The sequence below is a fragment of the Arachis ipaensis genome, chromosome B9, assembly GCF_059453495.1.
Source record: "Arachis ipaensis isolate K30076 ecotype BB chromosome B9, ASM5945349v1, whole genome shotgun sequence".
NCBI lineage: Eukaryota > Viridiplantae > Streptophyta > Magnoliopsida > Fabales > Fabaceae > Arachis > Arachis ipaensis.
This window is the reverse complement of record NC_142444.1, coordinates 78,918,297-78,990,385: the sequence shown is the minus strand read 5'-3', so window position 1 is coordinate 78,990,385 and position 72,089 is coordinate 78,918,297. Positions and strand designations below refer to the sequence as shown.

At 36.3% G+C, this 72,089-nt stretch overlaps 1 protein-coding gene and 1 non-coding gene across 2 annotated transcripts; one reads left to right on the top strand and one right to left on the bottom strand.

Moving 5' to 3' along the window:
• Positions 1-54,026: 54,026 nt before the first annotated feature.
• LOC148545128 (uncharacterized) lies at positions 54,027-55,657 on the top strand. The gene is made up of 2 exons (XM_088499046.1): positions 54,027-55,106; positions 55,175-55,657. Exons 1-2 carry the CDS (start codon positions 54,027-54,029, stop codon positions 55,655-55,657), a joined length of 1,563 nt encoding a protein of 520 aa, XP_088355172.1.
• Positions 55,658-68,297: 12,640 nt separating this feature from the next.
• LOC148545127 (small nucleolar RNA R71) lies at positions 68,298-68,405 on the bottom strand. Its single transcript, XR_015900624.1, has one exon. It is a non-coding gene; the product is annotated as a small nucleolar RNA R71 (small nucleolar RNA).
• Between the last annotated feature and the right edge of the window lie 3,684 nt (positions 68,406-72,089).

Sequence of the window (72,089 nt, the reverse complement as noted above, 5' to 3'; positions counted from 1 at the left end):
ATCTGGTGCTGGATCTGCTTCCAAGATTAATGCTCAGGTATATGTATAGAACATATTATTTTACGTATATTCCATGATAGCCATAATTATCGTTATATTAATTAAATTACATTATATTTTGTAGTATTACCAGCAAAAAGCAGAAATGATTTTTTATATATATTCCGAGATTAATGCTTATTTTTTGGGGCCTGTGTTTTTTATATGATTGGTATAGGAGTGTTGATGATGAGAACAAATACCATGTGAAATGGAAAGAGCTTCCATATGATAAATTCTATTGGGAGTTTGAGACAGATATTTCAACATTTCAACCAGAAATAGAAATATTCAATAAATTCTGGTCTAGATCTAGCAAACTTGCCTCTATGAAGCAAAGAAGTAGTGTTAAGGATGATGTTGAATTGAAGAATTACAATATGTAAATTTCGGTCTAAATCCAGCAAACTTGACTCCTACATGTCTCTTTTTATTATAAAAGGTTTAAAAGAAAAAAATTTAAATACAATACTAATTTTGAAATTACATCTCTAGGTCTGACATAATTCTAGCAAAACTGAACCTAAACTAAAGAAACTCAATGTCATTATATGCTCCAGTTGAAAGATTTTTTTGGCAGACGTAAAAAGCATGGAGGAGATGGAATTTGAGCTTGGCATGTAAAGCTCCTTGGATGTGATTGCTGAATTAAAAATTGAGCTCCTCCTAAGAAAACTAACTTTATCCATATTCTATAAGGTTAGTCATAATATATGAGTAGATCCAACTATTCTTCAGTAAAATAGAGCTTACTGCCCCTTCGTTGTCCTCTTACATATATAATTAGAACCAAATCAATAAATACAACTCAAGGTGGTATTTGATGGATGTAATGCATTCTAAATGATTGTGCCAATGGACAATCGCACTGTAACGTTAGATGAAAAAAATAAGATTGAGTAAGAACAATTATCAAATTATCAAAAAAATAATAATAGAATGACCACATAAAAAATATCATAAATAATTAGAACTTATACGTTGAACCGATCAACTTCGATGAAAAACAAAGAACAAATTCTTGTTCTACTAAGTAGTCAAGAAAGAATAACAAATTAAAAAATTAAACAGAATATTTTGCCTCTTAAACCTAGACTCATAAACCATAGAAGAAGCACTATATATAACCTTTAGTAGCATGAAATTAATTATTGATATCAATATCAATTTAATACTATATGATACACACGTACATTAGAGTGAATATCAACAAAGCTATTAACAATTTCGATTATATTTATATCTAATTATGTTTGATTAAAATTATATTATAATAATTAATAATTAGAATAATTGATAATTCAAATTATTGACAATCAGAATGATCTACAATTAGTATAATTATTTACTAAATATTTATTTTATATAATTATAAAAATAATATTTTTCTAAAATAAATTTATAAAAGAGAAGCAAGCAGTATTTTTGGTGCCAGAATATTATCTGTTATAGAATAATGTAATAATAATAATTTTATAATATATTATTCTATAAATATGTTCGACATTTTATAAAATCTAAAATAAAATAAAATTAAAATCAAGGATTGGAGATGCTCATCAACACTTAGTCATTCTGATTTCATAATGTATCATTCTCTATATTGCCTTTAATAAGAGAGAAACAAAAGCGAAGAATAAAAGAAAATCAACTTAAAGATTTTAGTTATAATTTTTATTTAAAAATCTTATTTGTTTTTGTACGAAAGAGTGTAATATTTTGCTATTCTAATTAATTTTATAACTTGTTACGGATTCGGATCCACGGTTCCCGGACCTGGAATAACCATCAAACCTGGTTATCCGGGTTCAAACTACCTCACCCTTCTAGAAGGCCGAAACCGCTCCACTGGAGTCTCTAACTAACTTTCGAATTCAAATATCTTCCTCGTCTTAGCCAACTAAAATAAGATAGGATATTCACCATCACCTATAAATAGAGGACCCAGGTCCCTCCAGGTATTCATTCATTCCTCACACCTTATACCTCTCAGATCCATTCTGACTTGAGCGTCGGATTGTCTTTGCAGGTACCACCCCCCATCGCTCCAGTTAAATAATCCAGCATCCGCCTCGACCCGCAAATTTCCGATCCTTCTCTCAACCCGTACCGGAGGCAACTAGTACATAACTATATATATTACATTGACGGGTTATAAAATTTAAACTTAAAATCAATCTTTTTTATTGGTACAATTGAATATTTATTTTAATTTTAATACTACGGGTATTCTTTTTAAATTATATATCAAATATTTTTTAGGGAAAAAATAAAAATTTGGAAGGCTAGTGGAAAAAAATTGGAAAATTATATTTTAAAAAATTGGGAAAAGCATGCATATAATTGTTTTTTATGTTATAATATCACAAAAATGTTACCCTTTAAATAAAAAACTCAAAATATTTATTTTATTCTTCACATTTGGAAATTACGCTCCAGAGCATTAGATAGAAATTTAAAATAAAAATAAGCGCAGAATATTAATACCGTATAAACAAATAATTTTAAGAAATTAATTGATTTTAAGTTATTTGAAAAATAGAAAAATTTTCAAATTTCTTTATATTCGTACATAGTAAAAGTCCTTTATTTATTTTATTTTTATTTTGATTAACAATATACTACTGTCAGTATTTGAATTTTTTTTTCATATCCACAACTTTTATTGCAAATTTAGTATGTGTTTCCCGTAATTTTATGAAATTATTTAGATTGTATTATTTTATTACTGCGTTGATGATAGGAAATTGCAAGAATTGAAGTGAGTAGCGCACACATGTCACTACAAGAAAAATATGTTTTAGCGATAAACTTTTAGTGGCAATAGTATAATAGCCACTAATTTTTTAATTTAAGTTATCTTTTTGCGATAATTATATATTTGCCATTATTACTATATATTATAATGGCAATTATTTTTATTGCCGCTAAAAAATACATAAAAAAAATTTGAAAACAAATTTTAGTGACAATTATTATTATTGCCACTAAATTATTATTTATTTTTATTTTTAATTTTAATTTTTTTAAATTAATACCAGCAATTATTTAATTGCCACTAAAAATATAATATTTTATTTAATTTATTGAATTACAAACCTGTGCAAGGAAGAGAAAATCTTGTCTCAGATATCCCACTGAACCTTGCCTCACATAACCAGAGAGAACCTTGTCTCAAATATCCCATTGAATCTTGCCTCACATAACCACTCCTTGAAAACCCACTCCATCTCAGCTTTCTCCATTGACAACCGCCCACCGCCGCCGTCACAGGCCTTGCCATCGCCGCCTATCGCTCTGCTTTTCCACGCACATCTGTCTTCTTGTTTCCATGTTCTACCTCAGATCTAGGTCAAATCCGCGCCAGATCTACTCAGATCCGGGTTTGTTTTATGATTTGATTTATGTCTCTTCATTAGTTCAGTATAATTTCACAATTTCTCTTTATTTGTTAATTTCTCTTCATTTATTAATTAGGTCTCAAATTGCTTTCTATTTCTTCTTCGTTTGAAAGTTTTGAAAAAATTGTTCAGGTGGTTTTTTTATTTTATGGCAAAAGATTTTGTGCTTTCTTGTCTATTTTGGAATTTGAAGATTCAAAGGTTACATCGTGTATCGTTGTTAAGCTTAATTTTGATTAGTCAAGGTTTTGTGACTTTGAAGTTTGAAAGAATGAACTCGATTTGTCCTCTCAGAATTTCATACCAATTTTGGTCATAGATAGAATTGCTTAGCTTTAGTGATTTCTAAATTCTCAAGGCAATTATTTTTTCCCATAATTTTTGGTCATGCAGCTCCTGCTATGGTGATCCATCCGCAGAGCAACGATTTCTTATTGTACCTGTTCCTTACTTTAATATAAAGAAGAGATGGCATACTTGATTAATTTGTTCATTTTTGTTTATACTCTCCACAAAACTAAATGAAGCAATAAGAAAACGTGTGCTTTAATATATTTGCCTCATGATACTTCTTGGCTAAATGCATGCATTTGGTAATTTCATTGTTTCATACTCTATTCTTTTTCATCTCATAATTTAAATTATAAATATAAATTTAATTGTGATGCACTACCTTAGTTTCAGTTTTAGAAGGTGGTGGTAATAGTGTACCACCCTTTTTGGTTCTGGCAAGAAGCCCTTTGGTCACAGGGGATACCATCATTTCTATCTTTTGATAGTAAGTTCATTTATTAGGTAGTTATATATTATGAATTTTGGACAATTTTGTGGACAATTTTGATAGTAATTTTGTGGACAATTTTTGATTTTAGGATAAAAAGGTATGCCTATTGTAAGAGAAAAACATTTATGCCCCCAACTATATATTCCTGTACTTGACTTGCTCCAACACAATCCTAAATCCTAATCACTTTCTTGCTTTGGTTGCGATAACAGCTTTTTGGGCTGCTTGGACTACCTTTCTCTTGCTCTTTGCTTATTCATACTGCTTTTCATCGGTCTTACATTGAGAATTGTAAGCAACTTTTACCCTTTCATTAATAATTGTATCCATATTTGTTTCATTTTTCTTCTTCCGTAATGGGTATAACCAAAATGCCTTCTTTGTAATAATAATTGAATACAGGTAAATGGCAGAAATATGATATAGGTATATAAAATTTTAATAACGTTAATAATGTCTTCAGATGCTTAATTAATTGGCATATTTTTATCAAAAGTATTCATGTAAAAAAATGAGTTCTTAAGTTACTCATTGTTTCATTGCATGATGCATATTATACTCTAACACCATGGTTTTGTAAGATTAATTTTATTGGCACTGTACCTCTGAATTTTGGTCGTTCTAGTAGTTATATATTATGAATATCACTGGAGCTATATATATTGTACTTGTACTTTCACTTTGTAATGATTGATATAGAGCAGCAATGCTACAAGAGTTTTATTTAGTGCTGAATTCAGCACGTCTCTTCCTTTATCACTTATTTATTGCAGAACACAATTTCTGTGGACATACTTACATTTTTAATTAATTTATTTTCAAATTTATGTAGACCACAGTGCACTATATCACGAAAATTTATTGTAGAATTTGTACATCAATTCATTTCTCCCCTTGGTATCATTGGTTTTGCTGTCTGGGTCTAGAGCCACTTCTGCGCCTGAACAAGACTCTATTTCTGCAAGTTAGCATCTAATCTTCATCTAAAATAAACTCTAATCTGCAAGTTATCATGATAATTTATAGAAGTTGGATGAGAACAAGGAAGAGAGACAGAGAGGATGAGTTCTCATATTTGGTGGCTATTGGGAAATTCTTGTTTCTATTATGTGTGGGAGTGTGACTTTGAGAATTGAGATGACAGAGCACCAGGTACTCGGGTTATACTATTGGTCTGTTTTCATTGCAACTTGGTGGGTCTCAAAAATACTATATAATATTATATTAGATTAAATTATTCAAGGTGGAGGAGAATATATATTATGCTCGTGGTGTCCAATTCATATACGCATGTCTTTGTTACATTTTTTCCCTTGTATCTTTTTAGTAATCAATTTGATTGCCTTTTTCCCACTTATTATTATTATTATTATTATTATTATTATTATTATTATTATTATTATTACATTCTTTAGAACCTTATGTCTGCAAATCATTCATGTCTCCGCGTGACTTGTTTTTTCTATACTTAAATTGCCGTTTTCAATTTTAGCTGAAAAGTCAATTAATTGCTAGGTTGGATTAATTTTTTTTAGTAGAAAAGTAATTTTTAAATAAAGTATTTTTATTGAATTTAAAATTTATTTAGATATATATTTTAAAAAAAATATTTTTATTAAATAAAAATATATTATTTATTTTTTAAAAAATTAACAATACTTTATTTTAAGACATTTTGGTTCAATAGTTCAGTAGTTAATTATATGCATTTTGGCACCAGGTTCTGTATCTTCAAATTTTTAACAATAGGAAAAATCTTACAATACTATTGTATTGCATTGTTTCAGAACAGGGTGGTGGAAGGTATAAAAGAGGAAAAAATTCCCAGCTTAAATAAAAAGAAAAATCAGCTATTGTACCTACAGTTTATGCCAAAGTTAAGCAATTTCAATTCAGATTTTTGCCAATTTTAAGGTTAGTGATAATTAACTAACTTTTCTATTTACCTTTGTTAGAGATTAGTTACCTTATTTCCTAGTCTTTGATGTTTGATGCTTATATATTTTTAATTTATTCATTTTAATTAGGATATAAAATATCTATAGAAGGATCATGGACAATTCTTGTTAATTATTTTCTTGAAAGATTATATCTTTATCTATTATTGTTTGAATCCAGCACTAATTAACTAACTAATAGTTATTATTATTGTATAAATTCCGAACATGCCTATGCAGGGAGTGGTGTTTGATTTGAATTTAAAATAGCATGTATTAATGGTAAAAATTAATTATTAATAGCACGCTCTAGCTAGTGCATTGTGCATATAGACAAAGAAGTCCAAAATTATCGAAAATTTTTCCTGGCTCTTGTTAGAGAAACTTTCTATTTTATTTTTGTGATAATATTTCAACACGTGGTTTGCAGACATGCCTTGTTTCATGGGTTGTTGCTTTCTATTTTCCCATTCAGATGATGTACTTGAATCTATGCACTTATAATAAATAGATATAATGGAATCTGTTCTCACATAATGCACCTGTTTATTACTCAAGCTTTTTTTACCATGCATTGGAACATTAACTTAACTTAAATTTCAATTTGTTATACAGATGGTGTTATAGGAATTGGCATCACTGCAACTGCTGTGAGACTCGTAGTTGGTGGCTTTGCTGCAGCATTGGTCTAGAAGAATTGAGCATATTTTGGCTTTTTTTTTAATTTTCTACAAAATGTATTCAAAGTCAATGAAATGACAAACAAACCTCTATTATGTATTAACAAATACCACTTTTAACATTCTAGTTTGTCAAAAGGAGCATTTTAATAGAAAGCTTATTTCAATTTTCCTGGTCGAAATACAAATGCAAATTATCATTATTATCATCATCATCATCATCATCATTATTATTATTATTATTATTACATTCTTTAGAACCTTATGTCTGCAAATCATTCATGTCTCCGCGTGACTTGTTTTTCCTATACTTAAATTGCCGTTTTCAATTTTAGCTGAAAAGTCAATTAATTGCTAGGTTGGATTAATTTTTTTTAGTAGAAAAGTAATTTTTAAATAAAGTATTTTTATTGAATTTAAAATTTATTTAGATATATATTTTTAAAAAAATATTTTTATTAAATAAAAATATATTATTTATTTTTTTAAAAATTAACAATACTTTATTTTAAGACATTTTGGTTCAATAGTTCAGTAGTTAATTATATGCATTTTGGCACCAGGTTCTGTATCTTCAAATTTTTAACAATAGGAAAAATCTTACAATACTATTGTATTGCATTGTTTCAGAACAGGGTGGTGGAAGGTATAAAAGAGGAAAAAATTCCCAGCTTAAATAAAAAGAAAAATCAGCTATTGTACCTACAGTTTATGCCAAAGTTAAGCAATTTCAATTCAGATTTTTGCCAATTTTAAGGTTAGTGATAATTAACTAACTTTTCTATTTACCTTTGTTAGAGATTAGTTACCTTATTTCCTAGTCTTTGATGTTTGATGCTTATATATTTTTAATTTATTCATTTTAATTAGGATATAAAATATCTATAGAAGGATCATGGACAATTCTTGTTAATTATTTTCTTGAAAGATTATATCTTTATCTATTATTGTTTGAATCCAGCACTAATTAACTAACTAATAGTTATTATTATTGTATAAATTCCGAACATGCCTATGCAGGGAGTGGTGTTTGATTTGAATTTAAAATAGCATGTATTAATGGTAAAAATTAATTATTAATAGCACGCTCTAGCTAGTGCATTGTGCATATAGACAAAGAAGTCCAAAATTATCGAAAATTTTTCCTGGCTCTTGTTAGAGAAACTTTCTATTTTATTTTTGTGATAATATTTCAACACGTGGTTTGCAGACATGCCTTGTTTCATGGGTTGTTGCTTTCTATTTTCCCATTCAGATGATGTACTTGAATCTATGCACTTATAATAAATAGATATAATGAAATCTGTTCTCACATAATGCACCTGTTTATTACTCAAGCTTTTTTTACCATGCATTGGAACATTAACTTAACTTAAATTTCAATTTGTTATACAGATGGTGTTATAGGAATTGGCATCACTGCAACTGCTGTGAGACTCGTAGTTGGTGGCTTTGCTGCAGCATTGGTCTAGAAGAATTGAGCATATTTTGGCTTTTTTTTTATTTTCTGCAAAATGTATTCAAAGTCAATGAAATGACAAACAAACCTCTATTATGTATTAACAAATACCACTTTTAACATTCTAGTTTGTCAAAAGGAGCATTTTAATAGAAAGCTTATTTCAATTTTCCTGGTCGAAATACAAATGCAAATTATCATTATTATCATCATCATCATCATCATCATCATTATTATTATTATTATTATTATTATTATTATTATAGAAAAAAATAGGTTGTTAGTTCTAATTAATAAAGTGAGTATAATTAAAAAAAATTAAGATTTTAGCGGCAATAGTAATGGCAGCTAAAAGTGAATAATAGTATAATTTTAGAACTTTTTTATTGGCTATATAAATTGCCGGTAAAATAAATTTTAGCGGCAATAGTAATGGCAACTAAAAGTGAACAATATTTCCATCTTAGAATTACTTTTAGTGGCCATACAAATTGCCAAAAAAATTGCCCCTAAAAGTTATACACTTTTTGCGGCCATTAAAATGGTCTTTACCGGTAAATATTATAATGGCCACTAAAACCTTTTAGCGGCGGAACATAAGACGGCTAATGTCTAATTTCCGGTAAATATATTAGCGGCTATTTTTATTGCCGCTAAAAGTAAAATAAATGGCCACTAAAAATGATTATTTTTGTAGTCATGGGAATGGACAAGACAAATGAGTGAATGCATGAATGGGCCTGATGAAAGAATGGATTCGAATTAGAGAATATTATATGTTATATTTTAATTTTTTTAATTAGTAATATATAACAAATATATTTTTTTTGGTTTTTTACGGTATCTTTTAACCCAGCAGGTCAAGGACTAATCTGTCGCAGTACTGAGCTCCATTTAAAGGTTTGCTGCAGGCCAATCCCCAACACTTGCCTAAGCGGACTAGTGAGCTAACCACTAGAACCCAACTTGGTTATATATAACAAACAAGTGTAATTATCCGTGCCATGCACATGATAAGATTAAAATTTTAATTTTAATTTTTTTTAAAAATTAATTTGAATTATATTAATTTGATTAATAAAAAAGTAATATGTTATGCATTATTTGATTTTTTTAATCTAGTGTTAATTGGATTAACTCTAAAATAGTTATTAATCGGTTTTAATAATCTACTTTTTTTAATAAATCAGACATATATACTGAATGTGATCATAAATAATATAGTAATAGTCAAATCCACCGACAAATATATTGGCTATTATCACATTATAAAACAAATTAAATATAAAGGCTATTAGCACTTATAAATCTATAAAATTGCACTGTCTTTGATTCGTGCAAGGGTTTACTTATCAAATAAACTTAAAATATGAACAAAAAATATTTATAAAATAGAGGAGAATTATTTCTATGTAAGTCGTCTTGTTCTTGTCTAATTTAGATGGGACTTTCCATAACCTTATAATTCTTGCCTTTATTTTTCAAACTTTTTCATTACATAATCTATCATGGGTAATACTGTTGATAGAATCGTAGTTAGTAGCCCTTAAATATGAAAAATAATAAACAGAAGAAGATATATGTCTGAGATACGAATTTTTTAGATGATAAATAATTGTAACAATTCACTATTAATCCTTATTATACATGGTAATATGACACACTAATTATACATGGTAATAATTAGCAAATATTTTCAATAGAGATACTTGCTACAATTATGTGAAATTTATGCCATTATATTTTATTAACCTTTATGATTAATTCAATAGAAATACTTACTCAATATATATGTTATCGACATTAATTATATGCCAATATTTTTAGGAAAGAGCTAAAAGAGGAGATATATAAATATATATAATATTATTGCTATATAGGAAGCATATATAAATTGCTATATTTTTTTATTATATTATACAACTTAAAATTATAGTATCATGTTATTATTAATTCTAGATACTTGCTATAATTATATCAAATTTAATTATGACTCTAAATAAATAAAATAGATAACATTCAATATTATTTTTTTCTTTTTACATTCAATATTTACTGTAAATATAAAAAATAAAATAATTAATAAAAAAATATGAGCAAAAAATAAAACATGTTAATTAAAATTTAATTTGCTATCTAATTAATCTTGTGTTCATACAATATAACTTTACGAAAATGTTATGAATCACAACCTTTTTTATTCTACAAAACAAAAACACTATATGTAGCCTTTAGTAGTACAAAAATAATTATAAGAATTAATTATTGATATTGATATTAATCACAATTGATTATTGATACACTAATTTTTTAAAAATATATTTTACTTTTTTAAAATATAATGCATGTACCGTGTAGACTTTAATATTATTATTATTATTATTATTATTATTATTATTATTATTATTATTATTATTATTATTATTATTATTATTGTTATTATTATTATCAAATTAAATGGGTCACGATTAATGTATGCATTAACTATCTCCTAATAAAATTATTGCACTTGAATGAGAATTAGAACTATATTAATTGATATAATTAGAATGATTAAAACTATCGATGATTGATAAATAGTTTAATAACGCATTAAATATTGATTTAATATAATTATAACGAAGATATTTTTTTAAATTAATATAATCATGGATTATTCATGAGCTAATTGAAATATAATTAGAATAAATTTATTTGAGAGAAAAAAAGAGTTTATGTGTAATTTCTAAAAATTATAATAATTTTTTTATTATATACATAAATAATTATATACATATACATAAATAAAAAAATATATGAATTATATTTTGTTAAACTCCATATTACCTGTAACACCCTAATATTCACTTCCTTATGCTCGAGTCATAAGTCAATGATATTACGGTGGTACAAATCTCAGGTGGATTTTTAATATATAGATATAGGTAATTTTCGAAAGGAGTATTAATCGAGAAGCCTGAAAAGAGTAGAAATAAAATTGCGAAGACGTATCACTCACGTTTCGACAACGAAAAGTTAAACTGCTAAGCCAAACGCGATATACGGACAAGGCATAAAGGAGATTAAGAGATAGATAACAGATAGATATATATACAGCCACTAGTCGCGACCCGCGAAGTTTAGGCCGGCTAGGGTACAATATGAAAATAGTTGACAACAGTATGTCCTAATCTCTCCCGAAGGAAACATGAGAGCCTCTATAGGCAAATTCAAAGAGTTCAATACATAATTTAACCTTTCCAAAACAAAGGTGGAGAGATTCTAATCAAAACACAAGGTAGATGAAATAAAGACCTTTTGCCGTCTCTCAGACGACCCACAACTCACTTCTGAGCACCTGGACCTGTATCTGAAAAACAAGAGATATATCCGGAATGAGAACCCCGGGCCCATGGGTTCCCAGTACGGTAAAAGTGCCAAATAAATACAATGCACTGCAATAAAAACCCACTGAGCATCCTAAACTTCTTCACCAAATATCCAGCCTAAATTCTTACTAATCCATGAATAGGCAACTGTCGTAAGGGGATACTAAATCTAGTTCCTGTTACACATGTTTCCAAACTCGCTGACTCTTCCACGAGTCAGACTCTGAATCATAAGCAAAACTATCACCAGTTGTTCTGCCTCAGCAATTCTATAACAATACATCATACCCTCGCCTGGAGCTAGTGAAACCACATCACTGCGTCTACCCAGGGAGTTCCAATTATCTCATTCAATGATCATCATCATCATGCAATCGCATCATCAATTCATCCCATCAAGAACAGCCCTCACACCCACCGACACCAGCATGAGGGGCCTCTGAGTTGTACAAACACAAGAAATACAGGCAAGTAATACACAAATATGGTACAAGTAGAACAAGTAGCATATAGTCAGGTAACATGGCATATATGATGTAGAAATCCAAAACAAATGGCAAACCCAAACAATTCAAACATATGCAAATGATGAATGCCTGCCCTATGGCTGATGATATCATCTGTCGGTTATCAAGCCAACCCGACATGTCCGGTAGCTAACCCGGGCACAGTCTCTCTGTTGCGTATTGATATCATTAGAGGGAATATGTGTCCTGTTACCATTAGAGGGTATCTGCGCCCTGTCGCCATTAGAGGGTATCTGCGCCCTGTCGCCATTAGAGGGTATCTGCGCCCTGTCGCCCTTACAACCAGGGAGAAAACACAAACATGCTTACATTCAACATATTCCATTATTATTCATTTATCATATGCCTTTATACTCAGCCATAATCCATAATGGCTTTGCCGTAACTCGGCAATAACTTAGCCATCCGGCTCACAGTTCAATCCAGAACTAGCCAATTTATCAACATGGGTCCGCCGTATCCGGCAATAACTCAGCCATTCGACTCATGGTCCAATCAAGAACCAACCATTTATCAATAAATATAGCCCTTCGGCTCATGGCATACACGGTACTTCCACCGCCATCCTCCATATCTCATATAATCATCTTTGATCATCATTGATCTTACCCTTTCCCCCTTGCTTCACTCGCAAGTTACCACATCCCCTAGCTCCTTTCTCATTGCTAGGCATATCATAATGATTTAATACATAAGGGGTGAGATCGGAGGCTTAGAAGTATGAGATTTGGCTTTTAAAACTCAAAAATCAACTTTGGCATGAAAGCAGGGCCACGCGTACGCGCACTCCACGCGCACGCGCGGATGGCCAAAATCTCATAGACGCGCAAGCGTCATATGCGCGGGTTGAAAAATATCCAAACGTCGCGCAAGCGTCAGCCACGCGTACGCGTGGGTGCTCTTGCGCCCAGGCACAAAACTGGCACAACCCTGGCACAACTCTCTGAAAAATAGCTGGGCATTTGGTGCAGCACATCGACGCGCCCGCGCACACCACGCGCACGCGTGGATGGTGCTTTCTGGAAGAACGGCGCATACGCGCCAAGTGCGCCTACGCGCGGAGGGTCGTTCTGCTAAAAATTTTCTAAGTTAAAAGCTGCAGAATTTACAGATTCAACCCCCAATCTTCTGACGGTCATAACTCCCTCATTTTAAATCATTTTTCACCCGTTCTTCGAACGGCATGGACATCCCGGATCCAATTTCATTTCTAAATAAATTTGGCACAAAATAGAGATCCATAGTCCAAGTTATGTCCCGTCAAAATATGCCCAAAAACCATATTTTCATACAAAACCACAAGGTGCCATTTTCAAAACAAGCAATTCTCAACTATTTGCAAAATCAACCAAAACATGCCAATTTCAACCCTTTTTGAAATCAATCAAAATGTACCAAAATCAACATCAAGCCATCCTCAACTCATACATTGACACTTTACCAAAATTCTCAAAACCACATCCAACCATTTCAACACTTCTCAATCAAATGCCTAAAGGATAAACACAATATCATGTCATACATCCTTCCTCATCCCAATTTCCAATAATACCATTTCCAAATCAACCATCATTATACCCAATCAACATCATACTCACTATCACGTGGTTTCACCCACAAATCAACCTTAATCATTCCTCAAGCATATATCACAACATACATATCTCTAATGCATCATCATACCATCAAGGCATCAATAATCATAATTACATATATGATCACATAATATATCTCAACCAAACCAAACATACCTCATCTACATAATTTCACCCAAAATTACCAAATTCCGCACTTCAACTCCTCATACCTTATTATTCAATAACCAACCTAATCATTCATATATTCATTATCTGAAATTCATCCAATCACTTGTGCCATCATACAATGCACACATCGACTTACCTTTCTTAACCCTTTCCGGCCTCCGGACCAAAATTCACGGCCTCCGGCCCAATTTTCACAATTTAAATGCACGAACCACAAATCAATACTCATTACCCAGTACATCAAAATTCTCAATACACCAAGCATACATGGCCACACAATTTTCAACCCAATCATTAATTCACATTGCATACCAACTATGCATATTAGTACCAACCATTTACACAATCCAAACTTAATCCTAGGGGCATCTAGGCTAGGAATTCTCGTCACAACACACGGTACTTAAATGAAACTTAAACCGTACCTCTTGTAGCCAAACCAATTGAGCCTCTTCTTTGGAAGTCTTCGCCAACCTTAGCTCCAAGCCTCACCAAAGCTCCTCAAGCAATACCAATCTCCCAATTGTGCACCAACATCACCAAATACACTAACATAACCAATATCACATACATACATCAACCTAGGGCTCATAAAAATGACAAATCACAAGGGTTTGAGCACATCTTACCTCAGCCCATATGAAGTAGGGATAGAACCCACTTAGAATCCATGTTGGAGTATCCCTAAACACCCAAAGCCACAAGATTTCAACACCAACTACCCAAAAACGTGTAACAGTAGAGAATTTCGAAAACTAGGCAGAGATGAATGGAATACTCACCACAAAACTTAAATAGAACTGTAGAGGATGAGAAGAGTGACGCGTGGCTGCAAACGGCTCGTCAATCGGAGCTCCGTAGCTCAAGTTATGGTGGTTTGAAGATCAAAGAGAGTTAGGTTTTCTCTCTTCTCTTTTCTCTTCCCAATTTCAGCGCCCAACACCCCTTCTTTAGGGCAAAATGAGCTGAAATGCTCATAACTAATGTTCATATATGTTGAGCCTTGGGTCCACTTAGGCCCGGTTCACTTATTTTTATCCATTGGCCCAATTTTGGACCAAAACCTTTAAGATTAGCGCTCTAAGTCGCACTTCAAATATTTCTACCTCCCCTAATTATAATTCCTCATTTCTTAATCTTATTTACTCATAATCAATTTTCTCAGCTGCAGTACCAGACAGATCTCAGCCGGTACTTCCGGTCAAAATCCCACTGCGCGCTTTTACGCAGAAAACTATGTTTTCCGACTCGGAAAAATTCACTAAATCCAAATATCATATTTAAATCATCAAATTCCAATTGCCAAATCTTCCAACCATATTCGCTCCTATTTAACTTATTATTTAATTAATTTCGGTTAGACCGGGTATTACATTCTACCCCCCTAACAGAAATTTTCGCCCTCGAAAATTCCATCCATCACTACGAGTACGCGAGCATAGTCTGCCTTTATATCAAACGCATAACAGTTTCAAGGTCCTTTTACTCTGCGTGCTTCCGTTGCCGCGCTCTGATTTCTCTATCCCTGAGGGTCTTGGTCATTCGTTCAACACCGACCAACAGCCTCATTCCTTACTTTTATCGTCTTATCAACTCACACCTTATTAAATCTCGAATCATGTCATCAATAAGGTTGCCATCATCGTTAATCATAGTCATTATCCCTCATCGCTATAATCAATTAAAGATCATCACCACACCTTAATCATACTCCATCACTATCCTCTCTCTCTCTCTACCAAGCCAATTCCTCTAATCACAGTTCAACTCCGAGCAAAATCTCCAAACTTACTTTCTTATTCTCAAACCCTCAAATCTTTACATGACTTGCTGATATAAAGTCTCTGGCTTATCAATCAAAAACCCCTTTCATTTCTAGAAATCAAATGAGTTTGGAATAGCAAGTTAACAAAATCATAAGAATCCGCATTTCCTTTAATAATCTATAAAAGCATTTGAAACACATCTCTTTTGTTAAAATTACACATATCAAAAATCATCTTCAAAACCAAAACCAACACTCTTTCAAATTCTTGGGGAAGAATTTTCAGCAGTACCTCCCCAAAAATTGGAGTTTACCACCTGTCACGAGTTTCCTCAAACCAATCTCAGTACCGCATCAACATTTCAATTTAATGGTTTTCACATTCATCTTTCAAAACCAATCATTATAAATCTCAATCTAAATCCAAGGTCACTATGACCCAACATCATGGTACTCATCTCTCAAACACGACAACTTGCACCCTCTCATCATCTAAATTGTGCATTAATGATAATTTCCTCATCCACTTTAGAACCATCAAAGCTCGCAGTCGCAATCATTTCCAACTATTTGGGGATCATTACTTGCAGTAACCTGCTTAACCCTTCTAGTATTCAAACATAAGATACTATAGTAAACTTTTACAGCTCTTATTCGTAGCTATCCTGCGTTACTACTTCCACAAGTTTCCGCTGCTTTATTCTGATCTCTCGTCTAGTACGATTTCTATCACTTACTTCCTCAAGTACTCAACCACAACTTAGCATGACTGGCATTCACTAGATTTCTATCTATGATAGCCAAAACCACATACCAACTTATTCGTACTTTTAACACGTTGTTACTGATCTTTCGCTTATCAATTCCCAAACCGTCGGATCTAACGGTATCACCCGTTGTTGTAGTGAACACACGACCTTGTTGTTGGCCCTTGGTAGTATTCCGGTTGACCTTCTTAGGACGTTTCCAGGACACGTGTCTAACTCTTCTACAACCATGGCAAAGTTCCAATCCACCTCGACACAGAGTTCCCGGATGATGGCTTTGACATCGCCCACCAGTCATTCCACTCTGAGGTTGCTTTCCGCTAAAGGCCTACCTAATCACTTATGCTCATCAAACCTTCTATTAAGATAACTTAGGGTTATCTAGAACAGATCATAATTTTTCATTCGACCATGTATTATGAGTGAATACCAGCCTTCAGCATTATCTAAAGTGGTAAAGAATTAAGTTATCAGTTTTCTTATTACCTCAGGTATGAAAATCAGACCTGGCAGTCTCCCGGTCCTTCCGATGTGGGCAATCTCTGACCAAATGTCCTAGCTTTCCGCAATTGTAACACAAACTCGAACCATAACGACACGGTCTATTTGGGTGATGACCTCCACATCTCTGACAGCTCAAAACATCCGAAGCAGCCACTATTTGCTTTTCCCTACCTTTTCCTTGGGAATTCTTATTCGTTGCAAGGTCATTTCGCTTTTGGGGAAAATGTTGTGGGTATCCTCTTCTCTTAAACTCTTGACCCCTTGTTGGGTATTCTTGATTGTGCTCCCTGCGGTGGGACTCCTGACGGTCATTCTTCGCCTCAACAGCCTTCCTCACACATTCTTCAGCAATACGGCTCTTGTTCACAAGTTCGGAGAAGACCCTAATCTCCATCGGTCCAACGGAGCTCAGGATTTCACTTCGAAGTCCTCCCTCATACTTAATACACTTCCATTCCTCGAAGTCTCCCGGGGCTCCTTGACACATGCGGGAAAACCTGAATAGCTCCTCAAATTTGTCTGTATACTCAGATACGGACATAGCACCTTGCTTTAACTGCAGTAACTCCAATTCCTTGGCTGTCCTGGCATAATTCGGAAAGTACTTCTTATAGAATTCCACCTGGAAGGCATCCCATGTGATAAGATCATTCCCCTGTTGCAGGAGATGTCGAGTCCCTTGCCACCAATGCGATGCTTCCCCGGTGAGTAAATAGGTAGCGAATTCAACACACCGCTCTTCAGGCACCAACTGCGCTTGCAGTGCTTGCTCCATGGCCTGAAACCAGGTGTCAGCTTCAGTCGGGTTTGTGGTTCCCTTGAACTTAAGTGGATTAACCTTTAAGAAGGTTGCCAGTGTCATCGGGCCCTGAGCTTCCCTTCCGCCATTGCCATTATTGTTTATCTGTTGCCCAAGAGCCTCCGCAGTGGCCTGCATAGCCGCAGCCATATTCTCCAACACCGTCATAAGGTTTACCAGGTTATTCGGGTTAATTTCCGGTTCCTGCGTGTTAGTACGGTCTCTCTCACGTCCCCGACCGGATCCACGAGGCACCATCTGGTTCCTATACACACCAAACAATCGATATCAACTTGATCAGTCTCAATATCGGAAGTATATTGCTTCAAAGTACCAAAGGTACAGTCATGGACATCATGCTAGATGTATCGGTTAGATACCCTAACTAGCACAGGCACAGACTCAGAGTATGCATTAGAGCATAAGCAGTTTCATCCCTCAGGCTCACGAGGACGAACTGCTCTGATACCATAATGTAACACCCTAATATTCACTTCCTTATGCTCGAGTCATAAGTCAATGATATTACGGTGTTACGACTCTCAGGTGGATTTTTAATATATAGATATAGGTAATTTTCGAAAGGAGTATTAATGGAGAAGCCTGAAAATAGTAGAAATAAAATCGCGAAGACGTATCACTCACGTTTCGACAACGAAAAGTTAAACTGCTAAGCCAAACGCGATATACAGACAAGGCATAAAGGAGATTAAGAGATAGATAACAGATAGATATATATAGCCACTAGTCGCGACCCGCGAAGTTTAGGCCGGCTAGGGTACAGTATGAAAATAGTTGACAATAGTATGTCCTAGTCTCTCCCGAAGGAAACATGAGAGCCTCTATAGGCAAATTCAAAGAGTTTAATACATAATTTAACCTTTCCAAAACAAAGGTGGAGAGATTCTAATCAAAACACAAGGTAGAGGAAATAAAGACCTTCGCCATCTCTCAGACGACCCACAACTCACTTCTGAGCACCTGGACCTGTATCTGAAAAGCAAGAGATATATACGGAATGAGAACCCCGGGCCCATGGGTTCCCAGTATGGTAAAAGTGCCAAATAAATACAATGCACTGCAATAAAAACCCACTGAGCATCCTAAACTTCTTCACCAAATATCCAGCCTAAATTCTCACTAATCCATGAATAGGCAACTGTCGTAAGGGGATACTAAATCTAGTTCCTGTTACACATGTTTCCAAACTCGCTGACTCTTCCACGAGTCAGACTCAGAATCATAAGCAAAACTATCACCAGTTGTTCTGCCTCAGCAATTCTATAACAATACATCATACCCTAGCCTGGAGCTAGTGAAACCACATCACTGCGTCTACCCAGGGAGTTCCAATTATCTCATTCAATAATCATCATCACCATGCAATCGCATCATCAATTCATCCCATCAAGAACAGCCCTCACACCCACTGACACCAGCATGAGGGGCCTCTGAGTTGTACAAACACAAGCAATACAGGCAAGTAATACAAAAATATGGTACAAGTAGAACAAGTAGCATATAGTCAGGTAACATGGCATATATGATGTAGAAATCCAAAACAGATGGCAAACCCAAACAATTTAAACATATGCAAATGATGAATGCCTGCCCTATGGCTGATGATATCATCTGTCGATTATCAAGCCAACCCGACATGTCCGGTAGCTAACCCGGGCACATTCTCTCTGTTGCGTATTAATATCATTAGAGGGAATATGTGCCCTGTCACCATTAGAGGGTATCTGCGCCCTGTCGCCATTAGAGGGTATCTGCGCCCTGTCGCCCTTACAACCATAGAAAAAACACGAACATGCTTACATTCAACATTTTCCATCATTATTCATTTATCATATGCCTTTATACTCAGCCATAATCCATAATGGCTTTGCCGTAACTCGATAATAACTCAGTCATCTGGCTCACAGTTCAATCCAGAACTAGCCAATTTATCAACATGGCTCCGCCGTATCCGGCAATAACTCAGCCATTCGGCTCATGGTCCAATCAAGAACCAACCATTTATTAATAAATATAGCCCTTCCGCTCATGGCATACACGGTACTTCCACCGCCATCCTCCATATCTCATATAATCATCTTTGATCATCATTGATCTTACCCTTTCCCCCTTGCTTCACTCGCAAGTTACCACATCCCCTAGCTCCTTTCTCATTGCTAGGCATATCATAATGATTTAATACATAAGGGGTGAGATCGGAGGCTTAGAAGTATGAGATTTGGCTTTTAATACTCAAAAATCAACTTTGGCATGAAAGCAGGGCCACGCGTACGCGCACTCCACGCGCACGCGCGGATGGCCAAAATCTCATAGACGCGCAAGCGTAATATGCGCGGGTTGAAAAATATCCAAATGTCGCGCAAGCGTCAGCCACGCGTACGCGTGGGTGCTCTTGCGCCCAGGCACAAAACTGGCACAACCCTGGCACAACTCTCTGAAAAATAGCTGGGCAGTTGGTGCAGCACATCGACGCGCCCGCGCACACCACGCGCACGCGTGGATGGTGCTTTCTGGAAGAACGGCGCATACGCGCCAAGTGCGCCTACGCGCGGAGGGTCGTTCTGCTAAAAATTTTCTAAGTTAAAAGCTGCAGAATTTACAAATTCAACCCCCAATCTTCTGACGGTCATAACTCCCTCATTTTAAATCATTTTTCACCCGTTCTTCGAACGGCATGGACATCCCGGATCCAATTTCATTTCTAAATAAATTTGGCACAAAACAGAGATCCGTAGTCCAAGTTATGTCCCGTCAAAATATGCCCAAAAACCATATTTTCATAGAAAACCACAAGGTGCCATTTTCAAAACAAGCAATTCTCAACTATTTGCAAAATCAACCAAAACATGCCAATTTCAACCCTTTTTAAAATCAATCAAAATGTACCAAAATCAACATCAAGCCATCCTCAACTCATACATTGACACTTTACCAAAATTCTCAAAACCACATCCAACCATTTCAACACTTCTCAATCAAATGCCTAAAGGATAAACACAATATCATGTCATACATCCTTCCTCATCCCAATTTCCAATAATACCATTTCCAAATTAACCATTATTATACCCAATCAACATCATACTCACTATCACGTGGTTTCACCCACAAATCAACCTTAATCATTCCTCAAGCATATATCACAACATACATATCTCTAATGCATCATCATACCATCAAGGCATCAATAATCATAATTACATATATGATCACATAATATATCTCAACCAAACCAAACATACCTCATCTACATAATTTCACCCAAAATTACCAAATTCCGCACTTCAACTCCTCATACCTTATTATTCAATAACCAACCTAATCATTCATATATTCATTATCTGAAATTCATCCAATCACTTGTGCCATCATACAATGCACACATCGACTTACCTTTCTTACCCATTTCCGGCCTCCGGACCAAAATTCACGGCCTCCGGCCCAATTTTCACAATTTAAATGCACGAACCACAAATCAATACTCATTACCCAGTACATCAAAATTCTCAATACACCAAGCATACATGGCCACACAATTTTCAACCCAATCATTAATTCACATTGCATACCAACTATGCATATTAGTACCAACCATTTACACAATCCAAACTTAATCCTAGGGGCATCTAGGCTAGGAATTCTCGTCACAACACACGGTACTTAAATGAAACTTAAACCGTACCTCTTGTAGCCAAACCAATTGAGCCTCTTCTTTGGAAGTCTTCACCAACCTTAGCTCCAAGCCTCACCAAAGCTCCTCAAGCAATACCAATCTCCCAATTGTGCACCAACATCACCAAATACACTAACATAACCAATATCACATACATACATCAACCTAGGGCTCATAAAAATGACAAATCACAAGGGTTTGAGCACATCTTACCTCAGCCCATATGAAGTAGGGATAGAACCCACTTAGAATCCATGTTGGAGTATCCCTAAACACCCAAAGCCACAAGATTTCAACACCAACTACCCAAAAACGTGTAACAGTAGAGAATTTCGAAAACTAGGCAGAGATGAATGGAATACTCACCACAAAACTTAAATAGAACTGTAGAGGATGAGAAGAGTGACGCGTGGCTGCAAACGGCTCGTCAATCGGAGCTCCGTAGCTCAAGTTATGGTGGTTTGAAGATCAAAGAGAGTTAGGTTTTCTCTCTTCTCTTTTCTCTTCCCAATTTCAGCGCCCAACACCCCTTCTTTAGGGCAAAATGAGCTGAAATGCTCATAACTAATGTTCATATATGTTGAGCCTTAGGTCCACTTAGGCCCGGTTCACTTATTTTTGTCCATTGGCCCAATTTTGGACCAAAACCTTTAAGATTAGCGCTCTAAGTCGCACTTCAAATATTTCTACCTCCCCTAATTATAATTCCTCATTTCTTAATCTTATTTACTCATAATCAATTTTCTCAGCTGCAGTACCAGACAGATCTCAGCCGGTACTTCCGGTCAAAATCCCACTGCGCGCTTTTACGCAGAAAACTATGTTTTCCGACTCGGAAAAATTCACTAAATCCAAATATCATATTTAAATCATCAAATTCCAATTGCCAAATCTTCCAACCATATTCGCTCCTATTTAACTTATTATTTAATTAATTTCGGTTAGACCGGGTATTACATTCTACCCCCCTAACAGAAATTTTCGCCCTCGAAAATTCCATCCATCATTACGAGTACGCGAGCATAGTCTGCCTTTATATCAAACGCATAACAGTTTCAAGGTCCTTTTACTCTGCGTGCTTCCGTTGCCGCGCTCTGATTTCTCTATCCCTGAGGGTCTTGGTCGTTCGTTTAACACCGACCAACAGCCTCATTCCTTATTTTTATCGTCTTATCAACTCACACCTTATTAAATCTTGAATCATGTCATCAATAAGGTTGCCATCATCGTTAATCATAGTCATTATCCCACATCACTATAATCAATTAAAGATCATCACCACACCTTAATCATACTCCATCACTATCCTCTCTCTCTCTCTCTACCAAGCCAATTCCTCTAATCACAGTTCAACTCCGAGCAAAATCTCCAAACTTACTTTCTTATTCTCAAACCCTCAAATCTTTACATGACTTGCTGATATAAAGTCTCTGGCTTATCAATCAAAAACCCCTTTCATTTCTAGAAATCAAATGAGTTTGGAATAGCAAGTTAACAAAATCATAAGAATCCGCATTTCCTTTAATAATCTATAAAAGCATTTGAAACACATCTCTTTTGTTAAAATTACACATATCAAAAATCATCTTCAAAACCAAAACCAAAACTCTTTCAAATTCTTGGGGAAGAATTTTCAGCAGTACCTCCCCAAAAATTGGAGTTTACCACCTGTCACGAGTTCCCTCAAACCAATCTCAGTACTGCATCAACATTTCAATTTAATGGTTTTCACATTCGTCTTTCAAAACCAATCATTATAAATCTCAATCTAAATCCAAGGTCACTATGACCCAACATCATGGTACTCATCTCTCAAACACGACAACTTGCACTCTCTCATCATCTAAATCCAATTGTGCATTAATGATAATTTCCTCATCCACTTTAGAACCATCAAAGCTCGCAGTCGCAATCATTTCCAACTATTTGGGGATCATTACTTGCAGTAACCCGCTTAACCATTCTAGTATTCAAACATAAGATACTATAGTAAACTTTTACAGCTCTTATTCGTAGCTATCCTGCGTTACTACTTCCACAAGTTTCCGCTGCTTTATTCTGATCTCTCGTCTAGTACGAGTTCTATCACTTACTTCCTCAAGTACTCAACCACAACTTAGCATGACTGGAATTCACTAGATTTCTATCTATGATAGCCAAAACCACATACCAACTTATTCGTACTTTTAACACGTTGTTACTGATCTTTCGCTTATCAATTCCCAAACCGTCGGATCTAACGGTATCACCCGTTGTTGTAGTGAACACACGACCTTGTTGTTGGTCCTTGGTAGTATTCCGGTTGACCTTCTTAGGACGTTTCCAGGACACGTGTCCAACTCTTCTACAACCATGGCAAAGTTCCAATCCACCTCGACACGGAGTTCCCGGATGATGGCTTTGACATCGCCCACCAGTCATTCCACTCTGAGGTTGCTTTCCGCTAAAGGCCTACCTAATCACTTATGCTCATCAAACCTTCTATTAAGATAACTTAGGGTTATCTAGAACAGATCATAATTTTTCATTCGACCATGTATTATGAGTGAATACCAGCCTTCAGCATTATCTAAAGTGGTAAAGAATTAAGTTATCAGTTTTCTTATTACCTCAGGTATGAAAATCAGACCTGGCAGTCTCCTGGTCCTTCCGATGTGGGCAATCTCTGACCAAATGTCCTAGCTTTCCGCAATTGTAACACAAACTCGAACCATAACGACACGGTCTATTTGGGTGATGACCTCCACATCTCTGACAGCTCAAAACATCCGAAGCAGCCACTATTTGCTTTTCCCTACCTTTTCCTTGGGAATTCTTATTCGTTGCAAGGTCATTTCGCCTTTGGGGAAAACGTTGTGGGTATCCTCTTCTCTTAAACTCTTGACCCCTTGTTGGGTATTCTTGATTGTGCTCCCTGCGGTGGGACTCCTGACGGTCATTCTTCGCCTCAGCAGCCTTCCTCACACATTCTTCAGCAATACGGCTCTTGTTCACAAGTTCGGAGAAGACCCTAATTTCCATCGGTCCAACGGAGCTCAGGATTTCACTTCGAAGTCCTCCCTCATACTTAATACACTTCCATTCCTCGAAGTCTCCCGGGGCTCCTTGACACATGCGGGAAAACCTGAATAGCTCCTCAAATTTGTCTGTATACTCAGATACGGACATAGCACCTTGCTTTAGCTGCAGTAACTCCAATTCCTTGGCTGTCCTGGCATAATTCGGAAAGTACTTCTTATAGAATTCCACCTGGAAGGCATCCCATGTGATAAGATCATTCCCCTGTTGCAGGAGACGTCGAGCCCCTTGCCACCAATGCGATGCTTCCCCGGTGAGTAGATAGGTAGCGAATTCAACACACCGCTCTTCAGGCACCAACTGCGCTTGCAGTGCTTGCTCCATGGCCTGAAACCAGGTGTCAGCTTCAGTCGGGTTAGTGGTTCCCTTGAACTTAGGTGGATTAACCTTTAAGAAGGTTGCCAGTGTCATCGGGCCCTGAGCTTCCCTTCCGCCATTGCCATTATTGTTTATCTGTTGCCCAAGAGCCTCCGCAGTGGCCTGCATAGCCGCAGCCATATTCTCCAACACCGTCATAAGGTTTACCAGGTTATTCGGGTTAATTTCCGGTTCCTGCGTGTTAGTACGGTCTCTCTCACGTCCCCGACCGGATCCACGAGGTGCCATCTGGTTCCTATACACACCAAACAATCGATATCAAGTTGATCAGTCTCAATATCGGAAGTATATTGCTTCAAAGTACCAAAGGTACACTCATGGACTTCATGCTAGATGTATCGGTTAGATACCCTAACTAGCACAGGCACAGACTCAGAGTATGCATTAGAGCATAAGCAGTTCCATCCCTCAGGCTCACGAGGACGAACTGCTCTGATACCATAATGTAACACCCTAATATTCACTTCCTTATGCTCGAGTCATAAGTCAATGATATTACGGTGTTACAACTCTCAGGTGGATTTTTAATATATAGATATAGGTAATTTTGGAAAGGAGTATTAATCGAGAAGCCTGAAAAGAGTAGAAATAAAATCGCGAAGACGTATCACTCACGTTTCGACAACGAAAAGTTAAACTGCTAAGCCAAACGCGATATACGGACAAGGCATAAAGGAGATTAAGAGATAGATAACAGATAGATATATATAGCCACTAGTCGCGACCCGCGAAGTTTAGGCCGGCTAGGGTACAGTATGAAAATAGTTGACAACAGTATGTCCTAATCTCTCCCGAAGGAAACATGAGAGCCTCTATAGGCAAATTCAAAGAGTTCAATACATAATTTAACCTTTCCAAAACAAAGGTGGAGAGATTCTAATCAAAACACAAGGTAGAGGAAATAAAGACCTTCGCCATCTCTTAGACGACCCACAACTCACTTCTGAGCACCTGGACCTGTATCTGAAAAGCAAGAGATATATACGGAATGAGAACCCCGGGCCCATGGGTTCCCAGTATGGTAAAAGTGCCAAATAAATACAATGCACTGCAATAAAAACCCACTGAGCATCCTAAACTTCTTCACCAAATATCCAGCCTAAATTCTCACTAATCCATGAATAGGCAACTGTCGTAAGGGGATACTAAATCTAGTTCCTGTTACACATGTTTCCAAACTCGCTGACTCTTCCACGAGTCAGACTCAGAATCATAAGCAAAACTATCACCAGTTGTTCTGCCTCAGCAATTCTATATCAATACATCATACCCTCGCCTGGAGCTAGTGAAACCACATCACTGCGTCTACCCAGGGAGTTCCAATTATCTCATTCAATAATCATCATCATCATGCAATCGCATCATCAATTCATCCCATCAAGAACAGCCCTCACACCCACTGACACCAGCATGAGGGGCCTCTGAGTTGTACAAACACAAGCAATACAGGCAAGTAATACACAAATATGGTACAAGTAGAACAAGTAGCATATAGTCAGGTAACATGGCATATATGATGTAGAAATCCAAAATAAATGGCAAACCCAAACAATTTAAACATATGCAAATGATGAATGCCTGCCCTATGACTGATGATATCATCTGTCGGTTATCAAGCCAACCCGACATGTCCGGTAGCTAACCCGGGCACATTCTCTCTGTTGCGTATTAATATCATTAGAGGGAATATGTGCCCTGTCACCATTAGAGGGTATCTGCGCCCTGTCACCATTAGAGGGTATCTGCGCCCTGTCGCCATTAGAGGGTATCTGCGCCCTGTCGCCCTTACAACCAGAGAGAAAACACAAACATGCTTAAATTCAACATTTTCCATCATTATTCATTTATCATATGCCTTTATACTCAGCCATAATCCATAATGGCTTTGCCGTAACTCGACAATAACTCAGCCATCCGGCTCACAGTTCAATCCAGAACTAGCCAATTTATCAACATGGCTCCGCCGTATCCGGCAATAACTCAGCCATTCGGCTCATGGTCCAATCAAGAACCAACCATTTATCAATAAATATAGCCCTTCGGCTCATGGCATATACGGTACTTCCACCGCCATCCTCCATATCTCATATAATCATCTTTGATCATCATTGATCTTACCCTTTCCCCCTTGCTTCACTCGCAAGTTACCACATCCCCTAGCTCCTTTCTCATTGCTAGGCATATTATAATGATTTAATACATAAGGGGTGAGATCGGAGGCTTAGAAGTATGAGATTTAGCTTTTAAAACTCAAAAATCAACTTTGGCATGAAAGTAAGGCCACGCGTACGCGCACTCCACGCGCACGCGCGGATGGCCAAAAACTCATAGACGCGCAAGCGTCATACGCGCGAACGCGTGGGTTGAAAAATATCCAAACGTCACGCAAGCGTCAGCCACGCGTACGCGTGGGTGCTCTTGCGCCCAGGCACAAAACTGGCACAACCCTGGCACAACTCTCTGGAAAAATAGCTGGGCATTTGGTGCAGCACATCGACGCGCCCACGCACACCATGCGCACGCGTGGATGGTGCTTTCTAGAAGAACGGCGCGTACGTGCCAAGTGCGCCTACGCGCGGAGGGTCGTTCTGCTAAAAATTTTCTAAGTTAAAAGCTGCAGAATTTATAGATTCAACCCCCAATCTTCCGACGGTCATAACTCCCTCATTTTAAATCATTTTTCACCCGTTCTTTGAACGGCATGGACATCCCGGATCCAATTTCAGTTCTAAACAAATTTGGCACAAAACAGAGATCCGTAGTCCAAGTTATGTCCCATCAAAATATGCCTAAAAATCATATTTTCATACAAAACCACAAGGTGCCATTTTCAAAACAAGCAATTCTCAACTCTTTGCAAAATCAACCAAAACATGCCAATTTCAACCCTTTTTGAAATCAATCAAAATGTATCAAAATCAACATCAAGCCATCCTCAACTCATACATTGACACTTTACCAAAATTCTCAAAACCACATCCAACCATTTCAACACTTCTCAATCAAATGCCTAAAGGATAAACACAATATCATGTCATACATCCTTCCTCATCCCAATTTCCAATAATACCATTTCCAAATCAACCATCATTATACCCAATCAACATCATACTCACTATCACGTGGTTTCACCCACAAATCAACCTTAATCATTCCTCAAGCATATATCACAACATACATATCTCTAATGCATCATCAGACCATCAAGGCGTCAATAATCATAATTACATATATGATCACATAATATATCTCAACCAAACCAAACATACCTCATCTACATAATATCACCCAAAATTACCAAATTCCGCACTTCAACTCCTCATACCTTATTATTCAATAACCAACCTAATCATTCATATATTCATTATCTGAAATTCATCCAATCACTTGTGCCATCATACAATGCACACATCGACTTACCTTTCTTACCTCTTTCCGGCCTCCGGCGCAAAATTCACGGCCTCCGGCCCAATTTTCACAATTTAAATGCACGAACCACAAATCAATACTCATTACCCAGTACATCAAAATTCTCAATACACCAAGCATACATGGCCACACAATTTTCAACCCAATCATTAATTCACATTGCATACCAACTATGCATATTAGTACCAACCATTTACACAATCCAAACTTAATCCTAGGGGCATCTAGCCTAGGAATTCTCGTCACAACACACGGTACTTAAATGAAACTTAAACCGTACCTCTTGTAGCCAAACCAATTGAGCCTCTTCTTTGGAAGTCTTCAGCAACCTTAGCTCCAAGCCTCACGAAAGCTCCTCAAGTAATACCAATCTCCCAATTGTGCACCAACATCACCAAATACACTAACATAACCAATATCACATACATACATCAACCTAGGGCTCACATACATAACCAATACCTAGGGTTTGAGCACATCTTACCTCAGCCCATATGAAGTAGGGATAGAACCCACTTAGAATCCATGTTGGACTATCCCTAAACACCCAAAACCACAAGATTTCAACACCAACTACCCAAAAACGTGTAACAGTAGAGAATATCGAAAATTGGGCAGAGATGAATGGAATACTCACCACAAAACTTAGATAGAACTGTAGAGGATGAGAAGAGCGACGCGTGGCCGCAAACGGCTCGTCAATCGAAACTCCGTAACTCAAGTTATGGTGGTTTGAAGATCAAAGAGAGTTAGGTTTTCTCTCTTCTCTTTTCTCTTCCCAATTTCAGCGCCCAACACCCCTTCTTTAGGGCAAAATGAGCTGAAATACTCATAACTAATGTTCATATATGTTGAGCCTTGGGTCCACTTAGGCCCGGTTCACTTATTTTTGTCCATTGGCCCAATTTTGGACCAAAACCTTTAAGATTAGCGCTCTAAGTCGCACTTCAAATATTTCTACCTCCCCTAATTATAATTCCTCATTTCTTAATCTTATTTACTCATAATCAATTTTCTCAGCTGCAGTACCAGACAGATCTCAGCCGGTACTTTCGGTCAAAATCCCACTGCGCGCTTTTACGTAGAAAACTATGTTTTCCGACTCGGAAAAATTCACTGAATCCAAATATCATATTTAAATCATCAAATTCTAATTGCCAAATCTTCCAACCATATTTGCTCCTATTTAACTTATTATTTAATTAATTTCGGTTAGACCGGATATTACATTACCAGTTATTAAAAACATTTTAATCATATATATTAATTATTTTTTGTTATAATTATTTCATTTTATATATATGATTATTTTTTATTCAACAATCATGCAATAATTTTTTATTTTTTATATTCATATATATTCCTCAATCCTGACTCTATTGTTTTTTTTTCTAATAGTGATGTTTTAATTTTTTGTTTTCCTTTTTGCCACGTATTTTCCTTTTTTTAAAATAATGATGTTTTAATATTTTTTTAAATACATTTTTCTTAATAATTACATTACTAATCTAAACTATAAAATGAGAAAAAAAAAGGTGATAGATATATCCAAGAAAGAAAATAAACATAAAAATTAGAAAAAAAATTTATATTAAAAAATATAAAAATAATATATTCAAAAAGAATAGTTGTAATATATAAATTGAGTCAATAATTTAAATTTCTCTAAAACTAATTTAATCAAATACCAATATTAGAAATAAATTACTTAAATAATATTTAATCTATTCTACTTCTTAAACACGTATAGATTAGAGTCATTCCCGTCACGACAACCAACTGAAACAACATCGTAAGTTTGAACATTTAGAATTCGTGCAAATTCAGACCATTCCTCTTGTTCTTTGAAAACCTTATGTATCCTTGATAGAGTTGAATCGCAATTTCTTTTATAGAAAAAGAGTTACGGATGTGGCTTTGATGTGTTGGAGACCAAAATTTGGAAATCATTATTTATATCTGAGTGTGACACCCATTAAACCCAAAAACCAAATAAAATAGTATCTCTGATTTTATTCTCATTTAATTTTAAATCAAAAGTAATAATGACTTATTTAATTAAGCATTTATGATCATAAATGAGATGACAATTATATAAGTCATTTAATGTAAAATAGCTTAATTTGCAATTATAATTAATATATGTATTGCGCATGAATAGATTAGGAAATAATAATTTCATAACAAAATAATCATTCAATTTGAATTACAATTAATTGATTGATAGAAATTATAATAAATTGTATGATATTTAAATAATTAACAAAATTAATTAGGTGATATAATTAATTTATTATAATAAATTGAATTGAATGAGTTAAAAGAAATAAATAAAAAACACCATCAGAAACATGCCACGACAGTTTTATCATTAAGTGCAGAAATTTAACTTTTATATAATAAAATAGATATTTATAGATTATTATATTAAACACAGACTAAAAAAAATACACTAAATAAAATAAAAGTATCAATGGTAAAATATAACGTAAAAAATAACTTAAATTAAAAAAGAACATGTGATGAATCATAATAAATCTATATATAAGAAGTAAAAGTAAAATAAATAATTAAAAATAAAGTAAAAAAAGCAATTAAAAAAATAAAAGAATATAGAAAAGATAATGTGTGGAGTAGATAAAAAATATATTGCAATAGAAGATTAATATAATTAATTAAGAAAGAGAAAAATCAAAATACAATCTTATTAAAAAAATTTCAAAAAAAATATTTTAAAGAAGAACCTATTAATAAACTTTTATAAAAATATTACAAAAAATTTAAATTATCTTTAAATAAAATAATAATACCCTTAAGAATTATTAACCAAAATAAATAAAAAAAGAATTAATATAAAACAAAATCATAGAAAAATATTAGCAAATTAAGATAAAAAAATAAAAATAAAAAATTATAAATATTTTACCTGAAGTCCAGAATAGGGAGAAAGAAAAGGGATATATAAAATAATAAGATAATAAATTGAATTAATTGAGTTCATTTATTTCATTACTTTATATACTATTTATTAAACAATTTAATATTTATCTCGATCAAATTAAATAATAAATTAGTTATAATTAATTTGGTTTAATGAATAAAAAAATTTAAAATAATTTGATATTCACTCTAATTAAATTAAATATTTAAAGTTATGATTAATGTAATTTAATGAATCAAATAAAATATTAAGTGATGAAATATTTATCCTAATCAAATCAAATTACATAATTGATTAGTTATAATTAATACAATTGAATGAATCAAACACATTAAATTGAAAAATAATTTAGTTAATTTGTTTCTTAAGGACACATTTTAAAAATAGGGATAAGTATGATTTTGGTCCTTAACATAGAGACCGAAAATCGATTTCATCCCCGACCTTTTTTTGGCTCCAAAATGGTCCCCAAAGTTTCAGTTTGTTTTTAAATCGTCCTTCAAACGAAAATACCCTTCTCCCTTCACCCCAAAATCAACCAAAATCAACCACCACCACCACCACCAGAACAGAAGCCTACGCCCAACCAAAACCACCACCACCACCACCATATCATCATGGTCATCATCATCTTCATCAGAACTTTTTCCAAAATTAACCAAAATCAACTAGAAGCCCAAGGTGAACAAGAACCCACCACCACTACCACCATTATCATCATGGTCATCATCATCATCATCAGAAAATTCAAACAACATGTACTTTGAACAATAATCAACAAATTCAGCAACAACAATATTCCAAATTCAAATTTCAGCAGGGCGGCGGTGCGATGGTGCGGCGGTATGGCGGTCCCCCTTCTCTCCCCCCTCCTTCCCCCCCTTTTCTCGTGCCCCCTTTCTCTCTCTCCCCACCCCTTGCTTCTGTATCCCTTTCTTTCTTCTTTTTTTTTTATTTATTTTATATTTATTTTATTTTATAATTTTTTAATGAGGGATAATTTAGTAATAAAAAAAATAAAATTGGTAAAGAGGATGATTTTAAAACAAACTAAAACCTTCGGGACCATTTTATAGCGAAAAAAGGTGAGGGACAAAATAAATTTTTAGCTTCTACGTTGGAGACCAAAATCATACATATCCCTTAAAAATATTTATTTTTCAACAATATTTATAAAATATCTTTTATAATATTTTTAACCTATGGTCTAAAGACACAATTATAATAACCCATTAAAAAGTACTTAATTAGTTAATACAAATAATTAGTGTAATTGATTCAGTTTAATAAATTAAAAGAAATAAATGTGAAAGGAAGAGATAAAGAGAAAGTGAAATTATAAAAACATGTAGCCATTAAAAAGTAATAAAAACGACCTTTTTAGTTTTTTATTTATTAATTATTAATTTATTATAATTAATTTCACAACATTTATTATATGTTATTCATCTTACAAATTAATACAATCAATTAATTGATATCAATTATCGATAATTAATTTTAATTGATATAACTCATTTCGCTATACTTTCTAAATAAATAATTAAAAATGCACATCTCAATCTTTTGTTAAAGTAGAATAAAATAAATTATATAAATTGAGTAGATATAAATCTGAAAATTAAAAAATTTTATTAACAACTCAAATTAATTAGTACCATAAAACTAAATTTAATGTCTATTTTAAAAATAATTATTGACCTTTTATTCTTTTAATTATTAATAATTTAAATAAAGTAATACCCTATAACTTATTTTGTTATCTATTTTAAGCAATTACTAACATTCTATTTTTCTAATTATTTGCTTGTCTTATTTATCATTTATGCTTTCAATCAATTATATTAATAAACAAATAAACTAAATTAACTCCGATTATACTTGGACTATTCAACAAATTTAATATAATATTTTTAATTTGGGATTAACTACTAACGATAGAAAATAAAAAATTTAGAGTAATTCAATATTATGAACAATAATTATTATTGTGAAATAACCTAAAATCATAATGCATTTTATTTTTAAAGAAACAATCATCTATTAATATCTATAAATAGAAACTATCGTCAAAATGCTTTGATTAAAAATATGAGGAGTTAATTACTATTCAATATTAATAATATATCGATTATATCAAAAAGTAAAAATATAATTTTCTGCATTTACACCATTGGAAAAATTACCATCATTAGTAAAATTGTCAAAAAAAAATTGCATACATAGTGAATTTAAAAAATAAATATCATTAAGTAATTATGCTTTTTTTTAATAAATAGTAAAATATTAATTATCATAAACTATATTCTTTCAAAAGTAAGCATTTTAAGTTGTTATGTTTGGGATGGTTTATTTGTAATTTAAATTGATATTATTTTTAATTACAATAATCATTTATCCTTAATAATTATTTTTAGAATTTAATAATTTATCATGCCTTACAATAATTATCTATAAAAAATTATAGGGTAAAGTATATTTTTTGTCCTTAAAGTTTGGTAAAAGTTTTAAAAATACCTCTAAGTTCTATTTTGTTTCAATTTTGCTCCAGAAGTTTTCGATTTGCATCAAATATACCCTCGACGGCTAAATTTTCAAAAAATTTAAGACCAATCTAACAATAATGCATGAAAATTATGCTTGATTTGTTTGTGTTGAGGGGTTGTTCTTATGAAGTTGTTGTTAAATCAGTTTTAAATTTTTTGAAAAATTATCCGTCAGGGATATATTTAATGCAAATCGAAATCTTCTGGGACAAAATTGAAATAAAATAAAAATTAGGAGTATTTTTGAAACTTTTTTCAAACTTGAAGGATAGAAAGTATATTTTACCCAAAATTATATATATCCTGAAAAAATTATTAAATAAATTTATTCTTTTTGTCCTATTTTCACATTAAAAAATTTTTTGTTCTGTCTTTTTTAATTGTTATTATGTTATTAGAATTGTTAAATAAAATTAAAAAAAATTCTTTAAAAATAGAAATAGAGATGGCACCTTAAATAATTAATTCAATAGAATTAAATTTAAACAAATAAGATGATTCAATCAATTATACAAATAATAGCATATTTATAAATATTAATAATAAAAATAGTCTCACTGTAAATGATCGATACAATAATTATATGAAAAAATAACTAATTACATAATTGCATAATTTTCAAGATCCTATATAGTTGAATCTAATGGACAAATAAAAAATTATCTATATGATAATATCCAAATATTTTAGCATATTATAAATCATATTATAAATTTATATATCATAGTATAATTTTAAATCAACTCCTTAAACACATTATAACATAAACCATCTAAAAAGTTACACCAAATTAACAAATAGCACATGGATCACAACATATACTCTAAATTGTCACGATATTTTAAATAAAAAGAGCATCAATACAGAGAAATCAATGAAATATAACCAAAATAAAGAGCAACAAAGAGACACACAAAAAAAGTAATAATAAAGAGAATCAACAAAAGCATTAACATATAAACCACATACACAAACAATGTATATATTAATTGTGAATACAAAAAATACTATATATATATATATATATCACATACACAAACAATGTATATATTAATTGTGAATCACAAAAAAAAAAGGACTATATATATATATATATATATATATATATATATATATATATGAATTGAAGTACACATGACAAAATAGAATATTACAAAACAAAATTATAATAAGATTATTTAAAAACAACGTAAAGATGACATATTTTTTTTGTTAATCAGAAGATAAAAGAAAAAAAGTATGCACCTAATAATAAGCAATTAAAATAAATAAAAATTTAAAAAAATAAAAAAATGTATAAATAAAGATAAAAAAATTAAATAAATTATAAAAATTGTACCTTAAACACGAGAGATGTAACACCCTAATATTCAAATCCTTATGCTCGAGTCATAAGTCAATGATATTACGGTGGTACGACCCTCAAGGTGGATTTTTATTACATAATTATAAGTATAATTGAAAGGAGTATTAATCGAGAAGCCTGAAAAGAGTAAAAATAAAATCTCAAAGTCGTATCACTACGTATCGACAACTAAACGTCAAAGTGTGAAGTCGAAAATGATATACCGATAAAGGCATTAAGGAGAATAAGAGAAGGACAGTGTATATATAACACAAGTAAATAGCCAATAGTCGCGACCCGCGAAGTTTAGGCCGGCTAGGGTATAGTATGAAAGTAGTTGATAACAATATCTCCTAATCTCTCCCAAAAGAAACATAAGAGTCCATATAGGCAAGTTCAAAGGAGTTCAATACATAATAAAGCTTTTCAAAATAAAGGTGGAGAGATTCTAAGCAAATATAAGGTAGAGAATATAAATATCTTCGCCATCTCTCAGATGAACCACAGCTCACTTCTGAACACTTGGACCTGTATCTGAAAAACAAGAGATATATACGGAATGAGAACCCCCGACCCATGGGTTTCCAGTACGGTAAAAGTGCCAAATAAATACAATGCGTTGTAATAAAAACTCACTAAGCATCCTAAACTTCCTTTCACCAAATATTCATCCTATGTTCTCGCTAATCCATGAATAGGCAACTGTTATAAGTGAATGCTAGATCTAATTCCTTTTCCTCATGCTTCCCAACTTATAACTCTCCAACAAATCAGAATCAAAATCATAAGCCAAACCTTCACCTGTTATTTTATCTCAGCAATTCTATATCAATACTTCATATCCTCACCTGGAGCAAGTGAAATCACTTCACTGCGTCTACCCAGGGAGCTCAAAATATTTCATTCTCTACCTGGAGCAAGTGAAATCACTTTACTGCGTCTACCCAGGGAACTCAAATTATCTCATTCAGTAATCATCATTTTACATTAATCATATCATTATTCCATTTCAACAAGAACAACCCTCAGCGTCAACCGACACCAGCATGATGGACCTCTCAGTTGTACAAACACAATCAATACAGACAAGTAATACACAATTAAGGTACAAGTAGAACATATAGCATATAGTCAGGTAACATAGCATATATGATATAGCAATCCAAACAAATAGGCAAACCCAAACAATTCAAACATATGTAAATGATATATGCCTGCCCTATGGTTGATGAGTCTCATCTGTCGGTTATAAAGGCAACCCGACAAGTCCTGGTAGCTAACCATTGGACTGTCCCTCTATCGTGCATTCCCAACTCGAGTTATTCACAATCTTAATCATAATCACACAACACCCACACTGGTGTTTATTCACGGGGGCGAGCTCATCCAGAACTTCACAGTGTCTGGCCACACTTACGACAAAGGGTCAACAGAATCTCAGATCTCAATCTAGAGCAAGTGGAGCCGACCTACTGCGTCTACCCAAGGAAATTCGAGACTCAGATAGTTTTAAATTCAAATCATACTTGACTGGGAGCAAGTGGGGGCTAACTGATGGTTAGAATTTTTGACGGTTTAGAATTTTACTAATGAAGTCTCGTTGTAAAGTATAGTTTCTAAACCAACAATAATCCTTTCATACAAAAATTTGTTTGTCACAAGTACAAACCCCTAAAATTAATAACCGAAGTATTCAAACCTCGGGTAGTTCTCCCTAGGAATTGCAATAAAGAGTCTTTGTTATTGGTTACGAGTTATGTTTAGGGTTTTGATAAGAGACATGAAAGATAAATGGCAAGGAAGTAAACTAATAGCTACAAAGGTCTTGGCAAAGTTTGGTGGTCAAGGATCTCTATCCCTATCACTAACCACAACATGAGAATTGGCAAGGATCAATCCCATTAAGTCATCTTCTAACTAGGTAAAGGAAAGTCAAATGAGCTATATCAATCCAAGTCTATAAGTCCTAGCTCTCCACCAATTCAATTAGTGAGACCTAGAGTTAATGGCTCCCAATCATCAATCACTTGGACATTAGTAACTCAAGAGTTCTAAATTACCTTCCCAAGCCAAGAGCATAAAATTCTACTCTAACATCCTTCCAAGCATTTCATCAAACACTTGGAAGGCATAAAAGGAAAGCATAGTAAAATTGCAAGGAAAGTAAATCTACACTACTCAGTTGCAAGGAATTAAAAAACAACAAATCAAATCAACAATAAAGGAACATGAATCATAAATTGCATTAAAGGAAAATGGAAGAACAAAAGTGCATCAACATGAAAGTAAAGAATTACAAGAATTGAAATACAAAACTAGAGAGAGGAGAAGTAGAGGAAGAAGAATTGATAAAGAAAAAGTAAATCTAAGCATGAAATTAACCTAGATCTAAGAAATTCTAATCTAGATCTAACCTAATCCTAATCCTAGAGAGAAGTGAGAGCTTCTCTCTCTAAAACTAACTTTTCCTCCAAAACTAATCTAAAATAAACTAATAATGACTAGGTGTCTCATCGCTCTTTAGTCCTTGGGTTAAATAGCGTCAGAAATGAGTTGGATTGGGCCTAAAATGCACCAGAAATTGCTGACCATGAGTTGTAATTAGTAAATCACGTGCAGACATCGGCGCGTACGCATACAATACACGTGCGCATCTCTAAAATAATGCAACTATGGCAAATTCTATATCATTTTGAAGCCCCGGATGTTAGCTTTCCAATGCAACTGAAACCGTATCATTTAGACCCTTGTAGCTCAAGTTATGATCGATTAAGTGCGAAGAGGTCAGGCTTGACAGCTTTGCGATTCCTTCATTTCTTCATGAGTTCTCCATTTCTACATGCTTTTCCTTCATTCCCTTGATCCAATCTTTGCCTCCTAAACCTGAAATCACTTAACAAACATATCAATGCATCTAATGAAATCAAGGTGAATTAAATTTATCTATTTTAAGACCTAAAAAGCATGTTTTCACTCTTAAGCACAATTAAAGGAGAATTTACAAAACCATGCTATTTCATTGGATACATGGGAGAAAAGTTAACAAAACCCTCTAAATTCAACACAAGATAAACCCTAAAAATGGGGTTTATCAACCTCCCCACACTTAAACCATAGCATGTCCTCATGCTAAACCAAGAATGAAACAAGGGGTATGACATTTATTCTATGCAACCTATCTATATGCATCCTATCTAAGTGAATGTAACTAAATGCAAAATGATTCTACCTACTTGGTTAAAAATAAATCAATCTCCCAAGAGCATGTATAAACGGGTAGGGCTAAGGTCATATGACGACTCATGAATCCTACCAATTCAAATATCAAAATGAAGTTCAAGTAGACTTGCAAGAAGAAAGCTCATGAAAGCTGGGAATCACGAAATTGAGCATTGAACCTTCACCGGAAGTGTTTGCACTCTAGTCGCTCAAGTGTATAGGGTCAATTCTCTCAATTCTCCCCTAATCATGCTTTCCAATATTTGTTTTTCAACTAACAATCAACAATTATTCAATGCATGCATACATTCATCATGAGGTCTTTTCATAGGTTGTAATGGGGCTAGGGTCAAGGTAAGGATGCATATTTGGTCAAGTGGACTTGAAATTTGAATCTTTGATTACCTTAGACTTCCCACCTAACCTATATAGCAACTTATACAATTCTAAACAAACCTAACTACCCATTCTTCACTTTTTCACATACTCATGCATTTTTTTCTTGATCACAACACATATGCATTGATTATTATTGAGCTTCACTTGGGGCATTTTGTCCCCTTTTATTACTTTTCTTTTCTTTTTTCTTTTCTTTCTATTTTTTTCTATTACTTTTGATATCTACATATATTTTTTTCTTTCTTTTTATTTTCTCAATTTTTTTTCTTTATGCAATAAAGTATATACAAAAGTATCAATGCATATGGTTTTACATTTAATTAACACATGAGCATGTACCCAATTCCCAGTATTACCAACAATAATACAACACACACCTTTTTATCCCACCAATGTTCCCAAATCTCCCTAAACTTGAATAATGAACACTCTCACTAGCCTAAGCTAACCAAAGATCCAAACTAGGGACTTTTATTATTTTTCACTTTAGGCTTGTAATGTGCTAAAATAAAGAACAATTGGGTTAAGCGTAGGCTCAAAATTGGCTAATCAATGGAAGATGAAAGGTAAGGCTATTTGGGTAAGTGAGCTAAATGAAATGATGGCCTCAATCATATAAGTGCATGAATACACAAAATAATGGACATAAAGAATCAAACAAATCAAAGATCACAATCATAGAAAGAGAATAATGCACACAAGAAGGAAAAATAAGTGGTTATAATACGTAACCACATAATTAGGCTCAAATCTCACAAGCTTGTGTGTTCTTAGCTCAAAAACCATATTCCAAAATAAATTCTTTCAAGCAAGTTCAACCAAAAAAATTTTTTCTTTCAAATTGGTAGGGTGCCCTAAAACAGTTTCTTAGAAAAGAAATCATCATCATAATCAAGTAGTCCTAATAAGAAAGAAGTGGTAAAAATATGTACAAATTCTAACTAACATGCAACCTATCATGCAATGCAATAACTAATCTAACAAAGAAAACTAAGAATTGGTGTTGAAAACGGAAATGTTACCCATGGAGATCGGTCGGACGACCTCCCCACACTTGAAGATTGCACTGTCCTCGGTGCATGCAAAGAAGAACAAGGTGGACGGGCTGCTACAATTGATGAGCTCCTTCAAAAGGTTGCGTGGATGAACTTGTTGGTTGCTCTATTTAAAAGCTTTTTCTTTTCCTCTTTTGGTGGCCAACCTAAAAGGAAAGAAAAAGAAAGAGAATTAAGCCTACAACAAAGATAGCAAAGCAAGTAGAACATAGGCGGGGGCTAATGCCAAATAAGAGTAAAGTTCTCTACTACATGGTAGCTACAACATGTGAGTGAGAAAATAATATAAGTTAAGGCAGATCGTTAAACTTGATGCAAGAGTAAAGTCAAAGCATGAAGAGCATATTGAGCATCAACATCAAATAAGAATTAACACAAACAAGATTAGTGATAAGCATGAGAGCAATTGGTCCTATCCTAACTTAATGATAATGAGGCACAAGAACAAAGAATAATGAGTTAGGAAGGACTAAAGTACTAATCTCGTGTGTAGAACAAATATTACAGTTAATGCTACAAGTCACGAAGCACCAAAATAATACAAGAGAGTCTCAACAATTGAGTAGGAAAGTTCAATACCATTATTAAAATGAGAAACTTAGGAAAAAAATGAAAACAGGCTATAAAAACAAAATTGAAATGCAAAGAACAAAAGCATGCAAATGCAATAAACAAAATAAAATGGAAGAGGAGAAAAAAAACTCTTTTTTTTACCGACGCGAACGCGTCATGCATGCCCACGCGTCGATGCGTAGTTTGGCAGAAGGACGCGTATGTGCAAGGTGCGCGCACGCGTGGGTTAGGTTGTGCCTTAGGTACAATGTTCGCACAGTGCAGGCCTAACTCTCGGGTTTTTGGCAAGGGATGGAATTTTTTCCAAGTTCTTGCACCAAACCAAGCCTTCCAAACCTCCAAACAGCTACCAAAACACCATGAAACCTTATTTAACATACCAAACTACCAAATAAACTCAACAAACAAAACAAAACATGAAATCAAACCTATTCTACCAATATTTACAAAAGAGAAAAATGAAAAGAGTTTACCATGGTGGGGTGTCTCCCACCTAGAACTTTTGTTTATTGTCCTTAAGTTGGACTTATGGGGAGCTCCATCAAGGTGGCTTGTGCTTGAAACCATCCTTGAACACCCACCAATGCTTGCATTTCTAATAAGCTCCATTCTTCAAGTTCAATTTTCCCAAGCTTTGATGGAGTTCTTCATAGATTATGGGCTCCCAAAATTGATCCTCATGTATTCCCGGATCACATATCTTGTTGCCACACCCATCTTCAAGTTGATCATCATTGTTTCATTTGGGTGGTAAGTGATAGTAAGGATTTATACTGGTTCGGAATTCCACAAATAATTCCGTTGTTAGTATAGCCCAAACCGATAGTCAATCCTCAAATCAAATTTCGAAAGAATTGGTTGTCACAAGTTCAGCCCCAATAAAAGTAACCGAAGTATTCAAACCTCGGGTCGTCTCACAAGGAATGGGCAAACATGTGCTTCAACATTGGTTAGAATTCTGGGGTTGCAAGTCATGAGCAAGAAATTAGACTAAGAATCCTAACAAGCAAGTAATCTTGAAGTGCAAGAAACTAATTCAAACAACTAAAGCAAGATATGAGAAATTCCAAACTAATAAGATAACATCCAATATAATTCTACTCTAAGACTAACCAAATAACTATGACCAAGACAAAGCAATTAGGATTTTTGGGGTTTTCAAATATGAATAATAAAGCAACTCTTGGCTAGACCTGGGAATTGGGGTCACTATCCTTGTCTAATAACCAAATCTTGACAACTATGAGGAACCAAACTCATTAAGTCTACTTCTATACTTGAAGTATGTTAAATGGTTTAGTCAACATCAACCCATAAGGTCCAACCTAGCTACTAATTGACTTAGTAGTAGGCTCGTGTCAATGGCTATCAAATTGACCACTAAGGGTTCCCAAATCATCAAATCCATTAGACCCAATGACTCAAGTTTACCCAATTCCCTTAGCCTAGGCCAAGGGTGTAATAACCCCGTTTTTCGAGTACGCGAGATCTTTTCTGAAGGCACGGATTTCTCTGGAAGATCAGTAAAGGGAACACCTCTGATATATCATCAAGCATCTCAATCCTCAATGTCATTATTTCATCCTTATGCTAGAACCTTTTCCGAGGCAAGCTCGATAATACAATCACGAAGAACCTAGTTTTTGAACCGTACCAGTTAGGAGTTTTAATTCTAATTTTCGTAAGTAGTCTCAGTTTGACGAACCGGACTCGATTCATGAGAGAAGAGAGATAATAGTATAATATTAGTATTATATTAGTATTATAAGATGCTTGAATGATATTATAAGGTTACCTGGTCTGTTTTAGTTAAAAACAGAAAATCGGTTTAACCAGGTTTACAGTTTACTGGTGCAGCTTAGCACCAGCACTCTCTAATGACTTTAGCAATGCTAAGGCCTCATTATACATGTTTTATTCTCATAATAAATATTTTACTAGTGTCATTTATGCTAGTATCTCATAAAATAATTTTTAGAGATATTTTTGCTAGTGTTTCGATACATCTAGTTTTAGTAGTTATACACCTGAGATATTTTAATATTATTTTAATCCACCTCCAAGCCAACTAATCACAACTAACCTTATACCCCCAAGACCTCCAAGGCTGCCTCATTTGCTCATTGTGGACGAAAATTATCAAGAGAAAAAGGAGAAAAAGTTCTTGGTTTATATATCTCCAAAGCTTGATTTCTTCTGAACTAAAAATCAAATCAAAACTCCGATTTCACCAAAATGATCCTCTCTTCTTCCTCTACATAACCATATAACATATCATGGTTGGAAATAAGGTGAGATGGCTGTCTCTCTCCCTCTTCAATTCGGTTTTCAAGGAAACATGCTTAAAAATGTGTTTTCTTGATGTTCTTCCTTAGGAATCATGCTTAACCTGACTTGAGGTCCAAGAAACATTAATTTCCAGAACGTTTAAGGTGAGAAATTCCTTCCTAACATGCTGACTAATATTTGGTTAGCTGAGGTTTTTTGGATTTAAAGTTGTTCTTGATGTGATTTAGGAGGAAAAAGTGCTTAAGGACCACCTGAAAGTCTAACTGAATTAGGAGCAGCAAAACCAGGTAGGGTTTGACGAAATTAATCTTGATTATTTGTGTTTGAGTTGTGTGAATATTGTATGATTTGGATGTGCTAAAAATTGGTTGCATATATGATTGATTCTTGGTGAAAATTTGGTGAAAATTTGATGAAATTTGATGAAATTCAAGCTTTGAGTTCATGTTCTTGGAGCTGCTGGAAAAACGAAACTCTAGGCCTAAATTAGGGTTCAATTTGTGTTAAAATTATGTGGAAAATATGGGGTTTTGGTGGCTGCTAATTTATTTTGAATTTCGGTAAAAATCAGTTGCTAAAAAGATTGAAAAACGGGTAAAAACAGAGAAAGAATCTGAAGAATTTATGAAGAATACGAAGAACACTTTGAGTGTGATAAAGAACATTGAAGAACACCTTTTAGATCTTAAAAATGGCAAGGTTGTAATTATTTTGGTGTTTGAGAGGTTGTTTGGTAATTTCTGAAAGTTAGGGTGGTAAAAGTAGAAATATTAAAAGTTACGGGTGGTAAAAAGTGAATTTTAAAGGTTAAAGGTTAAAGTAAAGTTAATTTTCGAAAATTTAATGATAAAATAATAAAATAATGCAAAAAAGGTAGTTTTCTGTAAAAGCTTTAAAAAGACAACTTTAAGCATAGAATCTCATAATTATCTTCATAAAACACTTAGGGAGTGGTAATAACATGTTAGTGAGGCATAGATAAAGGAAAGATATAAAGTTAAAGAAAAGATAAAAACTAAAGAATAGTCTGTAAAGTTTTAATGACAAAAAAACAGACAGAGATTAGTGAACGAACTAGGGCAACATAGTTAGTTCTTGAGTTGCGACTAGGGTTAGGTATAATATGAAAAGTTAAACTGTTTCAGTATAGACTTAATGAACCTATACTTGGGACAAGCTAACTATTCATACCGAAATTTACATAAGCTTTAAATACATACGTTAAGCAGATAAATCAGAGCAGAGTAGAGAAAGACAGAAAATAGAGTAACCAGAGCAGAGTAAAGAGGTAAAGAGAAAAAGAGTAATATAGATACAGAGAAAAGAGTAATCAGAGCAAAGTAAAGAGACAGAGAGAGAAGAGTAGTAGTACCTATGAACTGTTAACTATTTCGTGTGCGGGAAAAACCCACGAATTGATAATCATTGATTACGGGAATAACCCAATAACTGTTATATGTTGATCTCGGGTATAACCCACAAACTGAGGATCGCTGTGTTGTTGTGTGCTGATCTCGGGTATAACCCACGAACTGAGGATCTCTGTTTTATTTAGGTATTGATCTCGGGGAAACCCACGAATGGAGGATCTTTGTTTTGTTTGTGTGTTGATCTCGGGGACGCCCACGAACTGAGGATCACTATTTCCCCTTGTGTGTATATAATGGGGTCGAGTTTTGTGCCGACTGCTGGTCGTCAAGAAGGAGTGATATTCTTATCACCGACAAGTATGCATTAAGGACACAAAGGGAAACCATATCTGGGACTTGTTCCTAGGTAATCTCGGGCTGCAGGGTGTAAACCGACACGTGAGCTCATGGCCTACATAGGACAAACATGCATCATACTTGGTTGTGCATTTCCTCTGTTATGATTGTTGAATGAATGTATGCTTTGTTTGTTTATATTCTATTCTTTGTATTTGTGTTTTATTTTTTGTATTCTTTTGTTTGCGTTCTACTTTCTATTTTTTTATTTTCTCTATTTATTTGTATCTTCTGTTCACTACTTCTCGGTATTTTACTATTCGTCTGCTAAACAACAAGAAATTAATGAACATAACTAATAACCCCGGCCCTACTAAGAACTCCCCAGTTCTTACCCCTTCTCTCTCCCTTCCCCCTTCAGATGGAAGCATGAGTACCCTTCCGTAGTTCACTGACGACCGTTCGCAAAAAGGATTCCGCTCTAGGTAGTCTTTTGAGTCTAGGATGAATCTCGTTCATTGTTTATATGTATATACTGTGAGACCAGCTGGTGCACGAAATTGTGATCATCAATGGCGCCAACAACTTGGTATGCACAATTGTAATCTCAACTCTTTATCACAACTCCGCACAACTAACCAACAAGTGCACTGGGTCGTCCAAGTAATAAACCTTACGCGAGTAAGGGTCGATCCCACGGAGACTGTCGGCTTGAAGCAAGCTATGGTCATCGTGTAAATCTCAGTCAGGCGGATTCAAATGGTTATGGAGGATTGATAATTAAAAGATGAATAAAATATAAAATAGGATAGAGATACTATTGTAACTCATTGGTGAGATTTCAGATAAGCGTATGAAGATGCTTTGTTCCTCCTGAACTTCTGCTTTCCTATTGCCTTCTTCCAATCATTCATACTCCCCATGGCAAGCTTTATGTTGGGCATCACCGTTGTCAATGGCTACTTCCCGTCCTCTCAGTGAAAATGGTCCAAATGCGCTGTCACCGCATGGCTAATCAGTTGTTGGTTCTCGATCATGTTGGAATAGGATCCATTGATCCTTTTGCGGCTGTTACTACGCCAAACACTCGTGAGTTTGAAGCTCGTCACAGTCATCCCTTCCCAGATCCTACTTGGAATACCACAGACAAGGTTTAGACTTTCCGGATCTCAGGAATGACCGCCAATAATTCTAGCCTATACCACGAAGGTTCTAATCTTAGATTAGAAACCCAAGAGATACATATTCAAGCTTGATTGCATGTAGAAAGGAAGTGGTTGTCAGGCACGCGTTCAAAGGTAAGAAGGATGATGAGTGTCACGGATCATCACATTCATCATGTTGAAGAACGAATGGATGTCTTAGAGAAGAAGTAGGCGTGAATTGAATAGAAAAACAACAGTACTTTGCATTAATTCATGAGGAACAGCAGAGCTCCACACCTTAAACTATGGTGTGTGGAAACTCCACTATTCAAAATACATAAGAACAAAAGGGTCTAGGCATAGCCATGAGGCCAGCCTCAAACATGAACAGGTCTATCAAAGTATGATCAAGTGTGTCAAAAGTATCCCAAATACAATAGCCAAAGGTCCTATTTGTAGAAAACTAGTAACCTAGGGTTTACAGAAATGAGTAAATGATGCAAAATCCACTTCCGGGCCCACTTGGTGTGTGCTTGGGCTGAGCATTGAAGCTTTCATGTGTAGAGGCTTTTCTTGGTGTTAAACGCCAGCTTTTGTGCCAGTTTGGGCGTTTAACTCCAGCTTTTATGCTAGTTCTGGCGTTTTGACGCTAGAATTTCTATGTTGACTTGGAACGCCAGTTTGGGCCATCAAATCTTGGGCAAAGCATAAACTATTATATGTTTTTGGAAAGCCCAGGATGTCTACTTTCCAACGCAACTGAGAGCACACCAATTGGGCTTCTGTAGCTCCAGAAAATTTACTTCGAGTGCAGGGAGGTCAGAATCCAACAGCATCTGCAGTCCTTTTTCAGCCTCTGAATCAGATTTTTGCTCAGGCCCCTCAATTTCAGCCAGAAAATACCTAAAGTCACAGAAAAACACACAAACTCATAGTAAAGTCCAAAAATATAATTTTTATTTAAAAACTAATAAAAATATAATAAAAACTAACTAAAACATACTAAAAATATACTAAAAACAATGCCAAAAATTGTATAAATTATCCGCTCATCACAACACCAAACTTAAATTGTTGCTTGTCCCCAAGCAACTGAAAATCAAATAGGATAAAAAGAAGAGAACATACAATGAATTCTAAAAACATCTATGAAGATCAGTCTTAATTAGATGAGCGGGGCTATTAGCTTTTTGTTTCTGAACAGTTTTGGCATCTCACTTTATCCCTTGAAGTTCCGAATTATTGGCTTCTATAGGAACTCAGAATTCAGATAGTGTTATTGATTCTCCTAGTTCAGTATGTTGATTCTTGAACACAGTTACTTTATGAGTCTTGGCCGTGCCCCTAAACATTTTGTTTTCCAGTATTACCACCGGATACATAAATGCCACAGACACATAACTGGTGAACCTTTTCAAATTGTGACTCAGCTTTGCTAGAGTCCCCAATTAGAGGTGTCCAGAGCTCTTAAGCACACTCTTTTTGCTTTGGGCGATAACTTTAACCGCTTAGTCTCAAGTTTTCACTTGACACCTTCACGCCACAAGCACATGGTTAGGGACAGCTTGGTTTAGCCGCTTAGGCCAGGATTTTATTCCTGTGGGCCCTCCTTTCCACTGATGCTCAAAGCCTTGGATCCTTTTTATTTTACCCTTGCCTTTTGGTTTAAAGGGCTATCGGCTTTTTCTGCTTGCTTTTTCTTTTTCTTTTTTCTCTTTTTTTTTTCGCAAGCTTTTCACTGCTTTTTCTTGCTTCAAGAATCATTTCTATGATTTTTCAGATTATCAATAACATTTCTCCTTTTCCATCATTCTTTTAAGAGCCAACAATTTTAACATTCATAAACAACAATTTCAAAAATATGCACTGTTCAAGCATTCATTCAGAAAAACAAAAGTATTGCCACCACATCAAAATAATTAAACTGTTTTAAAATTCGAAATTCATGCACTTCTTTTTTTTCAATTAAAAACATTTTTTATTTAAGAAAGGTGATGGATTTATTTTTATAGCTTTAAGGCATAGACACTTAGATGCTAGTGATCATGTAATAAGACACAAACATAAATAAACATAAAGCATAAAAATTCGAAAAACAGAAAATAAAGAACATGGGAATTAAAGAACGGGTCCACCTTAGTGATGGCGGCTTGTTCTTCCTCTTGAAGATCTTATGGAGTGCTTGAGCTCCTCAATGTCTCTTCCTTGCCTTTGTTGCTCCTCCCTCATGACTCTTTGGTCTTCTCTAATTTCATGGAGGAGGATGGAATGCTCTTGGTGCTCTACCCTTAGTTGTCCCATATTGGAACTTAATTCTCCTAGGGAGGTGTTGATTTGCTCCCAATAATTTTGTGGAGGGAAATGCATCCCTTGAGGCATCTCAGGGATTTCATGATGAGGAATTTCCTCATGCTCTTGTCCATGAGTAGGATCTCTTGTTTGCTCCATCCTTTTCTTAGTGATGGGCTTGTCCTCATCAATGAGGATGTCTTCCTCTATGTCAATTCCAGCTGAATTGCAGAGGTGACAAATGAGATGAGAGAAGGCTAACCTTGCCAAAGTAGAGGACTTGTCTGTCACCTTGTAGAGTTCTAGGGATATAACCTCATGAACTTCTACTTCCTCTCCAATCATGATGCTATGGATCATGATGGCCTAGTCTATAGTAACTTCAGACCGGTTGCTAGTGGGAATGATTGAGCGTTGGATGAACTCCAACCATCCCCTAGCAACAGGCTTGAGGTCATGCCTTCTTAGTTGAACCGGCTTCCCTCTTGAATTTCTCTTCCATTGAGCGCCCTCTTCACAAATGTCTATGAGGACTTGGTCCAACCTTTGATCAAAGTTGACCTTTCTAGTGTAGGGGCGTGCATCTCCTTGCACCATGGGCAAGTTGAATGCCAACCTTACATTTTCCGGACTAAAATCTAAGCATTTCCCCCGAACCATTGTAAGCCAATTCTTTGGGTCCGGGTTCACACTTTGATCATGGTTCTTGGTGATCCATGCATTGGCATAGAACTCTTGAACCATTAAGATTATAAGTTGTTGAATGGGGTTGGTGAAAACTTCCCAACCTCTTTTTCGAATCTCATGTCGGATCTCCGGATATTCACCCTTTTTGAGCTTAAAAGGGACCTCGGGGATCACTTTCTTCTGGGCCACAACTTCATAGAAGTGGTCTTGATGGACCTTTGAGATGAATCTCTCCATCTTCCATGACTCGGAGGTGGAAGCTTTTGCCTTTCCTTTCCTTTTTCTTGAGGTTTCTCTGGCCTTTGGTGCCATAAATGGTTATGAAAAAACAAAAAGCAACGCTTTTACCACACCAAACTTAGAAGGTTGCTCGCCCTCGAGCAAAAGAAGAAAGAAGAGAGTAGAAGAAGAAAAAAATAGAGGAGATGGAGAGGGTTAGTATTTCGGCCAAGGGGAGAAGTATTGTTTAAGATGTGTAAAAAAGAAGGGGTGAAGAGTGGTTTATATAGGAGTAGAGAGGGGGGCTTTGGTTCGGCCATGTATGGGTGGGTTTGGGAGGGAAAGTGGTTTGAATTTGAATGGTGAGGTATGTGGGGTTTATGATGGATAGATGTGGATTGGTGAAGGGTTTATGAAGAAAAGGGTAGCATTTGATAGGTGAGGGGTTTTAGGGAAGATGTATTGAGGTGATTGGTGAAGGGTATTTGGGGAAGAGTATTATGAAAAGGTGTGAAGAAGAGAGAGAGTGAGTTGAGGTTGGTGGGGATCCTGTGGGGTCCACAGATCCTGAGGTGTCAAGGATTTCTCATCTCTGCACCAATTAGGCTTGCAAAACGCCTTTTGCTGCCAATCCTGGCGTTAAACGCCAGGTTGCTGCCCATTTCTGGCGTTTAACGCCAGCTTCTTGCCCTTTTTTGGCATTAAACGCCAGTCTGGTGCCCATTTCTGGCGTTAAACACCCAGAATGGTGCCAGACTGGGCGTTTAACGCCCATTCTGCTGCCCTTACTGGCGTTTAAACGTCAGTAGGCTTCTCCTCAAGGGTGTGCTATTTTTCATTCTGTTTTTCAGTTTATTTTTGCTTTTTCAATTGTTTTTGTATCTTCACATGATCATCAACCTATAGAAAATATAAAATAACAATGGAAAATAGAAATTTAACATAGATAAGTAAAATTGGGTTGCCTCCCAACAAGCGCTTCTTTAATGTCAATAGCTTGACAGTGGGCTCTCATGGAGCCTCACAGATACTCAGAGCATGATGATGGCCTCTCAACACCAAACTTAGAGTTTGGTTGTGGCCTCCCAACACCAAACTTAGAGTTTGAATGCGGGGATTTTGTTTGACTCTGCATTGAGAGAAGCATTTCATGCTTCCTCTCCATGGTTACAGAGGGAGATCCTTTTGCTTTAAACACAAGGGAGTCCTCATTCACTTGAAGGACCAATTATTCTCTATCAACATCAATCACAGCCTTTGCTGTGGCTAGGAAGGGTTTGCCAAGGACGATGGATTCATCCATACACTTCCCAGTGTCTAGGATTATGAAATCAGCAGGGATGTAGTGGTTTTCAACCTTTACCAAGACATCCTCTACAAGTCCATAAGCCTGTTTTCCAGGATCTTGTCTCTTCAGAGGTAATTTCTGCCTAGTCAAGTCAACCAGTTCTTTGGCGAGCAAGGGGGGTTCATCCTCCCAAGTCTCATTACCAAATAGCTTGGCATTTAGCTTCATGATTACTCCAAGGTACTTAGCGACTTGTTCTTCAGTAACATCTTCATCCTCTTCAGAGGAAGAATACCCATCAGAGCTCATGAATGGCAATGGAATCTCTATGGTCTCGGTGTGAGCCTCAGATTCCCATGGTTCCTCATTAGGGAACTCCTTGGAGGCCAGTGGACGTCCATTGAGGTCTTCCTCAGTGGAAATCACTGCCTCTTCCTCCTCTATGCATTCGGCCATGTGGGACGTGTTTATGGCCTTGCATTCTCTCTTTGGGTTCTCTTCTGTATTGCTTGGAAGAGTACTAGGGGGGAGTTCAGTAACTTTCTTACTCAGCAGACCCACTTGTGCCTCCAAATTTCTAATGGAAGACCTTGTTTCAGTCATAAAACTTTGAGTAGTTTTAATTAAATCAGAGACTACAGTTGCTAATTCAGAGTGGCTCTGTTTAGAATTCTCTATTTGTTGCTGAGAAGATGATGGAAAAGGTTTGCCATTGCTGAATCTATTTCTTCCACCATTATTGTTGTTGAAGCCTTGTTGAGGCCTTTGTTGATCCTTCCATGAGAGGTTTAAATGATTTCTCCATGAAGGATTATAGGTGTTTCTATAGGGTTCTCCCATGTAATTCACCTCTTCCATTGCTGGATTCTCAGGATCATAAGCTTCTTCTTCAGATGAAGCTTCTTTGGTACTGCCTGTTGCTGCTTGCATGCCAAACAGACTTTGAGAAATCATATTGACTTGCTGAGTCAATATTTTGTTCTGAGCCAATATGACATTCAGAGTATCAATCTCAAGAAATCCTTTCTTATGATTTGTCCCATTATTCACAGGATTCCTTTCAGAAGTGTACATGAATTGGTTATTTGCAACCATTTCAATGAGTTCCTGAGCTTCTGCAGGCGTCTTCTTCAGATGAAGAGATCCTCCAGCAGAGCTGTCCAATGACATTTTGGACAGTTCAGACAGACCATCATAGAAGATACCTATGATGCTCCATTCTGAAAGCATGTTAGAAGGACACCTTCTGATCAATTGCTTGTATCATTTCCAAGCTTTATAGAGGGATTTACCTTCCTTCTGTCTGAAGGTTTGGACTTCCACTCTAAGTTTGCTCAATTTTTGAGGTGGAAAGAACTTTGCCAAGAAGGCATTGACTAGCTTTTCCCAAGAGTTCATGCTTTCTTTAGGTTGTGAGTCCAACCATGTCTTAGCTCTGCCTCTTACAGCAAAGGGAAAGAGCATAAGCTTGTAGACCTCGGGATCAACCCCATTGGTCTTGACAGTGTCACAGATTTGCAAGAATTTAGCTAAGAACTGATGAGGATCTTCCAATGGAAGTCCATGAAACTTGCAATTCTGTTGCATTAGAGAAACTAATTGAGGCTTAAGCTCAAAGTTGTTTGCTCCAATGGCAGGGATTGTGATGCTTCTCCCATAAAAGTCAGGAGTAGGTGCAGTAAAGTCACCAAGCACCTTTCTTGCATTGTTGGCATTGTTGTTGTTTTCGGCTGCCATGGCTTTTTCTTGTTTGAAAAGCTTTGTTAGGTCCTCTACAGAGAGTCGTACTTTAGCTTCTCTTAGCTTTCTCTTCAAGGTCCTTTCAGGTTCAGGATCAGCCTCAACAAGAATGTCTTTGTCCTTGCTCCTGCTCATATGAAAAGAGAGGAGAAGAAAATATGAAATCCTCTATGTCACAGTATAGAGATTCCTTGAGGTGTCAGAAGAAAATAAAAATAGAAGGATGAGGTAGATAAGAGAGAGTTCGAACTTATCAAGAGGGATAGAATTTGAATTGTACATTGAGGAGGAGTGTTAGTCCATAAATATAAGGATGTGAGAAGAGGAGAAGAATATTCAAAATTAAAGTAAAAAGATTTTTAAAAAAATTAAAAGAAATTTTGAAAATTTGGTAAATGATTTTCGAAAACTAAGATTGGGAAAGAAATTAAGTGATTTTTGAAAAAGATTTTGAAATCAGAAATCAAAAAGATATGATTGAAAATTAATTTTGAAAGAGATGTGATTGAAAAGATATGATTGAGAAGATATGATTGAGAATCAAATTAAAAGGAGAAATTTTTAAAATTAAAGTTGATTACTTGACTAACAGGAAATTAAAAGATGTGATTCTAGAATTAAAACTTTTGATCATTTCTTAATAGGCAAGTAACAACTTGAAAATTTTTAATGAGTAAATTACCAATTATGCCCCCGAATTTGTAAAACGTTGACAAAAATAACCCTAATATTTGATAACGACAATAATACCCTCCAAAAATTTTAAAACGGTACAAATCTGACCACCCGTGAGGAGAACCCTTCTCCGTTGAACGGCGCTTGGTGATGTGGCAAACGGAAGTCCAACGTGGCCTCCCTATTAGGCTTCACTATCCATTTTGTTCCTAAATCCCTAATTTTTGAAACCCTAATTGGACAATTCAAATGAAATTACTAGATTAACCCTTTAGTGAAAGACCATATGTAACTAAGACGAAGTTGGACGCGCGAAACTGAAGAGTTTCTTGGTGGTGGTCTCTGTCTGTGTTCGTCTGCTGTCACTTTATATCCGTCTCTTGGATTTCGTAACGTCATATGCAGTGACACGTTTGGCGTTGATTCGGAGTGAAGAAATCGTTGTGGAAGAACGAAATTTTGGTAAGCATTTTATGTTTTTGTTGTTGTTATTATCAGCCAGTTGGGGTTTGAATATGGAGGTATGATGATGGTAGTTTGATGTGTTGTGTTAGCTCATTATAACTTTTGTGATGACTTTTGTCAGATGGCTACACATATCACATTTGTTTATCACCATCGGGGTTGGTTAGAGAAAGATGCGGATGGTGTGCTGAAGTATAATGGTGGTACAGTGAGTATCATCGACAGGGTGCACGTTGATACATGCAACCTATTCCTTGCGGAAGGCTTGTTTCTAGATTTAGGGTATACTAGGTATACTGAAGTTTATTGGTTGGAGCCCGGGAAGGATTTAGGTAACGGGTTATGGGTGCTCAGGAGGGATGCCGATGTGGTTAAGTTGTGTGAAGCTGCATTGAGGAATGAAAACAGGGTCCACTTGTATTTTGAGCATCCAGTTGATGCGGAGCCAGAGTATGTTGATGAGGCTGAGCTTATTGGTAACGAAGAAGTTGAGACTCTTGATTTAGTGGATCAGCAAATTCATCAGCATGAAGCAGAAGAAAATGAACAGGATGAAGGATATGAAAATACAGAAGTAGAGGGAGATCCTTCAGAAAATCAATCAAATCATCAAGCTCATCCCCCACAAGAGGTGGAACAAGAGCAAGAAGAGGATGATGATCCCCCACATCAGGAGGAAGAAGAGCAAGAAGAGGACGAAACAATGCTGAACAAAGGGGGGTATGATTCTGCGTTGCCAGATGAGGTTGCTACTGAAAAGGTTTGTAATGAAACTCAGGCTGGAACAATGGAAAACGAGGCCCCCAACATAGGAGACAACCATCAGACACATGTTGAAGACCAGGCGGGTCAATCTAATCCTGAAGAAGCCCAAGGCAGGGGAAGAAAACCCAGGAAGAAACATGCGAGGCCCCAACCATCTGGTAGAGCTCAACCTGTACCACAAAACAATAGTGATGCACATGCTGGTAAGTACATGAATTGTAGATCCTAGTTGAAATATTGAATATTGTTGGGACTGTGTTTTACCTGTCATAAGATGTTTGCTAATTAAAAAATTAATCATATGAATGCTTTATGTTGTAAAATTAGATGACGATGCAGGTTGTGGGGTTCAAGGCCAGAGGTATCATCAAAGACCCCATCCATCTGGACAGAAGATTCTTCCACCTAGGGAAGAGAATCAGGCTCCAAGGGTGGTTGTTCCTAACCCTCATGACCAGGATGAAGAACCCACTGAGTATCAGTATCATTCTGAAGAGCTGCACACCCTACCTGGTTCTGATTCTGAGGATGAAAACCCGGTATTCCCTCAGTATAATCCAGATACGAAATTTGGTAAAATTAGACTGGAATTAGGAATGGAGTTTGGCACGATGCAGCAGTTTAAGGATGCAGTTAGGAAGTACAGTATTCAGCTGGGCAGAGAGGCCTTTTTTCTCAAGGTTGAACCACACAGGTGCAGGGTAATATGTTACAATGAAACTTGTCCATGGGAAGTTTACTGTGCAAGGAGAAACCAGCCCTCGAGTTACCAAATCAAAACATTGGTCGATGAGCATACATGTCCAAGGAGTAACAAAAGCAGGTCAGTGACGTGTAAATGGGTGTCCGAGGAGTTGATTAGCAAGATTAGAGTCTGTCCTAATTTGTCTCATAGAGAGGCTCGTGATATGTTCAAGGTTGAGTTTGATATATGTGTCGGAGAGAGGATGATGTTTAGGGCAATGGAGAAGGCTAAGGATGTCATTGAGGGCACAGAAAGGGAACAATATTTGAAGTTAAGGACTTACTTGAATGAGCTCCGTAAGGCCAATCCAGGATCCACCTGCCGTATGAGCACAACCCCACAACAAGAAGGGTTGCCTAAGTTCAGAAGTCTTTACATATGTCTAGATGCCTGCAAACGAGGATTCAAGCAAGGATGTAGGCCTTTTTTATGCCTTGATGGAGCATTTTTGAAGGGTTATTTTGGGGGGCAGCTGCTGACAGCCGTGGCTCAAGATGCAAACAATCATCTATTCCCAGTTGCATATGGAGTAGTTGATGCAGAAACAAAGAATAATTGGAAAGAATTCCTGGAGTATTTGTTGGAAGATATCGGGGATCACAGGCAATTTGATTGGCACTTTATGTCTGACAAACAGAAGGTATCTTGTCTGTAACTTGTGTGTTAAGTTATTTAATACTATATGCTGACTAACTTAGTTCTTGACAGGGCCTAATTCCTGCTCTACAAGAAGTTATGCCGGGGGTTAATCACAGATTTTGTACTATGCATATGTGGAGGAATTTCAACAAGCGCTGGAAGGACTTAGAACTCAAGCAGTTGCTATTTCAATGTGCAAGGGCATTGACTGATCAAGAGTTTAATGAAGGTATGGATGCTATCAAGAAAATTAATACTTCTGCCTGGGAATATCTTTCTAAGTATGAGCAAGAAACTTGGTCAAGATCAAGATTCTCAACTTGGCCTAAAGTGGATAACATAACCAATAACAATGCTGAGTCACTTAATGCAACCATGGTGGGGCTAAGAGGCAAGAGCATCATTACCATGCTAGAGGAAATTAGATATTACCTTATGAAGACGATGGCAACGCATAAAGATGCACTCATGGCCTACACGGGGAAACTGGCTCCTATCCAAATGAGCAGATTGGAGAAGGAAAAGAAGGAAGGAAATTACTGGGAGGCTTAATGGGTGGGAGACGATGACCACAATGTCTTTGAAGTCAGAAGGCATGGTCGAACAGTTCGGGTCAACACTCAAGACAGGACTTGCACTTGTAGAAAGTGGCAACTCACAGGTCTGCCGTGCTGTCATGGAGTTGCTGCAATTCAAAGAAAAAATCAACGTCCAGATGAGTATGCCCACCATTGGCTGACCATGGAGGCGTACAACAGAACATATCAATTTCACATCAACACTGTCCCTAGTCAAGAATACTGGGCTGATGCAGAGGGCCTCCCGTGTCTCCCTCCACCTTATAAGAGACCAATAGGAAGGCCTACCAAGAAGAGAGCACGACATGAATCAGAGAGTCAGAGTGGGAGCCAGTACAAACTCAAGAGGAGCTATGGAAAAACAAGTTGTAAATATTGTAGAAAGGTAAATAAAAACTCATTTCTTACACAACTGTTGTTGTTATCTGTTCTCTTCAAGTTGATCTGATGTTGTTTTTTGTAGGTGGGACACAATTCCAGGACCTGCCCTGATAAGAATCATGTTGCAGCTGGGGCAGATGCAGATGCACAAGAAGCACCTCAATCAGGTCAGCCAGCAACAGGAGGAGTTGTTCCACCCAGGGGCTTACAAGACATGTCAGACTCAGAGCAGGAGATGTATTGGGAGGAAACCATGGATGCAGTCGAAGAGGAGCTCACACAGGGCCATCCACACTCTGAAGCTGATGAAGAGGTAGCACATTCTTCAATAATTGCTCTTTACACTAACTTCAGATCTAGTACTTAAATTTAATTTACTGTAGGCAAACATGAACACCTCCGGTTCAACTAGTCATCGTGAAGGAAGGAGAGCTACTAGATCTAACCTTGCAAGGAGAGCAGCAAGATCTACCAAGGCTGCTGCAACAACTCTTCAAACTCCCTCCAACACTGCTGTGGCTGGTGCAGCATCTACTATCAGGGAAACAATCAGGGTCAATATGCCTATCAGGAGAACCCCCTTAGCCCAACCAAATCTCAGGCCCACAGCTACAGCTACAGCAGCCCAACACCATGTTAGGCCCACAGCTCCAGGCCCACAAGCCACTCCAAGGCCCAACCCACCATTTAGGCCCCCACAAATAAGGCCCGTCGCACCATCTGCAAATGCTGCTACTGGTTCAGGAGTTCCAGCCTCCACAATGACTCCACTTGTGTCAAATGAAACCATGAATGGAGCATCTAAGGCAACCACCTCTAGGTTCTCAAGGTTTATGCCAAATCAGTCAGTTTGAAGGAGACTTTGCTATATAATTACTTCATCTTTTGGGTTATAACTTGATCTGTAGTTCCCCTTTGTTGGACAACTTGAGTATTTTGGGTTGTATGTTGTTATTTAGTATGTTTGGTATTTAGTTATAACTTTATCCAGTTTTTGGGAATGTATGTTGATATTTAGTATGGGTTATTGCCCTTTGTTGGACTCTTTGTTTATTTTGGTATCAGCTATGAAGACTGATTAGCATGTATAGAGTATTTTGGTTGGAACAGTTTGTGCTAATGCTTGATGTTATGCAGACCAGTTGTCTCGGTTTTTATCTTGTCCTTTTACCAATTTTGATTTTTTAGGTCTATTTGAACTTATTTAACATGTCTGAGTTGCCTTTTTGGTTAGTTGCACTTCACTCCATTCATGATTTTCTTGGTGATGCAATAAAATTCTAGTCACAGGTCCAATTCATTAACAAGTAAGCAAAATAACCACAGCAATGTCAACATAAATAGTATGCAACAATAACACATAACAGTCATCAATAAACCCTGTCCTGCATGCATTCGTTGTCCTATCTAACCAAACACATCAAACTCAAACTCAAACTCAGTACAAGTCCACCCAGTACGAAACACAGAAGCAATTCAATTCTCTTCATCTGCTCTATCAACATCTTTCGATCTCTCTGTGTCGTCTCACTCTCAACACTGGTAAACCTCCCTTCCAATACTCCACATGCATTACATCCTACTGTGCCATTCTTACAGCATTCCTCCACCCCAGCAGATTCCTCACCCGTTTCGTCCATCCATTGAAAATAACAGCACCCACTGTTCTTCGTCTGCCCAACACAATAACCATTCATCAAGCTCAGTTGTCGATGGGGGGAACAATTGAAGCACAAAATTCATACTTACCTTCCACAGAGGACACCTGAAGAACCATCTACCTGGGTTTTTCCTCGTCTTCGACTTCAACGCCACCACCTGAAGACGACAGAAGCATGTGCCATCATATGGCTTGCTCACATGTTCTTCGAGCCCTTCAGATCCACTATTTTCCATATACTGTGTCCTTCGATTATAACTGGACATGACTGAGCTTCCAGCATGCATGGCAATGGTTAGGGTTTTGCTTTATGCTCAATTTGGGGAAAATGTTCATTCTGATTTCTAAATAAGGGAGTAAAGGGAGTGAAGCCTAATAGGGAGGCCACGTTGGACTTCCGTTTGCCACATCACCAAGCGCCGTTCAACGGAGAAGGGTTCTCCTCACGGGTGGTCAGATTTGTACCGTTTTAAAATTTTTGAAGGGTATTATTGTCGTTATCAAATATTAGGGTTATTTTTGTTAGCATTTTAACGCCCAAAATGCTACCTTTTTGGGCATTTAACGCCCAGCCAGGTACCCTGGCTGGCGTTTAAACGCCAGTTTTCCTTCTTCACTGGGCGTTTTGAACGCCCAGCTTTTTCTGTGTAATTCCTCTGCTGAATGTTCTGAATCTTCAATTCTCTGTGTTACTGACTTGAAAAGACACAATTTTTAAATTTTTTTAAATTTTTAATGATGAGAAACAATAAAAAAAATGCAATAAAGATCTAATAAACCATACATGCAAGACACCAAACTTAGAAGTTTGTATACTAAGGACTATAACAATTTAAAAATGCATGTAAGAAACAACAAAAGACACAAAATAAGAGAAATCAAAGATCAGAGCACTGAAATCATCAAGAACAACTTGAAGATCAATGAAGAACATAATGCATATATTCGAATAGACTTTAAAATTAGACCCTAGACTTAAACATAAAATATTTTTGATTTTAAGATTTTATAATTTTTTTGTGATTTTTCGAAAATTATATGGAAAAGAAAATAAAGAGATTCAAAATTTTTAATAAGAATTTCAGGAATCATGCAATGTTAGTCTAAAACTCCGGTCCAGGAATTAGACATGGCTTACTAGCCAGCCAAGCTTTCAGTAAAAGCTTCGGTCCAAAACATTAGACATGGCCAATGGCAAGCCAAGCTTTAGCAGATCATTACTCTCAACAGCAAAATTGATAGAATTCAATAAACTCTCATGATGATAAGTTGAAACCTCGGTCCAAAAGTTTAGACATGGTTTCACAACCAGCCAGACTTCAACAAATCATCATGAAACTCTAGAATTCATTCTTAAAATCACTGAAGAACAGAATAGAATTTTTTTTTTATTTTTGAAATTTTTTTTCGAAAATAAAAATTAAAAAGCTTGAACATAAAATAAAATTACCTAATCTAAGCAACAAGATGAACCGTCAGTTGTCCAAACTCGAACAATCCCCGGCAACGGCGCCAAAAACTTGGTGCACAAAATTGTGATCATCAATGGTGCCAACAACTCGGTACACACAATTGTAATCTCAACTCTTTATCACAACTCTGCACAACTAACTAGCAACTGCACTGGGTCATCCAAGTAATAAACCTTACGCGAGTAAGGGTCGATCCCACAGAGACTGTCGGCTTGAAGTAAGCTATGGTCATCTTGTAAATTTCAGTCAGGCAGATTCAAATGGTTATGGAGGATTGATAATTAAAAGATGAATAAAATATAAAATAGGATAGAGATACTTATGTAACTCATTGGTGAGAATTTAAGATAAGCGTATGAAGATGCTTTGTTCTTCCTGAACTTCTGCTTTCCTATTGCCCTCTTCCAATCATTCATACTCCTTTCCATGGCAAGCTTTATGTTGGGCATCACCGTTGTCAATGGCTACTTCCCGTCCTCTCAGTGAAAATGGTCCAAATGCACTGTCACCGCACGGCTAATCAGCTATTGGTTCTCGATCATGTTGGAATAAGATCCATTGATCCTTTTGCGGCTATCACTACGCCCAACACTGGCGAGTTTGAAGCTCGTCACAGTCATCCCTTCCCATATCCTACTCAGAATACCACAGACAAGGTTTAGACTTTCCGGATCTCAGGAATGGCCTCCAATAATTCTAGCCTATACCACGAAGGTTCTAATCTTAGATTAGAAACCCAAGAGATACACATTCAAGCTTGATTGCATGTAGAACGGAAGTGGTTGTCAGGCACGTGTTCATAGGTAAGAATGATGATGATTGTCACGGATCATCACATTCATCATGTTAAAGAATGAATGGATATCTTAGAGAAGAAGTAGGCATGAATTGAATAGAAAAACAACAATACTTTGCATTAATTCATAAGGAACAGCAGAGCTCCACACCTTAATCTATGGTGTGTAGAAACTCCACCGTTGAAAATACATAAGAACAAAAGGGTCTAGGCATGGCCGTGAGGCCAACCTCAAATGTGAACAGGTCTATCAAAGTATGATCAAGTGTGTCAAAGGTATCCCAAATACAATAGCAAAACGTCCTATTTGTAGAAAACTAGTAACCTAGGGTTTACAGAAATGAGTAAATGATGCAGAATCTACTTACGGGCCCACTTGGTGTGTGCTTGGGATGAGCATTGAGGCTTTCACATGTAGAGGCTTTTCTTGGAGTTAAACGCCAGCTTTTGTGCCAGTTTGGGCGTTTAACTCCAGCTTTTATGCCAGTTCTGGCGTTTTGACGCCAGAATTTCTATGCTGACTTGGAATGCCAGTTTGGGCCATCAAATCTTGGGCAAAGTATAAACTATTATATATTGCTGGAAAGCCCAGGATGTCTACTTTCCAACGCAACTGAGAGCGCGCCAATGGAACTTCTGTAGCTCTAGAAAATCCACTTCGAGTGCAGGGAGGTCAGAGTCCAACAGCATCTGCAGTCCTTTTTCAGCCTCTGAATCAGATTTTTGCTCAGGTCCCTCAATTTCAGCCAGAAAATACCTGAAATCACAGAGAAACACACAAACTCATAGTAAAGTCCAGAAATATGATTTTTATTTAAAAACTAATAAAAATATAATAAAAACTAACTAAAACATACTAAAAACATACTAAAAACAATGCCAAAAAGCGTATAAATTATCCGCTCATCACCAGCCAACATCTGCACCCCATTCGTATGTGCACTTTGGCCTAAATCCTGTGTATGAGACTCCTGTTATGTGGCTACCTGATGGAGTACCAGTGGGACATCATATGGCAATGTATGATCGTGCAGAGGAGTAGTAGATGACCTTTCAACTTTTGATGACGTTCCACCTGACTTGAGTTTTGAAGACTTAGAACGTACTTTCCCTCGCTTTAGTAGTTTAGAGGGACTAGGTGAGTATAGAGTCTAGGCTAGCCTGGGCTCCAGCTTAGGGACTTCTTTAATAGGTCAGGGCCTGGGATGTTGTATGTATATATATGTATATAGTTATTATCTAGTTATATCTAGGAGTGTTCTAACTAAAAGTTTATACTTAAATAAAAACTGGATCACGGAATGTTATTAACTGCTTAAAATGTATTTATGTGTGGTTGTTTATAACTGTTTTATCTGTTATCAGTTGTGTATTGATTATGAATGAATTCGTCTAGTAACCCAAACGTTTTCAAAAAAAAATACCTCGCAAATTAACTACGTTTTTAACAACGAATCAGGCTCATATGATAAATAATGGATAATAATTAGGAAGACAAGTTGGTAGCCCTCAGTTTCCGGTATGATCTAGACATACTGAAAATTGGGTCGTTACAAAGGGTAAAGAGAACTACTCCATAATCAAAGAAAACATTTCATCAAACACATGGTAAGCATTACTAAAATACATATTCAAATTGCAATTAAATTGAAATTAACAAGTACCCACTAACAATTATCAACATACAATCACTCAAACAATACAATTAACCATGAAAATAATCAATGTAACATTAACAATCCAAAATTCACAAGATTCATGAAATGGGTATAAAATGACAATTGACAAGAAAACATAAAACTAACACAAGATCTAAACAAAATTATGCTAAGGAATTCAAATTAAGCAATCAAAACTAGTAATTAACAAGATCCAATTCAAAATTCAACAAGGAAAGATCAAATCAAACTATATCTAGAGAGGAACAAGGGTTTCTCTCTCTAGAATAACAAAAATAAAAAACTAGCTAAAAATTGTGTTTAAGTGTGAATGAATGATCCCCCCTTTCCCCTAGCATCCTTGGGTCTTTTCCATGCAGAACCAGCTTGAATTTGGGCCTCTTGAGCCTCAGAAATCGCCAGGCACGATTTCCTTTAATGAGGTCACGTGCAGCTTCTCACGCGTACGTGCCATGCGTGCGTGTGCGCCGATTGATTTTGTGATCCACGCATGCGCGCTAGTGTGGATTTCTCTAATCTGCACGGATGCGCTGATCTTTGCGCGCCGCTTCCAGCTGTCCATATCCACGCGTGCGCGCGAGGTGCGCGTGTGCGCCCATGCTGAAATTCCCGAAATCCAAATCTTCATGTTCCTTCCTCTTGTGCATGCTTTCTTTCTCTCTTCTAGGCCATTCTTGCCCCATAAATTACTCAACAAACACGTCACGGCATCGAATGGTAATAAAAGAGGATCAAAATATAGCAATTTTAAGGCAAAAGAAGCATGTTTTCCATTATTAAGCAATATTAGAAAGAGAACACAAAACCATGAAATTCTTGTGAATAAGTGTGAAAAATATTGACAAAACCCCCCAAATTCTACACAATATAAACCACAAAATTGGGGTTTATCAAATCTCCCCACACTTAAACTAAGCATGTCCTCATGCTTAAAAATAAAAAGACCAAAGATCATGGTAAGAAAGGGTTTATGAAGTGCAAATTTCCTAAATGAATGTATGCAACTAATGTAAAATCATCTATCTCCTTGGTCAAGGGTAAATCTATCCTCCAAGAATAGATATGAGCATACGGGGTGAAAATGATATGTAGTTCATAAATTCTACCAATTTGAACATTACTATGAAGTGCATATAACTTGCTAGATGAACGCTTGTGAAAGTCGAGAACAAGGAGTTGAGCATCGAACCCTCACCGGAAGTGTATCCGCTCTATTCGCTCGAGTGTATAGGGTTCGTCACTCAATCCTCTCCTAATCATGCTTTCCAAGATTTGTCTTTCATCTAATAATCAACAATTACTTAATGCATGCTTACAAGTATCATGAGGTCTTATTCATGGGTTGTAATGGGGCTAGGGTGAAGGTAAGGATGTATATGGTCAAGTGAGCTTAAAATTTGAATCATTGATTATCCTAAGATCCCACTAGACACATAGAACAACCTATACAACTATAATACAATACCTAGCTACCCATGCGTTTCACTTTTTTGCATACTCATGCATTCTTTTCAATTCACATCCCATATGCATTGTTATTGTTACCTTGTCTTGGGGCATTTTTGTCCCCTTTCATTGCTTTCTCGTTTTTCCATATTTTTGTCTCTTCTATTTTTTTTTTCTATTTCTCTTTCTTACATTCTCATGTATTCACAAAATTTTTTTCTTTTTGGTCCCCTTTTTCTTGGAGTTTCATGTACAAAAGTTTCAATGCATATGGTTCAATCATTCAATACATGAATTTGTTCCCAAATCCCAGAATTTTCAATTACAATTACAAATACACCTCTTTATATCTACCCAAGTTCCCAAGTAAACCCTCCCATTTGAATGATACACACCTCCACTTACCTAAGCTAATCAAAGATCCAAATCAAGGGATATTCATTGTTTTTCGCTTAGGGTTGTTGATGTGCTCTATTTAAGAACAAAAAGGTTTATCATGGGCTAAAAATTGGTTAGCAATGGTAGATAAAAGGGTTAAGGCTGTTTAGGAAAAGTGGCTATTGAAATGATGGCCTCAATCATATAAATGCATTCAGACAAAGCAAGGATTACAATCATAGAGAGAGAATAATGCACACAAGAATGGGAATTAGTGGTTAGAAGATATAACCACACAATAGGCTCAAAACTCACTTGCTTGTGTTCTTAGCTCAATCACTATGTTCCAAAATACGTTCTTGAAGCAAGTTCACCGCAAAGAAAATTTTTCAAAATTGGTAAGGTACCTCGAAATTACAGTTTCTTGGAGAAGAAGTCATTATTTTGACCAAGTAATTCTATAGAGACTAGCTATCATGCAAAGGGTATTTACAAGCAAGACTAACTACAAATGCAATGTACTAACTACTAAGCAAAAGATAAATCCATGGGTGTTGAAAGGAAGAGATTGTTACCCATGGAGATCGGTCGAACGACCTCCCCACATTTAGAATTTAGCGCGGTCCTCCATGCTAGCAATAATGTGCAAAGGGCGGTCGGGACCAGAACCTTCACTGTCCCCTTCATCAAAGCTCCCATCACTTGGGTTTGAGATGGATGTGAATTGATGAGCGGATAATTTATACGCTTTTTGGCATTGTTTTTAGTAGAATCTAGTTACTTTTAGGGATGTTTTCATTATTTTTTATGTTAAATTCACATTTCTGGACTTTCTTATGAGTTTGTGTGTTTTTCTATAATTTCAGGTATTTTCTGGCTGAAATTGAGGGACTTGAGCAAAAATCAGATTCAGAGGTTGAAGAAGGACTGCTGATGCTGTTGGATTCTGACCTCCCTGCACTCAAAATAGATTTTCTGGAGCTACAGAACTCAAAATGGCGCGCTTCTAATTGCGTTGGAAAGTATACATCCAGGGCTTTCCAGAAATATATAATAGTCCATACTTTTCCCAATTTTAGATGATGCAAACTGGCGTTCAACGCCAGCTCTCTGCCCAATTCTGGCGTCCAGCGCCAGAAACAAGTTGCAAAGTGGAGTTCAACGCCCAAACTGGCACAAGAGCTGGCGTTCAACTCCAAGAATGACCTCTCCATGTGTAGACTTCAAGCTCAGCCCAAGCACACACCAAGTGGGCCCCGGAAGTGGATTTATGCATCAATTACTTACTTCTGTAAACCCTAGTAGCTAGTTTATTATAAATCGGACCTTTTACTATTGTATTAGACATCTTTGGATTATCTTTTGATCTATTGATCACGTTTGGGGGCTGGCCATTCGGCCATGCCTGGACCTTCATTACTTATGTATTTTCAACGGTAGAGTTACTGCACTCCATAGATTAAGGTGTGGACCTCTGCTGTTCCTCAAAGATTAATGCAAAGTACTACTGTTTTCTATTCAATTTATCTTATTTTGCTTCTAAGATATTCATTCGCACTTCAACCTGAATGTGATGAACGTGACAATCATCATCATTCCCTATGAACGCGTGCTTGACAACCACTTCCGTTCTACATTAGATTGAATGAGTATCTCTTAGATCTCTTAATCAGAATCTTCGTGGTATAAGCTAGATTGATGGCGGCATTCATGAGAGTCCAGAAAGTCTAAACCTTGTCCATGGTATTCCGAGTAGGACTCTGGGATTGAATGACTGTGACGAACTCCAAACTCGCGAGTGCTGGGCGTAGTGACAGACGCAAAAGGGTAGTAAATTCTACTCCAGTATGATCGAGAACCTCCAAGATGATTAGCCATGCAGTGATAGCGCATCGGACCATTTTCATAGAGAGGAATAGGATGCAACCAACGACAAGGGTGATGCCTCCAGACGATTAGCCGTGCTGTGACAGAGCATTTGGACCATTTTCCCGAGAGGATTGAAAGTATCCATTGGCACCGGTGACATCCTTACAAAAAGCCAGCCATAGAAAGGAGTAAGACGGATTGGATGAAGACAGCAGGAAAGCAGAGATTCAGAGGAATGAATGCATCTCCATACGCTTATCTGAAATTCTCACCAATGATTTACATAAGTATTTCTATCCTTATTTTAGTAATAATTTCGAAAACTCCATAACTATTTTATATCCGCCTGACTGAGATTTACAAGGTGACCATAGCTTGCTTCATACCAACAATCCCCGTGGGATCGACCCTTACTCACGTAAGGTTTATTACTTGGATGACCCAGTGCACTTGCTGGTTAGTTATGCGAAGTTGTGAAGATATGTTTAGACCATGGCCAGGGAATCAATTTCGAACAATAATTCACAACCTGAGTAACAATTTCGCATACCAAGTTTTTGGCGCCGTTGCCGGGGATTGTTCGAGTTTGGACAACTGACGGTTCATCTTGTTGCTTAGATTGGGTAACTTTCTTTTCGTTTTCTTTTCAAAAAGTTTTCAAAAATTTTTCAAAAAAAAAAATCTTTCGAAAATTTCTCTTTTGTTTTCAAAAAAAAAAAATTTAAAATAAAAATGTTTTCAAAAATATATTTCTTTCTTCAGAATTTTTAAGAATGAATTCTAGTGTTTCATGAAGCATGCTAAAGCCTGGCTGGCTGTAAAGCCATGTCTAAATTCTTTTGGACTGAGGTTTTGGCTTAAAATTGAATGAATTACACTCATATTTTTACTAAAGCTTGGCTGGCTATTAAGCCATGCCTGACCCTTTGATTGGAGCTTTAGACTGAAGAGCATAAGATTCCTGGAATTCATATTAAAAATTTTGGAATCCCTATTTTTCTTTTTCATATAATTTTCGAAAAAACCAAAAAAATTTAGAAAATCATAAAAAATCAAAAATATTTTTCGTGTTTCTTGTTTGAGTCATGTGTCATGTTATAAGTTTGGTGTCAATTGCATATTCATTTTGCATTTTTCGAAAATTCATGCATTCATGGTATTCTTCATGATCTTCAAGTTGTTCTTGGTAAGTCTTCTTGTTTGATCTTGATGTTTTCTTGTTTTGCATCTTTTCTTGTTTTACATGTGCATTTTTGCATCCATAGAGTCAACATTAAAGAATTCTATGTTTGGTGTCTTGCATGTTTTCTTTGCATTAAAAATTTTTCAAAAATGTGTTCTTGATGTTCATCATGATCTTCATAGTGTTCTTGGTGTTCATCTTGACATTCATCGCATTCTTGCATGCATTCATTGTTTTGATCCATAACTTTCATGCATTGCATCATTTTTCTTGTTTTTCTCTCTCATCATAAAAATTCAAAAATAAAAAAAAATATCTTTCCCTTTTTCTCTCTTAAAATTTCGAAAATTAGATTTGACTTTTTCAAAAATTTTTAAAATCTAGTTGTTTTTATGAGTCAAATCAAATTTTCAATTTTAAAAAAATCTTATCTTTTTCAAAATCTTTTTTCAATTTTTTTTAGTTTTTTTCAAAAATTTCAAAAATATTTTTCTTAATTTTACATCATATTTTCGAAAATAACATCATCAATTAATGTTTTGATTCAAAAATTTCAAGTTTGTTACTTACTTGTTAAGAAAGATTCAAACTTTAAGTTCTAGAATCATATCTTGTGATTTCTTGTGAATCAAGTCATTAATTGAGATTTTAAAAATGAAATCTTTTTCAAAAACTAATTTCTATCATATCTTTTCAAAAATATCTTCTTATCTTACCTTTTTCAAAAAAGTGATTGCAAAATATCTTTTCTAACTTCCTAACTTCTTATCTTTTCAAAATTTGTTTCAACTAACTAACTAACTTTTTGTTTGTTTCTTACCTTTTTCAAAACTACCTAACTAACTCTCTCTCTAATTTTTGAAAAAATCTTCCCTCTTTTTTCAAAATTTCTTTTTAATTAGACTAATTATTTTATTTTTTATTTGAATTTTCAAAAAACTACTAACCTTTTTCAAAAACTATTTTCGAAAATCACTAACTCTTTTTCAAAAATTATTTTCGAAAATTCTCTCCTCCTCTCATCCCCTTCTATTTATTTATTCATCCACTAACACTTCTCTTCATCTCACATCTCTGCTCCTATCATCACCTTTGTGTTTGGATTCTTCATTCTTCTTCACCCATATTCCTTTTCTTCTTCTACTAACAATAAGGAACCTCTTTACTGTGACATAGAGGATTCCTCTTCTTTTCTTTTTCTCTTTGCTTTCTTATGAGCAGGGACAAAGAAAAATGCATTCTTGTTGAAGCTGATCCAGAACCTGAAAGGACTCTGAAGAGAAAACTAAGAGAAGCTAAATTACAACAATCCAGAGACAACCTTATTGAAAATTTCGAACAAGTAAAGGAGATGGCAGCCGAACCCAACAACAATAATGCAAGGAGAATGCTTGGTGACTTTACTGCACTTAATTCCAATTTACATGGAAGAAGCATCTCGATTCCTACCATTGGAGCAAATAATTTTGAGCTGAAACCTCAGCTAGTTTCTCTGATGCAGCAGAACTGCAAGTTTCATGGACTTCCATCTGAAGATCTTTTTCAGTTCTTAACTGAATTCTTGCAGATCTGTGATACTATTAAGACTAATGGAGTAGATCCTGAAGTCTACAGGCTCATGCTTTTCCCTTTTGCTGTAAGAGACAGAGCTAGAATATGGTTGGACTCTCAACCCAAAGACAGCCTGAACTCTTGGGATAAGCTGGTCACGGCTTTCTTAGCGAAGTTCTTTCCTCCTCAAAAGCTGAGCAAGCTTAGAGCTGATGTTCAAACCTTCAGACAGAAAGAAGGTGAATCCCTCTATGAAGCTTGGGAAAGATACAAGCAGCTGACCAAAAAGTGCCCTTCTGACATGCTTTCAGGATGGACCATCCTGGATATATTCTATGATGGTTTATCTGAGCTATCAAAGATGTCATTGGATACTTCTGCAGGTGGATCCATTCACCTAAAGAAAACGCCTGCAGAATCTCAAGAACTCATTGACATGGTTGCTAATAACCAGTTTACGTACACTTCTGAGAGGAATCCTGTGAGTAATGGGACGCCTATGAAGAAGGGAGTTCTTGAAATTGATACTCTGAATGCCATATTGGCTCAGAATAAAATATTGACTCAGCAAGTCAATATGATTTCTCAAAGTCTGAATGGAATGCAAGCTGCATCCAACAGTACTCAAGAGGCATCTTCTGAGGAAGAAGCTTATGATCCCGAGAACCCTGCAATAGCAGAGTTAAAATACATGGGTGAACCATATGGAAACACCTATAATCCATCATGGAGAAATCACCCAAATCTCTCATGGAAGGATCAAAAGCCTCAACAAGGCTTTAATAATGGTGGAAGAAACAGGTTTAGCAATAGCAAGCCTTTTCCATCATCCACTCAGCAACAGACAGAGAATTCTGAGCAGAATCCATCTAGCTTAGCAAATTTAGTCTCTGATCTATCTAAGGCCACTGTAAGTTTTATGAATGAAACAAGGTCTTTCATTAGAAATTTGGAAGCACAAGTGGGCCAGCTGAGTAAAAGGATCACTGAAATCCCTCCTAGTACTCTCCCAAGCAATACAGAAGAGAATCCAAAAGGAGAGTGCAAGGCCATTGGATTAATTACCATGGCCAAACCCACAAGAGAGGAGAAGGACATGAATCCCAAGGAGGAAGACCTCCTGGGACATCCAGTTATCAATAAGGAGCTTCCCTCTGAGGAACCTAAGGAATCTGAGACTCATCTAGAGACCATAGAGATTTCATTGAACCTCCTTATGCCATTCATAAGCTCTGATGAGTATTCCTCTTCTGAAGAGAATGAAGATGTTACTGAAGAGCAAGCTGCCAAGTTCCTTGGTGCAATCATGAAGCTAAATGCCAAATTATTTGGTATTGAAACTTGGGAAGATGAACCTCCCTTGTTCACCAATGAACTAAGTGATCTGGATCAACTGACATTGCCTCAAAAGAGACAGGATCCTGGAAAGTTCATAATACCTTGTACCATAGGCACCATGATCTTTAAGGCTCTGTGTGACCTTGGTTCAGGAATAAACCTCATGCCCCTCTCTGTAATAGAGAAACTGGGAATCTATGGGGTGCAAGCTGCTAAAATCTCATTAGAGATGGCAGACAATTCAAGAAAACAGGCTTATGGACAAGTAGAGGACGTGTTAGTAAAGGTTGAAGGCCTTTACATCCCTGCTGATTTTATAGTCCTGGATACTGGAAAGGAAGAGGATGAATCCATCATCCTAGGAAGACCTTTCCTAGCCACAGCAAGAGCTGTGATTGATGTGGACAGAGGAGAATTGATCCTTCAATTAAATAAGGACAACCTTGTGTTTACAACTCAAGGATCTCTCTCTGCATCCATGGAGAGGAAGCAGAAAAAGCTTCTCTCAAAGCAGAGTCAACCAAAGCCCCCACAGTCAAACTCTAAGTTTGGTGTTGGGAGGCCACAACCAAACTCTAAGTTTGGTGTCAAACCCCCATATCCAAACTCTAAGTTTGGTGTTGGGAGGTCTCAACAAAGCTCTGCACATCTGTGAGGCTCCATGAGAGCCCACTGTCAAGCTATTGACATTAAAGAAGCGCTTGTTGGAGGCAACCCAATGTTTATTTATCTAGTTTTATTTTTGTTTTTCATGTTTTCTTAGGTTCATGATCATGTGGAGTCACAAAATAAACGAAAAATTTAGAAACAGAATCAAAAACAGCGGAAGAAAAATCACACCTTGGAGGAAGCACCTGTCTAGCGTTCAACGCCAGAACAGAGCATGGTTCTGGCGCTGAGCGCCCAAAATGGGCAGTATCTGGGCGCTGAACGCCAGAATTGCACCCTGGAGAAGAGCTGGTGCTGAACGCCCAGAACAAGCATGGTTCTGGCGTTCAACGCCAGAAATAGGCAACAAATGGGAGTTGAACGCCCAAAATGGGCACCAACCTGGCGCTGAACGGCCAGAGTTGTATGCAAGGGCATTTTACATGCCTAATTTGGTGCAAGGTTGTAAATCCTTGAACACCTCAGGATCTGTGGACCCCACAGGATCCCCACCTACCTCCACTCACTCTCTTCTCTCTTCTCTCTTCTCAATCATCCTCTATTCCCAATAAACACTCTTCCCCAAAACCCTTCACCTATCACCTCCATCTCTCTTCCTTATTAACCCTTCACCACTCACATCCACCCACTCTTCCCCATAAACCTACCCAATAAACTCCACCTACCTTCAAAATTCAAATCAATTTCCCACCCAAACCCACCCATATGGCCGAAACTTAAACCCCCCTCTCTTCCCTATATATAGCCCTCCATTCTTCCTCATTTTCACACAACACAACCCTCTCTTCTCTTCTTGGCCGAAACACACCTTCCCCCTCTTCTCCATATTTTCTTCTTCTTCTTCATATTATTCTTTCTTATCTTGCTCGAGGGCCAGCAATATTCTAAGTTTGGTGTGGTAAAAGCATAAGCTTTTTGTTTTTCCATTACCATTGATGGCACCCAAGACCGGGGAATCCTCTAGAAAAGGTAAAGGGAAGACAAAAACTTCCACCTCCGAGTCATGGGAGATGGAAAGATTCATCTCCAAAGCTCATCAAGGCCACTTCTATGATGTTGTGGCCAAGAAGAAGATGATCCCCGAGGTCTCTTTCAAACTCAAAAGAAATGAGTATCCGGAGATCCGACATGAAATTCAAAGAAGAGGTTGGGAAGTTCTAACAAATCCCATCCAACAAGTCGGCATCCTAATGGTTCAAGAGTTCTATGCCAATGCATGGATCACCAAGAACCATGATCAAAGTAAGAACCTGGATCCAAAGAACTATGTTACAATGGTTCGGGGGAAATACTTGGATTTTAGTCCGGAAAATGTGAGGTTGGCGTTTAACTTGCCTATGATGCAAGGAGATGAACGCCCCTACACTAGAAGGGTCAACTTTAATCAAAGGTTGGACCAAGTCCTCATGGACATATGTGTGGAAGGAGCTCAATGGAAGATTGACTCCAAAGGCAAGCTGGTTCAACTAAGAAGATTGGACCTCAAGCCTGTGGCTAGAGGATGGTTGGAGTTCATCCAACGCTCCATCATCCCCACTAGCAACCGATCTGAAGTTACTATGGATCGGGCCATCATGATTCATAGCATCATGATTGGAGAAGAAGTAGAGGTTCATGAAGTCATCTCCCTTGAACTCTACAAAATAGCCGAAAAGCCCTCTCCTGGGGCAAGGCTAGCTTTTCCTCATCTTATCTGCCATCTATGTTACTCAGTTGGAGCTTCCATAGAAGGAGACATTCACATTGAGGAAGAGAAGCCCATCACTAAGAAAAAGATGGAGCAAGCAAGAGAGCCCATTCATGGAGCTCAAGAGGCGCAGGAAGCTCATCACCATGAGATCCCGGAGATGCCTCATATGCATTTTCCTCCACAAAACTATTGGGAGCAAATCAACACCTCCCTAGGAGAATTAAGTTCCAACATGGGACAACTAAGGGTGGAACATCAAGAGCACTCCATCATCCTTCATGAAATAAGAGAAGA

Coding starts and splice junctions, on each gene's coding strand:
- LOC148545128 (XM_088499046.1), top strand. CDS start 54,027: ATGCTTTATGTTGTAAAATTAGATGACGATGCAGGTTGTGGGGTTCAA. Junction 55,107..55,174: donor TTATGTCTGACAAACAGAAG/GTATCTTGTCTG, acceptor AGTTCTTGACAG/GGCCTAATTCCTGCTCTACA.